The sequence below is a fragment of the Elaeis guineensis genome, chromosome 12 (genome assembly GCF_000442705.2).
Source record: "Elaeis guineensis isolate ETL-2024a chromosome 12, EG11, whole genome shotgun sequence".
Taxonomy (NCBI): Eukaryota; Viridiplantae; Streptophyta; class Magnoliopsida; order Arecales; family Arecaceae; genus Elaeis; species Elaeis guineensis.
Genome location: NC_026004.2, coordinates 7,923,287 through 7,988,470, shown reverse-complemented (window position 1 = coordinate 7,988,470; position 65,184 = coordinate 7,923,287). Strand labels below are relative to the sequence as shown.

The 65,184-nt window shown below is 36.8% G+C and overlaps 5 protein-coding genes and 1 long non-coding RNA gene across 12 annotated transcripts; 3 read left to right on the top strand and 3 right to left on the bottom strand.

Annotated features, from left to right (window-relative positions):
- The first annotated feature begins 6,240 nt into the window (after window positions 1–6,240).
- On the top strand, window positions 6,241–27,153 carry LOC105055532 (putative pentatricopeptide repeat-containing protein At5g59200, chloroplastic). 6 transcript variants are annotated; one of them, XM_073246451.1, is made up of 6 exons: window positions 6,241–8,071; window positions 22,914–22,968; window positions 24,549–24,616; window positions 24,716–24,792; window positions 25,822–25,937; window positions 26,735–27,132. In XM_073246451.1, exons 1-4 carry the CDS (start codon window positions 6,480–6,482, stop codon window positions 24,738–24,740), a joined length of 1,740 nt encoding a protein of 579 aa, XP_073102552.1. In that variant the 5' UTR covers window positions 6,241–6,479; the 3' UTR covers window positions 24,741–24,792; window positions 25,822–25,937; window positions 26,735–27,132. The 6 variants fall into 6 exon arrangements, with proteins under 6 accessions (XP_073102552.1, XP_073102554.1, XP_073102553.1 ...); XM_073246453.1 differs by lacking the exon at window positions 24,716–24,792 and having other exon boundaries at window positions 23,071–24,616; window positions 26,735–27,153; XM_073246452.1 differs by lacking the exon at window positions 24,716–24,792 and having other exon boundaries at window positions 26,735–27,131.
- Window positions 27,154–35,292: 8,139 nt separating this feature from the next.
- LOC105055452 (uncharacterized) lies at window positions 35,293–45,831 on the top strand. The gene is given in 5 exon segments (XM_073246450.1): window positions 35,293–37,090; window positions 37,093–42,490; window positions 42,572–42,665; window positions 44,584–44,647; window positions 45,501–45,831. Coding segments are annotated over 2 exon segments (2,382 nt in total). The 5' UTR covers window positions 35,293–35,568; the 3' UTR covers window positions 37,953–42,490; window positions 42,572–42,665; window positions 44,584–44,647; window positions 45,501–45,831.
- On the top strand, window positions 38,246–45,583 carry LOC105055534 (GPN-loop GTPase 3-like). The gene is made up of 8 exons (XM_073246370.1): window positions 38,246–38,326; window positions 38,437–38,498; window positions 40,060–40,102; window positions 40,201–40,263; window positions 42,423–42,490; window positions 42,572–42,665; window positions 44,596–44,647; window positions 45,501–45,583. The coding sequence occupies exons 1-8, from the start codon at window positions 38,246–38,248 to the stop codon at window positions 45,581–45,583; spliced, it is 546 nt and encodes a 181-aa protein (XP_073102471.1).
- Window positions 45,832–52,427: 6,596 nt separating the features above from the next.
- On the bottom strand, window positions 52,428–55,106 carry LOC105055454 (putative GEM-like protein 8). The gene is made up of 4 exons (XM_010937263.4): window positions 53,665–55,106; window positions 53,480–53,560; window positions 52,931–53,205; window positions 52,428–52,857 (listed from the first exon to the last, which is right to left on the bottom strand). Exons 1-4 carry the CDS (start codon window positions 53,831–53,833, stop codon window positions 52,666–52,668), a joined length of 717 nt encoding a protein of 238 aa, XP_010935565.1. The 5' UTR covers window positions 53,834–55,106; the 3' UTR covers window positions 52,428–52,665.
- A 150-nt stretch (window positions 55,107–55,256) lies between these two features.
- Window positions 55,257–62,715, bottom strand: LOC105055455 (transcription factor SRM1). Of its 2 annotated transcripts, none has more exons than XM_029267681.2 (3): window positions 62,544–62,715; window positions 61,821–62,440; window positions 55,257–56,109 (listed from the first exon to the last, which is right to left on the bottom strand). In XM_029267681.2, exons 2-3 carry the CDS (start codon window positions 62,192–62,194, stop codon window positions 55,611–55,613), a joined length of 873 nt encoding a protein of 290 aa, XP_029123514.1. In that variant the 5' UTR covers window positions 62,195–62,440; window positions 62,544–62,715; the 3' UTR covers window positions 55,257–55,610. The 2 variants fall into 2 exon arrangements, with proteins under 2 accessions (XP_029123514.1, XP_010935568.1); XM_010937266.4 differs by having other exon boundaries at window positions 61,821–62,437.
- LOC140852862 (uncharacterized) lies at window positions 56,116–61,814 on the bottom strand. Its single transcript, XR_012135780.1, has 3 exons — window positions 58,568–61,814; window positions 57,910–58,515; window positions 56,116–57,866 (listed from the first exon to the last, which is right to left on the bottom strand). It is a non-coding gene; the product is annotated as an uncharacterized lncRNA (long non-coding RNA).
- Window positions 62,716–65,184: the final 2,469 nt, after the last annotated feature.

The following is a 65,184-nucleotide window of genomic DNA, read 5'->3' as shown; positions in this document are numbered from 1 at the left end:
ATAAATAAATAAATAAATCAGGTGCAAGAAATAAGAGGGTCCTGTTTAAGCTTTTGTCCCACTTCATATAACGTGCAATTTCGCGGGAACGTTAACCTGTCACATCCTAAATCTGGGATAAAACGATCGTGCTATCGAGAGATGGAGTTCACGATAATACAAAGTCAATCTATCATAATTATTTAAAATTTATCAAATAAAAAGATTCAATTCTTTTATTCATCAGATAATTAAATCAATATTGGTTCAGAGTATCTAAATTCGAAAGCAAATACAAATTCATATATCAAAATTCATAATTATTTACTATAAATTCGTGATCATTATATAACTAAACTTCATCTACAAAATTTTCAAGCTTGCATCGCAGATCTCTAAAGTCTGGATTTTCTTCACCGGTTCTAGTCCTATTTCTCTGTATAAGAAAAGAATAACAAAAAAAATATGAGCTACACTAGTCCAGTAAATAGAACTTACGCTTCCTTATCGGATTAAGTATAAATTTTTCATGATAATATAATATTTAAAAAATAACAGATAATACAAAATAAAGTATTTCATAGAGCATATAATAAAACAAGTAATAAACCAATTATGCATGCATAAAATTATGTATATTTCACAATCATGAATTATAAATCATTCTTGTCATGTATTCATATCAAATTTCAAAACATTGCTTTCAGATATTCGTACTAAGATCACTATTATACCCATGACAGGGTCATGTTTCTTAATCGACAGAGTTCTTATTTCGTATGCCAACTTTATATCCGTTGGCGGGACCATGTTTCATGTGAATGCTAGCTCCGGATGTCAACCTTCCTAAAAGGATTCGTTCATAGCTATCTGAGAGCCTTTGAAATCCTTATATCTTTTTCTTAAAATATATATATACATAGATGGGAAAAACAATGAAATTCATATTTCATAATCATGCTATTTTCATAAAACATATTCATGGAATCGATGTTCATAATAAAACATGATTTTTGACTTCACATATGCTGGTCCTTAATTTATAAAAAATATAATTTTATCAATAGCAATTCTTTGCATAGAAACATGATCATTTAAAAATAAATAAGGAGCATAAAATCTACTTACCTCAATCGTCCTAGATATTTAGTCTTTCTTAAATGAATCAGATAATCTTATTTAAAATATTAAATCAGGATCAATTTTTCATTCCATATATTCAAAAAAATTAAATAATAATAGAAAGTGATTGACTGAATGACCAGTCAGATAAACCCCCCACGCACTAAATCGATTCGGGATCATAGGTCCCTAGAAGAAAAAAAGATGGCTTGATATGGGATCCATAGGTCTTCTTAGAGAGAGAAAAGAGGAGAGAGAAAATTTTAGAAAGAGAAAGTAGAGAGAGAGTGGAGTGAGAAGAGAGAAAAAGAGGGAGGAAGAGGGGAGAGAGAAAATCTTTTCTCTCTTTTTTTTTTCTTTTTCTTTTTCTTTTCTTTCTTCCTTCTTCTTCCCGTGGTTTCTTTTGGGCAAAACAGGGACCGTGTGGTCCCATCCTTGTTTGGCCAATCAGAGGTTGCAGCCAGTGCGACGTGGTCGGCGGCAGGAGGGCTACATCACCGCAGTCTGGAGAAACCAAACCTGCGATCGGAGGTGACCACCGGCGTTGGAAACTCAAAGAAAAGAGGGGCAGAAATCGGGGACGTTTTCTCCAACAAAATCCGACAAATCCGATCGCCGGTGATCGTGCATACAGACAAGGGAAGGAAGGGGGAGAAGAGAGGAAGAGAGATCGCGGCTTATCTCGAGCTCCGATGACCTCTCCGGTGAGAAATCTAGGCGAGCACGGCGACGGCTTCCACGAGCAAATTTCGGTAATCCTCACTATTTCGCTTCGGATTCCTTGGTGAGAAGAAGGGAGAAGAGGGCTCCCCCTTAAATAGAGCTGGAGGGAGGAGTTTGACTCCTCCCTGACAGTGTTTCCGACTCTGATTAGGAGCCGGTCAGGAGGAAGAAGGAGACTCCCTGCGGGAATCTTCTTCATTTTTTTTTTCGTTGGGCTTCTGAGATTTGGGCTTGGTCCAAGGCCCAAATGGGCCGAGTATTACATTCTCCCTTCTTCAAATAATTTCGTCCTCGAAATTAAGTTATATTATTTGAGATATCTAGGATTCTTCTTGACATTATCTATAATAAAATAACATACTGACAAAAATTATCGGACTATGATCAGATTAGATTAAGATCTATAGTATCCTTTCATTATCAATAAAATTCTTCCTTATTTACAACTAATGTATTCTATAATATCCTTTGATTTAAAAGATTAATATTTCTAATCAATTCAGACCATCATGCTTTTGCTGCCAAATTATCTAAGCCTATCAAAAATAAAAATATCTTTGTATGTTAAATCAATCAAAGATAGATCCAACTTTTAGATTTCATATAAAACTTAGGGCAAAATTTTAAGTTTTCTTGTCATTACTATCTCCTAGGCATAGCTCATCAAAATTAAATCTTCATCCACCTTCTATATTTGAATTTATTATATAAGCTTCACCACTCCTCAAGAATCCAATATGTCTAGAATTAATTTGAGTTAACCTTCGATTTACCTTACAATCATTTAGATAACTTCCAAACCAATCTTTCTTTGTAAAAAAAATTAACATCAAAATCAGCAAAGTTATCATGTCCTTTATCCATATAAGTTTAGCATTCCAATGCCATTGAATATACCCAACATAATATATCAATACCTCTCACTTCATTCCAAGATCAACACTTCTCGTACTCAGGTCAACCCTACTAATTGAAATCCAAAATAAAACTCGTCAATTCTATTATAGAAATCATATGCCACTTATGCATAAATTTCATCATAATGCTTATGATTCGAAATCAAATTATTGAATCCTTTCTTTTGTATCTATCATATTCCTCATGATCTTATCCTCAAGTTCAAATATCACTAAAGTCACAATCCCGAATAATGATAACCTTAAGCTCAAATACTACTTTACTCATATTCTCTAGTGATCATAACCTAAACTTATATTCTTCTATCATGTCCTTAATGATCATAATCTTAAGCTCTAATATTATCCATTATACTCCACTTTGTCACATCCTATTGATCATACATAAAATTTTGATATCACTTCATAATCTCAGTGATCTTAAACCTAAGATCTGATATTATTCTATTACATTCTAATCACTTATATCATAATCTCCAATGATCATAACCTAAGCTCTGATACTATTCTGTCATATTCTAATCACTTATATCATAATTTCCAATGATCATAACCTAAGCTTTGATATTATTCTATTATATCCTAATCACTTATATCATAATCCCTAATGATCTCTGATATTATTCTATCATATCCTAATCACTTATATCATAATCCCCAATGATCATAACCTAAGCTCTGATACCATTCTGTCATACCTCAAATCTGGGACATAACACGGCTATGCTATCGAGGGATGGAGCCCACGATAACACGAAGTCAATCCATCATAATCATTTAAAATCTATCAAATAAAAAGATTCAATTCCTTTATTCATCAGATAATTAAACCAATATTGGTTCAGAGTATCTAAATCCGAAAGCAAATACAAATTCATATATCAAAATTCATAATTATTTACTATAAGTTCGTGATCATCATATAACTAAACTTCATCTATAAAATTTTCAAGCTTGCATCGCATATCTCTAAAGCCTGAATTTCCTTCATCAATCCTAGTCCTATTTCTCTTTATAAGAAAAGAAAAATAAAAAGAATATGAGCTACACTAGCCCAGTAAGTAGAACTTACGCTTCCTTATTGGATCAAGCATAAGTTTTTTATGATAATATAATATTTAAAAAATAATAGATAATATAAAATAAAATATTTCATAGAGCATATAATAAAACAAGTAATAAACCAATCATGCATGCATAAAATTATGTATATTTCATAATCATGAATCATAAATTATTTTTGTCATGTATTCATGTCAAGTTTTGAAATATTGCTCTCAGATATTCGTGCTAAAGTCACTATTATACCCGTGACAGGGTCATATTTCTTAATCGATAAAGTTCTTATTTCGTATGCCAACTTTATACCCGTTGTTTCGTGTGGATGCTAGCTCCGGATGTCGACCTTCCCGAAGAGATTCGTTCATAGTTATCTGAGAGCCTTTGAAATCCTTATATCTTTTTCTTAAAACATACATATATATAGATAGAAAAAATAATAAAATTCATGCCTCATAATCATGCTATTTTCAAAAAACACATTCATGGAATCAATGCTCATAATAAAATATAATTTTTAACTTCACATATGCTGATCCTTAATTTATGAAAAATATGGTTCATCAATAACAATTCTTTGCATAAAAACATGATCATTTAAAAATAAATAAGAAACATAAGATCTACTTGCCTCAATCATCCTAGATCTTTAGTCTTCCTTAAATGAATCAGATAATCCTATTTAAAATATTAAATCAGGATCAATTTTTTATTTCATATATTCAAAAAAATTAAATAATAATAAAAAGTGATTGACTGAATGACCAGTCAGATAAATCCTCCAGGCACTAAATCGATTCGAGATCATAGGTCCCTAGAAGGAGAAAAGATGGCTTGATATGGGATCCTTTTCTTAGAGAGAGAAAAGAGGAGAGAGAAAATTTTAGAGAGAGAAAGTGAAGTGAGAAGAGAGAAAAAAAGGAAGGAAGAGGGGAGAGAGAAAATCTTCTCTCTCTATCTCTCTCTTTTTTTTTTCTTTTCTTTTTTTTTTTTGTTCTTTTCTTTTTCTTTTCTTTCTTCCTTCTTCTTCTCGTGGCTTCTTTTGGGCAAAACAGGGAACTATGTGGTCCCATTCTTGTTCGGCCGATCAGAGGTCGCAGTCAGTGCGGTGGTGGTCGGCGGCAGGAGGGCTACATCACCGCAGCTTGGAGAAATCAAACCGACGGTCGGCGGTGACCATTGGCGTCGGAAAATCAAAGAAAAGAGGGGCGGAAACAGGGGACGTTTTCTCCAACAAAATCCGGTGAATCCGATCACTGGCGATCGTGCATACAGACAAAGGAAGGAATGGGGAGAAGAGAGAAAGAGAGATCGCGGCTTACCTCGAGCTCCGATGACCTCTCCGATGAGAAATCGAGGCGAGCACGGTGACGGCTTCCGCGAGCAAATTTTGTCGATCCTCGTCGTTTCGCTCCGGATTCCTTGGTGAGAAGAAGGGAGAAGGGGGCTTCCCTTTAAATAGAGTCGGAGGGAGGAGTTTGACTCCTCTCCGGTAGTGTTTCCAACTCCGATTAGGAGCCGGTCGGGAGGAAGAAGGAGACTCTTTGTGGGAGTCTTCTTCATTTTTTTTTCGTTGGACTTCTGAGATTTTGGACCTGGTCCAAGGCCCAAATGGGCCGGGTATTACAAATCCATCTTTCATCAAAATTGGCCTTTTAACTTGAAGAAACAAAGAAATAAAAATGCTTTGCTTTAACCAAAATATTAGGGTGCTTGCTACTACACAAAGAAAATTTTTAGAATGCATTATAAATAATTAAAAAAAAAAAATCTTTGGCTCATCTACAATTGAATGGGTAATTTGCTGTCCGTCCACTCCTAGTGTATTGCCCACTCTTTGCACATCGTACCGATGGGTTAGTACGTGCCAACAAGTTCATACTAATCCCTATCAGATGGCTCAGGGAGAGAGAGATGGGAAAAAAAAAAAAAAGGTTGTACGATCCACAAGTGGAGATGAGAGCTGGCGGAGCTCCCCACCATCAGTAAACACTTCACTCTTCCAGTCCTGCTGCCTTTGGTTACATAAAATTAAGAATATATTATAAAAACTTCTTTGAAATTTATATTTATTATATTTATATCTAATAATTATAAAATCTATAAATTAATGACATTAATAAAATTATTTATCTCTGATAAAAATTAAAATTATTTGTAGTAGGAAGAAGAATATGCACATTTTTTTTAATATCTTTAGATAACTATTATGTCATTTAGGATTGTTTTGATCATTTTTGAAATTTTGTCTGATGTGATATTTTAAGTTCTATTTAAGATCAATGACTTAACTAATATTTTATTAAATTATAGATTAAATATCGGATAAAATAAAACTCGGATGAAAAAAATTATTAGATGTTAGTGTAATTTATCTTTAATCGTAAATGAGTTTTTTTTTTAGTTCACCGAAAAAATGAAATGAGCCAGATGGCGGTGATCGTTTAGGAGACTCATTCTTTCATCAAATCGAGCAGGATGAAGTGATGCAAGGAACTAATTATTTAGGTTTTGATCATCAGTCTCAGTAGAAGAATTCCAATCTCAGCGCCAATTGAGGCAGGCTGTGTCCTGCCTCCTCTCAAGGGGGTTGGGGTTTAAGGATTTATTTGAATATTTAAAGAAGCGTGCTCGCTTTCCCGCCAATGCCATCCCTCCCGACTCCCGCTCCGGAAAGTAATGAGTCGGAGCAACCTGCACCACCTTTTAAGTAAATGTGGAACCCTGAAGGAACTCCAACAAATCCATGGCCAAGCCATCACGCGAGGCCTCCACCCCCACCTCCAACCCCTCTCCTGCCAAATCCTCAACTCCTATGCCCGATTCGGCCGAACCGTCGAAGCCCGCGAGCTCTTCCTCGAAATCCCCCACCCCGACCTCGTCTCCATTACCAGCTTCATGTCACTTCACCTTCAAACGGATCATCCTCGCCGTGCCATCTCCTTGTTCTCCGAAATCGTTGCCTCGGGCCGACGACCAGATGGCTTCAGCATCGTCGGCGCCCTCTCGGCTTCCGGCCGAATAGCAGATCCAGCCATTGGTAAATCACTGCATGGTTTGGTCTACCGCCATGGATTAGGCCACGAGTCGGTTGTGGGCAACGCAGTGATAGATATGTACTGCAGAAATGGGACGATTCGGATAGCCCGGATGGTTTTCAACGAAATGCCTGCGAGAGATGCGGTCACTTGGAGCAGCATGCTGCATGGGTACATCAAGTGCCAAGGACTCGAATCAGCTTGCGAGTTCTTCGACGAAATGCCGCAAAGAGATGCAGTCTCATGGACGGTGATGATCACAGGTCATGTGCAAGGGAAGCAGCCGGTTCGGGCTCTGGAACTCTTTCACCGGATGAAATCAGAAGGTCATGATCCAACTCTGGTCACGATTGTTGGAGTTCTCTCGGCTTGTGCTGATATCGGTGCGCTAGACCTTGGCCGTGCAATTCATGGGTATATCAACAAGACAAAAAATGTAGGCTCTGATATTACTGTTTATAATGCTATTATAGATATGTATGCAAAAAGTGGGAATGTCGAAATGGCATATGATATCTTTAAAGAGAGTATTTATAAGGATGTTTTTACATGGACAACTATGATTGCAGGATTTGCTGTTCATGGCAGTGGAAAGCAGGCTATGGAAGTATTCTTGGAGATGCTAAATGCAGGAATTGAGCCAAATGAGGTCACATTTTTAGCTGTTCTATCAGCATGCAGCCATGCAGGATTTATAGATGAAGGGAAGAAATGGTTTGAGAGTATGAGCAGAGCGTACAACATCAGGCCCCAAATTGAGCATTATGGGTGTGTGGTTGATCTGCTAGGGCGAGCTGGGCTACTAAGTGAAGCAGAGTTGTTGATAGAAAAGATGGGCATGGAACCAGATTGTGTTATATGGAGATCGCTGCTCAATGCTTGTCTGGTTCATGGCAATGTTCGCTTGGCTGAGATTGCAGGAAAGGAGATCATGAAGAGAGAGCCAGATGATGATGGGGTCTATGTGCTTCTGTGGAATTTGTATGCTTCTTCAAATAGATGGGAAGAAGCTCTGGAAATGAGAAACAGAATGAGGAATAGGAAAGTGATAAAGAAGCCCGGTTGTAGCTGGATAGAGATCGATGGCTTTGTTCATGAATTCTTAGTGGAAGACAAGATGCACTGCCACCGAAGAGAAATCTTTCTAGTCCTGGAAGGAATGGCCAGGCAGTTGAAAATGGATGACACTGTCTTCCTATTTCAAGAAGCTGATCAAAGGGAATTTTATTTAGGGTAATACTATTATTGCATGCGAGTTTTTTATTGATTGATTATTGTGTAATCTTCTTCTAATTCCAGATTTTTAAGTTCATAAATTATAACCATTTTTGTTCCATGGCATCAGTGCTGTAAGATCCTACAAAACATCAAGAAAATAACCATAATTTTCATTATTAATGGAAGGTTGTTTGTAGATATTCTGTTTCTCTCGTTAAGTGCAGCTAGCTTTTGGTAAATTTTACCATCACAATGGGGGCATACATGAGCCTTGAAAAGCCAAATTAATCATAGAATATTGCATAACTTCCCATGTGATGATTTAGTATAGTTCAAGCTACTAAAGTAGAGATGCATGATGGGAGCTTTTGTATCTTGCTGTTGTATGTCAATAATATGATGGTCGTGGAGATTAACAAGAGTCGGATATCAAATTTGAAAACTCAGTTGGCTGGAGAGTTTGAAATGGACTTAAGAGCCGTGAATCGAATATTCGGGATGAAGGTGCTATGGAGGAGGAAAGATAGAAAGGTCCGGCTTTCACAAAAGGGATATATAAAGAAAGTTTTGTGACGGTTCAATATGTAGAATGTGAAGTCGGTATCTACCCCATTTTCTATCAATAAAAATTGTCGGTCGAGCAATCATCCAGCACAGAAGCAGAAGAGGCTGACATGGTCCGGATACCATATTCATCAACTGTAGGGGGCCTTATGTTTGCCATAGTATGCACATACCAAATATTGCGTAAGCAATGGGAGTTGTGAGCCGATAGATGGCGAATCCATATAGCAATCATTGGAAAGCAATAAAATTGATCCTCCGATATCTAAGGGGGATGACTGATAGTTCACTCTGTTATGGTTCGATGGGTTTGGAATGTATTGGGTATGTGAATTCTGATTTTGCAGAAGATCGAGATAAGAGGAGATCTACCACAGGCTATATGTTCTCCATAAGCAGTAGTGCTATAAGTTGAAAATCTAAACTTCAGTCAGTGGTGGCATTATTAACGACAGATACAGAATATATTGTGGTGGCACACGCATATAAAAAAGCTATTTGGCTCAAGAGGCTTCTTGAAGACTTCAAGATGAAGCAAGATGTGGTGAGGATAAATTGTGATAGTTAAAATACATTGCACTTAATGAAAAATCTGATGTTTCACTCTCGGACGAACCATATCGATATTCACTGTCACTTTGTGAGAAATATGATGGATGATGATCTAGTTTCGCCATTGAAAATTTATACTGATGCAAATTCAGCAGATTTATTGACGAAGTCAGTGACTTGAGGGAAGTTAAATTGGAGCAAAATTTCTCTCGATCTTGGAGCTATGTGAGGAGTGGGAGGTTGGCAAGGCTTATAGGGTTAATGTTCTTTGGAGTTCGGCACATGTCTTCAAGAGAGAGAATTGATAAGTTTGAAGTCCATGTGGAGAACTTCAGGAAAGGGGACTCAGGATGGTAAGAGTGGCCTAACAGCGTGCGTGGGCGTGCGGGCCGTGGCAACTTCACGTGATCCACGGAGGCCATGTGGACCAGATGGGATTTCCCCTGGGTTTCGTGCAGTCCATGATGGACCGGCATCATTTCCCAAGGGGTTTTTCATGGTCTATGTGGTCTATAGCTCTGTTTCTCACACGATCGCGTGATCAAATGGTCGAGAGAGATGCTGGGCATTATCCAACGGTGAGATGGCATGTTTGGGTGCTATTCGAATGTAGTTTGGGCCAAGTTTTTTAGGATTTTGAGGCTTATTTAAAGGGAGAAAATAGGCAGAGGATTCATGTATGCATCCAAAGCAGCGTGAGACTCCTTTTGAGAGGAAAAAGTGAGGTTTTCCCTTGTAAAGAGAGTTTTTTGTATCTTCTATCAATTTTGTACTTTTTGTGCTGTAGAATTTTAATAGAAGAATCATCGAGGAGGTCTTGCCCGTGGATGTAGGCCAATTGATAGGCCGAACCATGTTATATTTAGTGTACTTTCTTTTCTCTTATTTTATTGCTTAATTATCTCTCTTTTTGCGTTCTACATTTGTTCAAATTTCTTTCCTCTACAAAAGATCTGATTTCTGCTATGTTTGTGTGTCGTGTGGGTTGAGGTGTGCTCAATTATCCCTAGACCGATCTTTTCAAGATAGATGGAAAAATTGAGTCTAAATTGTTAAAGATGGCCTCAAGGCAATGGCAACTTGCAGAAAGAGAAGCTTAATATATTTGGGTCGATTCACCTACAACATTGACTATTTGACATGATATAGTCATAGAAAAAAAGAAAAAAAAAAGGACAAATGCATTGCTTGATCAAGTTTAAATTGTGACATATGTTTGTATCAATCATAAGTTTGCAGAATGGTGTAATATCTCTTTACGTATCAAGATCAGATTGAGCACAAGTATGAAATATAAAATATAGGAAAGATTCATGGCTCCATGCAAACAATGACCTATTTGGAATTGCAAGGGAGGAAGCTGCAACTCGTTTGATGACTCTGCTCAACCTCTCCACCAATCATCTCACAGCCTCCCCTCACTCGCACTCCATACGATGCCATTTGCTCCTCATTGTCAAATAAAGGCATCATCACCGGCTATCCCACTGAACCAGAGCCTCCTCCTATAGCCATCTTCGAAGAAACGACGAAATCGATAGAAGTGACTTGACCTCCTTGAGACATGATTAGGAGCAAAAATATCAGAAAAACCATTAGATATTAGCAGGTCATTTGAGTGTCAAAATAATGGTGGGTGTTGGTTCACACAGTATGGAGAATTTTTGGATTTTTAGAGCAGACAATAAGTTCATTTGGTGGCCAAAAAATAGCATGGGAGGAGGCAAATTGGTCCGGATATGGGCGAAGTTAGTAGTAATGAAAGAGAGAGAGAGAGACCCGAATGGGGGAAACAAAAATCATATGGGCTGGCACTATAAAAAATCATATGTGATGGGCTTTACAATGTATCACATGTCTTTTAATGCTAATCTTAAAGTATGAGTCTAAAAATCAAAGACTTTTTTTACTGACGAAGTTATTAGTCTCGTGATTAAAGCATTCTCTTTCTTCTTCATTTTCAGTATATAGTGATACATACTATATAATTATATGATATACATTAAATATATAATCAGGTGATATATACTGTAAGTTTTTTTAATACACATCTAACAACGATCTGATGCACACCTACAGCTAAAATAATATATGATTTATCGAATTTAGTATTCATCAGTACATAATATATGATAAGTCGATACACATCTAGCAAAATATTCATCCAACATCCTAATATATACCTCCAGATAAATTGATACATAGTTTTTAAAATATAGTATTTATCAGTATATGAACAAATGATACACACTAGATAACTTATTGATACATACTGTAAGTTTTTTTGATATACATCTAGTAATGACCTAATACATACCTTGAGGCCGTTTCTCCTCTTTCAATTTTTTTTTATAAGATCTTTGCATCTAAAAGTTTACAAAAACTGTGTATCGTTTCATCTAGAGGTATGTATTAGGATGTCGGATGAATATTTTGCTAGGTATATATCAATTAACTATGTACTATATATTAATGAATATTAAATTCGATAAATTATGTATCAATTTATTTGTAGGTGTATATTAGATCGTTATTGGGTATGTATTAAAAAAGCTTCGAGTATATATTAATAAGCTGTCTAGTATATATCATTTACTGATATGCTGTGCATTGATGAATGTTATGTTTTAAAAACTATGTATTGCTTTATCTAGAGGTATGTATTAGGATGTTGGATGAATATTTTGTTAGGTGTGTATCAATTAGTTGTATATTCTATATATGTAAAACTAAATTTGATAAACTATATATCAATTTAGCTATAGGTATATATTAGATCCTTGCTGGATGTGTATAAAAAAAATTTACAGTATCTATCATCTGGTTATATATTTAGTATGTATCATATGGTTATATAATATGTACAGCTATATGCTGAAAATGAGAAAGAAAGAGAATATTTTAATCATGAAACTAATAACTCCATTAGTAAAAATTTTTTTTGACTTTTAGACTCATATTTTAAGGTTAATATTAAAGGATACATATTACATTGTGAAGCTCGTCCTATATGATCTTTTATAATGCTCGCCCCATATGATTTTGTTTTAAGTGGAGTAATGAAGTTGGCTAAAGGACATCGATATTCGGGTGGGAAATGAAATGCACTAGTCATTATTATGTGTGCCTCCACCCCCACCACTAATACCATACTACCTCGCGCTCTTCTTTTGAAGCTTTATAAAAGAGACAGACCATTAGATATAATATTTGGCATCATGAAATAAGAACTGATAAAATGGGATTGTGAGAGTTCAAATTTTTTTAAATCATTTTTTTGGATAAAAAATTTATCTAAAAATTTATATTTTTTAAATAAATATTTTTTAGATAATATTTAGATAGAAAAATAATTTATCTATATTCTTTTACACATGGTAAAGTGGCTTCAAAATCTATTACTCATGTTCTTTTGTATTACTATTTTTCTGGATAAGTTGATAAAATTTAGATAAACCCCATATTAGTCCCTCTAGTTTCATCTAGGTTCCATATTAATCTCTCTAGTTTTAATTGTAGCAATCAAATCCCTTAGGTTCTCTTTCAATCTCAATTAAGTCCTTCTATTAGTCCCCATGGAATGAGCTAACAGAAATAAATAAAAAATAATTATTTATTGCTGACATGGTAGCCTTTTGAAATTAAAAAAAATGACATACTATGGCACCCATGACATTGCTGTTAGATGTATGTCCTAGAAGTCAATTATTAGTTGATATATTTTTATTTTATAACACATATTTATACTTAAACTATTAATTTAATCAATAAAAGATAATTTTTTTTCATTCAAATGTTATGTGTCCTTGAATCATCCATGCAATTGATGTTATGATACATATTCTCAAGAGTTAAGAATTAGAGACATATATGATCGATTCTTGAATTACTTTCGATCATTGAATAGGAACGATGATTAATTCAGATAGACCGACGTATGGTTCGCTTTTTTCGAGATAGATGAATCTCTAACTTATGATATAAAGATATTGAGCGGTAAATATAGATAGTTGTTAGAGAACAACTAACACTGAGCGTGTTCATATGAAAGATCATATAGATTTTTATCCAATCATCGATGATCATCTCGAGGCTGTAGTTGTGTAACTAGTCCTTGGACCTGCGATGTCACAGTTGCTTACAGTAAGACTGCTGTAGTTTGACTATACATAAATATTGACTCAATTATAAATTTTTATAGTAGATGTTGACTTCAGTCGGTTGAGCTGTACGAGCGAGCTATGCATTTAGATGGGATCTATCAGTCTTGACAGAGAAGAGTAGTTCTATGTAATTTGAGAAGCTGAGTCCACAAATCTATGGCCATAGCGGTGTGATTAATAATTTTTTTTTTATTTAGAATCATTATTAAACTTGAGCTGATTGGATTTATCATATGACTGATGATGAGGTTTGATGATTTATCCATAATCTGTCATCTGATTGAAACTCGTGATAGAGAGACTGTATCATACATTAACTACATCTAGAGGTTCTATTTCGATTCTGCTGAATTGTCACTACATATTGTTAGATGTTACTGATGGATTATGAGAGCTCAATAGGATCATTTTGGATCAATGGTTCTTGTCGGGTTAGAGTGAAACTGTTCCGACCCATTAAAAGAAGTTTTAGTGATATGTATGATAGAAATTATGGTATGTCTCACTAACGGACAGAATTGAATCTATGAGATCACATATAAAGAGAGAAGATCTAGATTGATCATAATTAGGCTTATGAAGCATCAATTTATATGAATTTAGAGAAATTCTATTGGGTTCATGTTAACTTTGCAAGCACTTGGGTGAATCCAATTCCTCTTATACTTGATTTGCTTATATGATAAGCATTAGTCAATTCTTATACTTGATTTGAATTTAATTGAATTTGATTCAATAGATTTCAATGGTTGAATGCTTAATTTATAGCTTGGATTAAATTAAGAAAGAGTTTTTTGATTTTGTTTATCTTGTTTTGATCAAAAAATCCTTAAAGTGAATTTATAAAACTATGTGGGCTGATTTAAAATCTTTAATTGGATCCCATGTGATGGGATGCCTAGTATTAGGTATGGGTGTGAGTTATGAGTGGCATCCTTTTTTCATGGTCTAAGTGGTTTTAAGTTAGGACTGCTAATATGATTAGGAGGAGGGATCCTAATTTGATTAGGATATCCTTATGTTGTCTATTTAAAGGACTCCAGCCTTATCTCTTTTATAATCTCATGATCTCTTATCCTTGCTGCCACCCTTACTGTGCCCAACATCTCCCCTCCTCTTTCTCTCTCTAGTCCACACCCTCTCTCTAGGCATTCTTCCTTTGGAACTATGGGGTGTTTGGTTCGTAACTGAAATTGAAATGGGAATAGGAATCGGAATGACTTGAAATCAGAATGCAGAATGGCGAAATCCTCCGAAGTGTTTGGTTCGTGATCGAAATCGAAATCAAAATTGAATTTGGAATGAAAATTTGAATCCATAGAGGAGAGTAGGAATTGAGTTCTATATAGATTGAGCAATTTCCATTTCACTTTGAAATTGGAATCGGAATGGAATTTCTTCCAACCAAACAATTGGAATGGGAGTCACTGATTTCAATTTCGATTTCAGACCCCACTTCCCCCAACCAAACACCCCCTAGAAGAGAGGTGGGCGGCAACAAGGTTGTTGCTGTCAAGTGTTGGCGCCACAAGTTGATCTTGGTTTCATCTCCTTCCTCTTAAGTTTGTTGCCTATGCCTCTTAAGTTTCATCTCCTTCCTCTTAATAGTTAGTAAATTAGAGAAATAATTAATTAACAATATGATTGTTAATTAGCTCAATTTGATTGAGCAATGAAGAATGGATTAGATCTAATTGAATTGGATTCAATTAGATTGGATTTGGATTAATTGAATGCAGTCCTATTGAATAATAGGACTTATTCCAATTGATCTTAGGGATGCATGAATATTAAATTATTTTATATAGACTTAGATTGGATGTAATCCTATTAGATAATAGGCTTTGATTTGATCAAATATTATTTGATAATAGGCTTGATTGGATCAAGTCTTATTATTAAAAAACTTTCCTGATATCCATTAAGAATCAATTCCTGAATCAATGGGATTTTAATCTAACTAATTTTCAATTGGATTGGAGTCTAATTGAGCTAGGATCCAATTAGTTAGTTTGTTGTAACTAATTCCTAAATTGGTTAGAATTGGATCCAAGAATTAGTTAGAATTTGACAAAGATCTTAAATCCTATTTGGAATAGGACTTAACCAACTTGGAACCAACCCATGTGCTATTAATTTTCTATACCTCAATTTCTTTTAACGTGACATCCTATGCCCCAAAAGAGGGGTGCACCCTCTCCTCTCTTCCGTGAAAAATAGGGCATCCCTCCATCTCTTTCTTGTCGCCAAAAACAAAAGGGGGCGTCCGAGAGTTGGATGCCCCAACATCTACACGCCATCTCTCCTCTTCTTCTTCCTTCTTGAAAAAATTTTGTGAGACTTTTTTACTAATTTTTGGGTATCAAATAGAGGCTTTTCTACTAATTATACAGTAAAAAAATTAGAGATTTTTTTTTTTCAAGGAGAGAAAGATCAAGGAAGAAGAAGGATCTTTTTTCTTGCGCACAGTCTTGAAGAAGGAGTTCTTCTTTCAGATTTTTTTTTATTTTTTTTAAGATAAAAATTAGATTAGATCTAATTTTTAACATATGGATTTAGAGGAGAAATATCAAAAAAAATTTGATTGGAGTTTGGGGCTTCTTGAAGTTTTAGATCAAGGAAGAAGATGGATCTTCTTTCTTGTGCGCAGTTTTGAAGAAGGAGTTCTTCTTTCAGATTTTTTTTTATTTTTTTAAGATAAAAATTAGATTAGATCTGATTTTTAATATGAAGATTTAGAGAAAAAATATTAAAAAAATCTGATTGGATGTTTGGGGCTTCCTAGAGTTCTAGATCAAAGAAGAAAAAGGAGAAGAAGAGAGAAGAATGGTTCTTCTCTTGGATCTTTTTTTGGATTTTTCTAGATCTCAAGATTTCATATAATTTTCTGCACAAGAAATCAGATTAGATCTGATTTTCATCATGAAAAATCAAAGAAGAAAAATTCTTCTTAAGGGTGTGAAAGGAAGAGAGAAAGGTTCTTTCTTATGCATGAAAAATTGAGAAGAAAAGATTTTTCTCTTGATCTCTATTGTAGAGATCAGATACATGGATTCAGAAAGAGAGAGAGAGAGGATCTTCTTATTCTTCATTTTCATTATGTTCCTCTCAAATCAGTCAATGGATGGTATCTTTGCAAGCTAGCACTCCTGGAGAGATCGATCAGCATGTGGACTTCGTGTGGATATCCGTAGAGATCGGATCATGTGCGGCTGTCAAGCATTATGAAGAACTATCTATCATAAATTTCGGATATGATGATCTGCTATCCTCGCTTAGGTAAAAAATTTTGTATTCAATTAATATTTAAATATGATCTAAATATAGATTATATATGTCCTGTACTTGCTAAATTTTAAATTTCAGATGTGCATACATGCATATTAGTTCATGTCATAGATCCTGTATGGTAATTTAGATTTGATCTATACATGTATTATAGATTAAATTATTTAATCTATATATGTTCTACTGTAAAAATTTTTAAAAATGCATGCACATCACCTACCATGTTTTCCTTCAGATTTATCCATACCTGTCATTTAGTCAGGACTTACGATAGAAGAACTGTATCACACATTAACTATACCTAGAAGTTCTACTTTGATTCTACTAAATTATCACTACATATTGCTAGATATCACTGGTAGATTGTGAGAACTCAATAGAATCATTTTGGATTAATGATCTTAGTCGAGTTAGAGTGAAACTATTCCGATCCATTAAAAAAAATTTCAGTGACACCTATGATAGAGATCATAGTATATCTCACTATCAGATAAAATTGAATCTATGGGATCACACATAAAAAGAGAAGACTTGAATTGATCATAATTGGGCTTATGAAGCACCAATTTATATAGATTTAAAAAAAATCTATTGGATTCATGCTAACCTTGCTAGCACTTGGGTGAACCTAATTCCTCTAGTACTTGGTTTGCTTATATAATAAGCATTAGCCAATTCTTACACTTGATTTGAACCTACTTGAATTTGATTCAATGGGCTTCAATGGTTGGATGCTTAATTTATAGCTTTGATTAAATTAAGAAAGAGTTTTTTGATTTTATTTATTTTGTTTTGATCAAAAAATCTTTAAAGTGAATTTATGAAACCATGTAGGCTGATTTAAAACCTTTAATTGGATCCCATGTGATGGGATGCCTAGTATTGGATGTGGGCTTCAATGAGTTATGGGTGGTGCCCCTTTTTCATTGTCCAAGTGGTTATAAGCTAGGACTTCTAATATGATTAGGAGGAGGGAGCCTAATTTGATTAGGATATCCTTATGTTGTCTATTTAAAAGATTCTAGCCTTACCTCTTTTATAATTTCATGATCTCCTAGTTGCCACCCTTATTGTGCCCAACATCTTCTCTCTTCTTCCTCTCTCTAGCCCACACCCTCTCTCTCTAGGCATCCTTCCTTTGGAACTAGAAGAGAGGTGGGCGGCAACAAGGTTGTTGGTGTCAAGTGTTGGTGCCACAAGTTGATCTTGGTTTCATCTTTTTTCTCTCAAATTTGTTTGGAGTTAGTTACAACTACTTCTTGTTTGTTGTTCTTTTTGATTAGTTGAGAGATCAAGAAAGATTCTTGGCTTCTTTAAGAATCAAGAAAGGAAGATCAAAAGGGTTCACGAATTGATCCCTATCCAGACTTGGTTCAAGCCTATTTAGGCTTTGAGTTCCAATAAGTTGTATCAAGAGGAGCCTGCCCAGCTCGGTCCTATAGATTTTCGTAGAGACAGAATGCTTGTGTTGCTAATTTAGAGCCTGCTCAACCTCAGATCCAGAGATTGAATTAGAGTCAACTCCAGCTGCAAGATTGACGCAAAGAAAAAGTGATTCAGGTATGTGGATTGACACAAGCTTTTGCTTATCCTAAAATCAGTTTATGTTAATTTCAGTATATGAATTAGATCCATAGGTACTTTTATATGATGAATGCATGCTTAGATTAAAAATATTTTAATCTAATTTTTTTTACCATATTTTAGATTTAAAAAAATTTTGAAATCCACATGCACTAGCATCCATGAAAAATTCAATAGTTGTAGCTCATTTTATTTGATCAGTGGGCAAAAATGATGGCAGGAGATTTCTTAGGTGCCATGTTATTTTTTTTATCTCAAAAGATGGTCATGTTAGCTATAAATAATTATTTTTTATTATTTCTGTTAACTTCTTTCAGGGGACTAATAGAAGGACTTAACTGGGACTAAAAGGAAACCTAAGGGATTTGATTGCTACAATTAAAACTAAAGGGCCTAATGTGAAATTTAGATTAAACTAGAGGGGCTAATATAAGGTTTATCCAAAAATTTATCTATATTTTTTATAATATCCTTCATGCTTTTAAGGTTTGGAGAAAGTGGACAACTAAGGTTGTGTTTGGTGCATCGTCGGGTAATCTTGAAAGGTAATGTAGATTGTCTTCAAAATAGATTGCCTCTATTAAATTATCAATAATGTTGATTATTGCGTTTGGTACATATAGGTATTGTTGCAGTAAAATTATTAAAAATCTTGACTAACATATTTGTATTAGAAAATATATCTTAAGATTCGATCCACAAAAAGCTCAAACGAATTAGATTCAGGAGAATGAACAGAGTCCAACGAGTCTAAGAGCAGTCCAAACGAAGTCCAGATGAAGGAGATATACGTGAAAGAAGGTCAAGACGTGGTGGCATGGCCCATGAGGTGGTGGAGGCTGGTAGCGGGCCGGTGGAGGTTATGGTGGAGCAAGCATGCGCGGTGGTGCATAGGCCGGCCACGAGCGTGCGGCCCAAGCCCAAGCAGGCACGTGCAGGCATGGCCCACGTGGATCTTTCACGTGGTCCATGCACGGTGCATGGATCGACGGTCTATGGGAGCCATGATGGACTGACAGAGTATTTTTCGCTCGCTTCTCACGGTCCACCATGGATCGATAGCATTTCGGGGCCATTTTCCATGGTCCACAGCACTATTGTGTGGACCGAATGCGATCGGATGGCTGAGATCCAATGTGGCCCGTGATCGAACGGTGTAGATGGCTTGCGGGCATGATCTGGGTTTGATGGAGCTTGATCGAGAGTGATCAAGTAGCTGAGGAGACTTACGATACTGATTGGATGGCCTTAAAGCATCTGGAGTCTTATCAGAAGTGGTCCTCCAATCTAGGAAGGGTTTTAAGGTTTCAAGAGCCCTGTGGGCAAAACAACAGAGCACGCTGAGAATGCAGCAAAGAGCCATGAGCAAAGGCATCAGTGCGAGGGAGTCTCATGCAGCCATCGGGAGGAGTCCGGCAAAGCACCAAGCGTGCGCAGCAGGCAGAGTAGAGCATGATGTAGTAGTTGACTCTACAGAAAGTATCCAGGAGCGTTGTGATGGTAGCTTTTAGTTGAGAGTTGTGTATGGAGAGTTGAGAGTGGATGTTCTCCTCTTGTATTGTTTCTTTCTCCTAGTGAAGGTTGCATGCCTCGTAGAGACAGTGCTTGGGTTGTTTCACGTACCTGATTATGTATTCTCTATTTTGTTTTCTTTTTACTTCCTGCATCTCCAACAAGTGGTATTAGAGTGAGCAATATCACGATAATTGATATCAGAGCCAGATGGTACCAGCATAAGATTGCGGCAGTGGTAAGCAAGATTGAAAATAGAGAAGACATACGCAATCAAGGTGGAGACAATTACAGAGGATTAATCGATGCTCTCTTATGCAAGGAGGAGCCATCTACATAGAGGATGCCAGTAGGAGCCCAGTGTAAGGTGGAGCTTCAAGTGGAGATGGATCGGGCATGGGATGAGAGACTTGGGAGGATGAGCGACATCGTGCAGAGGCTACCCCTACCAGATCTTAGATCAGGAGGTGTTGTGAGGTGCACAGCATATGATGGAGATGGGATCGAGCGATCTGGCTTGACTCCCATGTTTGTCCATCCATGAATAGCAGGTGACTGCCCCAGACATGGGGGAGAGATTCAGAAGCTCGTAAAGTCAGATAAAGACCAAATATCGAGTCGAGATGGAAATTGTTAAAAAATATATCTCGAGATTCGATCCATAAAAAAATTCAGAACGAGATTCAGGATGACAAACGGAGTCCAACAAGTTTAAGAATAGCCCAAATGAAGTCCAGACGGAAGAGATACGTGCGAAAGAAGATCAGGATGTGGTAGCACAGCCCATGAGGTGGCGAAGGCCGGCAGTGAGCCGACGGAGGCTGCGGTGGTTCAGTTTCAGCTGTTGATGATTGTTCAGACTACTCTTGTTTATGTTTTTATTTTTCATCTCCTTTACCATGGTATTTCCTTTACCGTACTGTGGTATAGTATTGTTTACTTCTTTACTGTAAACTATAAATTATGGTTTCAACTTGTCTTTCACTGCCACTTACTACTCTATATGCTAAAATGTGATGATAACCTTAGCATTTTATCAACAGTGATAGTTTTCCTGCTATGTGTTCATGAACTTTCCAAGTTTGCTTCCGAGGGAATCTTGAGTTGAGACCTTATATAAAAAGATAATACTGCTAAATATTTCTTGATTGAATAGTTTCGATGTTTATCTATAACAAAAGTTGTCAATATAGCATTATCTCTTAGCCTCTTATAAATGGCTTTATATAGGAAAGATTGTTCAATGAGGCTAATATTTTACTATTGCTTTGTAGATTGTCTTGTACAATACTATTATCCGTATGTTGCCGGAAAAATTGAGATAAGTTCACATATATTCTTCGAAAAAAAGGGGAGCAAAGATTTTCTCTCAAAGCATTATTGCTTCTCAAATGTTACTTTTATTCTTGAAAGGTGGATATGATATCGTATTAAACAGATATTCCTTATGAGTTCTTATTGAGTAACAATATATTCATTGCTTCATTGTTGCAATTTCAGCCAACCAGTTTTGCTGATTGTTCACTTTCATTGTGTTGAAAGAGGGTATAGATGTTTGCCAGGGAACAATTTGAAGATGCCATGAAATCTTCCGCTGTGGCTATCTGTCATTTGAAAGTCTTTCAAAACTGGTTGCCTTGTTAAACATCACCTTATTGGACACATTATTGGGATTGCCAAGGAGGGGGAAGTCCTGATCTAGAGGAGGTCATGTCTGTTATTGTCCACTTGCAATTATGATGGGATCTACATGTACTTTGAAGGCATGCCTGCAAAGAGGTCGTGGAGTGTTACTAAACTTATCGCAAAGAAAAATGAAAAGCTTTGGCAAAGAATTGCTCCTCACAATTGCATCCAGAGCAACCAATTAATGGCAATTGTGATCCAGATTCCATATATATTGGATGGGCAGTCTGAAGTTTATTTAATCTAGTTAAAAAAGAGTCATATAGCAATCAATTTCTATATGTTTATGCATCAAAGTATCCGCTGCTTGTATTTTCAAAAAGAAGCAATGCTACTATGACAAAGTTGTTACTGCTTGACTTTTTTGAAAGGATTTTTTTTTTATTTTAAATGAAGAATAAAGAAGGGCCAATCCTGACCATTCTATCTTTATTCCCACCCAACCCTTCAAAAATGACTCCAACTAAAATGGAACCCTTGACCTCTTGCCCTAGTGGCAGTAGGTGATACCAATCTGGTGGGGAGCAGTTTCAGTACTTGTCTAACACATCATTATCTGCAAATATTATATTGCACAACTTTTTGACAGATCATATGCAAAACTTAAGGGTTTCTGTTATGGCTCCTATATTATAATCAAACTACCGTATCATATGCTGTAGGTAATTAATTGGACCACTGCCTCATGTTGAAAATGCATTCTTCATATCTTCTGTTTAATTTTGGTGGCAATAAGGTTCTGTCGAAGCTTGTAGCCAGAAATTTTCCTCTAGTGAAATTGGGGATATCATTGTTGTATGCAACCTACAGTTATAGTAGTATGCAACCTACAGTTATAGTATCTTCTGAATCATTTTAACAATTGAGATTCAAACTTCTTTGTACATATTTGTTACTTGTGGATGGAAGGGGAACAGATGATTATAACATGATGTGCCCCACATGGTAAGTTTCACATGGAACAGCCTTTCTATCATTGAATTCCAATATATTCATAGTATGATTTTAAAAATAGCCTGTAGGATGACAATCAATAGATCTCAACCCAGTGGAAGGCAAGTGAATTTTATGGAAGTTACCATTAGGAGCAGCTTATAATACTAGTATTGAAGAAATCCAATTCATAGTTCTGTCCTCAAGAGAGGAATTGTTGTTGGTCATATTGCAAGAAATCTTGGTACAACTTTTTCTTCTGTTTTTTGTTTTTTGAGAATTCTTTTCAATAATGGCTATGATAATTTCTTTTGCATCTTACCGGATAAACTGAATTGATCCCGATATTAAATGAAAGTAGTTCATCTTTGCTAGGGTGTCTTTGAGGTGCCTAAATCTGGATGATTGCAAAATCATCCTCATCATTTATCTCCCATGATTGACTGGTACTCTTTCAGAATGGAATCAGTCCAGCTGTGGAGAATCGATCTGTGGTTTTTATATGTATCTTATTTCGTCTATGCTGATCCTAAACAATTTATCTGTTTTTTTTTTTTTTGCTGGGGTTTGTATAGGTTGATGATTTCAGATGGCGAATTTTGTGCCCCTTCACTTGAAAAAAGGGAGCAGGTATACCCCTATTGCCACTGAAGTCTTTTGATTTGTGAATCAAGATTAAAATTATTATGTATTTACTTTCTGACATTTTAATGCTTCAAACCTTGCATCTAGAGGAAACAAAATGACAGGGTTCATGGAGCTGAACTGCCAAAATATGTTATGGTGCATACGGATTGATAATTCATTCGCGTGGTCAAGACAGATCTTGAAAATTAACCAAAATTTGACAGGGCATAAGTTGTTGAAACATAAATTAATGTAAAACCATGGATTCTGGCCATTGAATTGCCCATCTGATATTTTTGGTGCTTATCCTGTTATAAATAATGTTTGACCATGTCAACTGTCAATTTAGATGAGTATTCATATATTTTCTTTTGATAGCATATGAACTTAATTTTACAATGCTAAAAATTTCCTAAGAAGCTAAAGAGAAATGTTTTACATATTGATGTCCTAACCCATCTTTTTGTTTTGATGCTTTTGTTAATATTGAAACTGGGAAGCACCCCCTTGTTTTTGTTCTCTGTGTTCTCATATGCATTGAACTTTGGTCACAAAGTGAGGGCAGTGTAGACAGAAATATAGGTAAGGGCTTGTATTCTTCTACTCCTTTAATCCACCTCTAAAACTGAAATTTAAGCCAAATACATCTGAGGCTTCTGGGCTTACTAAAGATGTCCAAGTTAAAAGGGCAGCAAACTTCGCATATAATCTTTCATTTGTACTGAAAATTGGAAACTCCTGGTTTATTCACCAGCCAAATACGAGGAGAAAAATAAATTTTACAAATATTTCTATAGACCAGATTAAATTTCATGGCATGTTCATGCACAATCATACAATTATTCATTCCTGCTTGTTAGTAATGGATGTTACTTCAAGCTTATCCTGCTCTTATCCTTACAAATCGTAAGGGCTCTGCTCTCATCCTGCTAGATCCTGTCCTTCCTCACTTGTACAAAGATTACAAGCACATGGTTAGGAAGCCATGACAAAGGGATGGCCTCAGAGTTCTTTAGCTCAAGAAAAAAATGACATTGCAAATAAAATTTGGTTTATCACTCCCAATATATTATTATTTTTTTTCTTCAGCATTCTACCTTTAGATTCAAGGCCCACTACTTTGTTGCTGACATCACCAATGATACATTGCAAATCTTTATGCTATTGGATTGGTGAGCATAGTTATTTAAGGTGTTAAGTGGAATATGTTACTAGTGAATTTTTTATACAAAAAAGAAATACCCACACACACACACACACTTGTAGTTTCAAACTAGCTTGATATGTCGATCAAGGTGTTTCGCACAATGGTATTGGCCTGCAAAGCTATCTAGTATCTAATAACATAGGCCTATATGGCAGAACTTTGTGGATGATCTAAAATGTAAAAATTTCAACATCTGTGCTGTATACTTGCTTAATTCACAGGTTTATGTTAAGTAATCTTGCATGTAAGTTAACATCTTCTTTCTAAGAACCTTTGAATATTCCTAAATACTTGGAGTTCTCCATATTTGCCATTCATGACTGATGTGATCGAGTATATAAGTGGTTGAATGGCATCTCTTTCTGCAATGGTTCAGCTTGAATTACCCAACGTCAACATTCTTTCAAAAATGGACCTAGTAACAAACAGGAAGGATCTTGAGGAGTGAGTTCCATCTACATGTTCTTTTGTCTTATTCCTATGACTGCTTGTTGCACCCCTCTTACTTCTATTGTTTTGCTTTTTAATTACCTCAATCCAAAGGCATGGGTTTTACTGTCAGAGTTGAATCAGCATATGGCACCTTAGTTTGCAAGATGAATAAAGCTTTGGCAGAATTGGTATGCTCAAGAACAGGAACTGAAAGAATTTATATAGAAATTTGCATATATTGTCTTCTCATTGTGGTTATTCTTTATTTTCTTCTTATGTCTTGAAGTATCTCAATTTTTTAACAGAATAGGTTCTTAAGTAACTGTAAAATTTAGATCTGTAATTTGTAATAATCTGCAAATATTATATAGCACAACTTTCGACAAATCATATGCAAAGCTTAGGGTTTCTGTCATGGCTCCCATATTACAATCAAATTACCATATTATACTGTAGGCAATTAATCAGACTGCTGCCTCAAGTTGAAAATGCATTTTTCATTTCATCTGTTTAATTTTTGTGGTAGCAAGGATTTGTCGAAGCTTATAGCCAGAAATTTCCCTCTAAAATTGTGGATATCATTGTTGCATGCAACCTGCAGTTATAGTATCTTCTGAATTATTTGAACAATTGACATTAAAACTTCTTCAGACATATTTATTACTCATGGATGGAAGGGGAACATATGATTATAACATGACGTGCTCCACACAGTTCCTCATGGAGCAGCCTTTCTACCATTGAATTTGGATATATTCATAGTATGATTTTGAAAATAGCCAGAGTAGGATAAGAATCTATGGATTTCAACCTAGCTGCAGACATGAGAATTTTATAGAGCCTACCAATAGGAGCACCTCAAGGTGCCAATATTGAAGAGAAATCCACATTATCGTTTTGTCCTCAGTCGAGGAATTGTTTTAGGAAACCTTGCTATATTTTGTTTTTAGAATTCTTTTCTGAAATGGGTACAATAATTTCTTTTACGTCTTACCAGATAAACTGAACTGGCCTCTTTATTAAATGAAAGCAGTTCATCTTTGCTGGGTATCTAAGAGTTGTCATAATCTGGGTGATCACAAAATCATCCTCATCATTTATTTCACATGACTGTCTGCTACTCTTTTAGAATGGAAGCAGCCTGTAGCATAAACTATGCTCTTTATATGTATATTTTTTTCAATGCTGATCATATACGATTTATGTATTTGTTTCAGGGTTTTGCGTAGGTTGATGACTTAACTATGATGAATTTTGTGCCCCTTGACCTAAGAAAAGAGAGCAGGCATACCCTTGTTGCTTTTGATTTGTGACAAAAGATTAAGATTATTATGTATGTACACTCCTCCGATTTTTAATGCTTCAAATCCTTGCATGTAGAGAAAACAAAATAACAGTACCAATAAAGCTTAAGTGGCAAATTATGTTATGGTGCATTTAGATTGAGAGTTGGCTCACTGATTATGCAAATGTTGAAAAAGTAACCAAAATTTGATAGAGTATAGGTAGATAAAACATACATTAATGTCAAATCATGGGCTCGTGCCATGGAATTGCCCATTTGATTTTTTAGGTGCCTAGGCTGTTGTAAATAAGGGCTGACAATGTATGTTCTCAATTTAGACTAGTATTCATATATTTTCTCTGTGAATTTTTCGCAATGCTAAAAATTTCCTAAGAAGCTAAAGAAAAATGTGTTAGTTATTATTTATATTAAATTATGAAAATTAGCTTATTTTCTTTAGCTTCATAGCAGTAATTTCAGTTAATTTTGTTATTAACGTACAGTATAATGTATATTTTCTATTTGATCGGAACTGGTATAAGAAATGATCTTTTTAACGTGATCATTTATATTTTGCAGAGTATACTCATTGTCAATATATTATAGCAATGATGCTAGCTTTAATCCAGCTTATTAAAATATTATATGACTCTGTATAAATTTAACGGAAATATTATTCGGCCCTTTGCAAAATTTGGTACCGAATCTGTCTCCAAGCAGATAAATTTTTGGGTGGGGCGGATTGCTGTTGTCATTGTTAATACAGTAAATTTTTTATAGTTTCACAATTTTTAATAGAAAAAATATCCTACTGATTCCATTTTTTCTTTACTTAAATGGTGTAGCATACAATATGTGTTGTTATGCATCGACAACTGCATCCTGTATGATGAGGATGCTGATGTGAAGCTAATGTTGAGCTCAGCACGAGGGAGAGGCCGAAGAAGAACACACATAAGATAAAACAAATGCTTGTGGTTGTTTCTTCTGGCAATAATTTGGGAGTGGGGAAGAGGCTTCTTTTGGATTGATGACCTCCCAGCTTGGTTGGAATTTTAGCTTTCACCATCGAATAAAATGTGTATAGTCAGTCATATAGGAGTGAAAATAGACAGTATCCTGTGTCTGAAGTTGAGCATATGATGCTCTTTGTATGGTGAATAAATTGGTCCTGTTCTCCTTTCTTATGCGAGTCGAGCCGATGTAGTATTACATCCGACTGTAATCGAGTCAACATATTATTCCGTCCAATCATAATCGAGTCGGTATATTATTTCATCTGACTATAGTTGAGTCGGCATATCGTTCTATCCGATCGTAGTCGAATCGGCATGTCATTCCGTCCGATCATAGTCGAGTCGGCATATCGTTCCGTCTGAATATAGTCGAGTCGGTATGTTCTTTTAGGATTTATTTCGATCCGGAGATCGGTATTTTTCTGCTTTGGCCCTTCGGGGCTTGAGTCAGAGCGTGTATTTATTGTCGAATCATCTTGGAGCTGGAGCTCATATTTGTCATCGAATCATCTTGAGCCGAAGCTCATTGTATTATATTTCAGTTGAAAGTATGTTGAAAATCGAATATATCGTTCGAAAATATTATGTTGTAAGAACAACTTTATTAAAGATGCAGTCATAGATTATTGGCATTCCATGTCTAAAAGGCAATTGTTCCGTTGTAGAAGAACATTGTTATAGATTATTCCATTGATCCAAAACGTGATTGTAAGTCATTCCATTATAGAAAAGCATAGTCATTATTTGGAGGAATTTTTCAAATCATCGATCAAGATTGATTCATCATTTGGAGTGAGCTTTTCGTATCATCGATCACGATTGATTCGTCGTTTGGAGAAGCTTTCTGAATTGTTGATTACGATCGATTCATCATTTGGAGAAGTTTTCAGAATTATCGATCATGATCGATTCGTTGTTTGGAGAAGTTTTCAGAATCATTGATCACGATTGATTTATTATTTGAAAAAGCTTTCTAAATGTACATCATTATTTTTTCTTATCAACTTTGGGGGAGGAATAAGTGGCGATCGGCACATTGAGAGTGATAAGCTAAGTGGTGTGGCCAATCCTATCGATAAGACTATCTTCAAGATTACACCACTATCGATTGTTGGCTATGTCGAAATGAGGTAGCCAACGATTGGTGGTATTGATTTGAAGAGCGATCGAGGATGGTGGGTCTCCCTTGATTATTGCTGTGGAGCATGGGGCTCTACATTTTGGCTCAGACAGTCTCTTCCTGCAGGAAGATCGTCAGCTATTGTTGATGGATGTCTTCTGGGCTTTTTCTCTTACCATTGTTCTTTCAGGGTCTGTTTGCTCTCCTACCTGACGCACCAATCTGTTGCGGTCAATTTCCTATTGCGCCTAGCTCCAATAAAGAGCAATTTGCAAAAAAAGTCCACAAATTAGAATTGTGTCCGGTGAGGATCTTACGATGTCTAAGTCAGTGGGAAGAAGTGAACAGCAGATAAAATAAACAAAGTGATAGAGTGTTGGATCAAAAGTGCTTTACCCCTTGTCTGTTTCCTTACTTCCTCTTTATAGATGACTCAGATATAACCATCAAGCACATGGTCCCATTTTTTATGACATTAAAGGATAGTTACCTTGATTATTGAGCTATAATCATAGAGTTAGTGGGCAATTTATGCCCACTAACAATCATGATATGTAGTTATTATCCATGATTATAGTATCGTGATTATATATTTGACAGTCGATCGTTTAACAGTCGGTCGTTTGACAGTCGGCAGTCGATTGTTTGACAATCGATTATCTGACAGTCAATCATTATGATGCTGGTTTGGTCATGAAGATGGTCAATCGGCTATGACATGAAGATGGTCAGTCGGCCATAAAGATGGTTGTCGGTCCTGATATGAAGATGGTGAGTCGGTCATGCCACGAAGATGGTCAGTCAGCCATGATATGAAGATAGTCAATCGGCTATGAAAATGGTCAGACGGCCATGATAGAAAGATGGTCAGTCGGCCATGAAGATGTTGCTTCAGTCATGATGATTTAAGTTCAACTATGATTACTCTACTTCAGCTAGATGACTCTGGTTTGACCATAATAATTCTGTTTCGACCAAATGACTCTTATGAGAGCTGAATTCTGAAAAAAAAATTTCCTTCCAGAGCCTCCACTCTTGGGATCTCTTGACTCTTTTTATATACGTATGGAATAAAGGCTAACTTGAATATGGGAGCCAACATAGAATCAGGGAGAGCAAATTTGATTGTCCCAACACCAACCATTAATTGCTTGCCAATAACCTACTACTCCGACTCGAACAATTGCTAACCGCCTAATAAACTTTTTCTTATACAAAAGAGAAGAAAAGGGGAAATAGCGTGATCTCTGAATATTATCTTTAGTGATTATTCTCATTATCTCCTTCTCCTATTCTTCCTTTCTGACCATCACTGACTTAAGCATCAGAGGGTCTCTCATCAGAGAACCTCTCATCTCCTTCTCCAGCATATGTAGACTTTTTTTGCAGGTGTCTGGGATCCAACCTGGTGCTAACCCACCCCAGCAAGATGAAAATTTGAGCTATCACAACCTGATGAAGAGGCACAGCAACAGAGATAATACTTTTTTTTTAGGAAAGATGTGGATTCATGTTGGTTTTTTTCCTATGAGAAGGATTAATGGGAGTCTTTGATGGTGGGTTTGTTTGGGTATAGGTGAAGTCAATCGATAGAATGGTGGTGGGGTGGTGGTATCGGACGATGTATAGTTCTACATAATTATTGTCGGGCATTTGCTATAGTGCCCTTTTAATAATATTTTATTATAAAGATATTTAAGATATTATCCTACCATCACTTTTGTATATTTTATTTTTTAAAAAAATAATATTTTATTATTTTTATCCTCCTTCCTCGTCATCTGCCTCCCCACTGCCGTTCGTCTTCCCACCATCCGCCTCTCCACCACTGGCCTTCCGCTGCTCAACTCCTCACCATCAGCCTCCCCGTTGCTTGCCTCTTCCTTCCTCATCATCTGCCTCTCTACTGCTGCCCGCCTGCCTTCCCATTGCTCACCTCCCTGCCATTGGCCTCTCCGCTGCTCGCCTCCCCACCGCTGCCCGCCCCACTACTCGTCTCCTCGCCACCAGCCTCCCTACTACTTGCCTCCCAGCCACTCACCTCTCCGCCACTGCATGTCGGCCCTTTCTCCTCTGCCCACCTCTCTGATGCTTGGCCTCACTGCTGTATGCTGTCTACCTCTCTGCCTTTCGAGCCCGCCGCTGCAGCTGCCCCCTTTCCTCCTTTGTGCACCTCACTTCCACTCAGGCAAGTCACTGCAGCCACCTCTTTTTCTCATCCTCCTTTGCCCACCTCTCCTCCTTAGCTCGTCGCTCGCCTCATCACTATCGTCTCTCGCTTCTATGCCCCCTTCCTCTGCTGCTCGAGCCTACCGCCTCATTCCTTCTCATCATCCTTCATCACTCATCTACCAGAAACCACCTCCCCGACCCTTTTCTTCCTCCTTCGCCACCCAAGGCCGCTGCTTACCTCCTGGCTTATCACCACATGCCAACCCCCCGCGGGAAGGGGTGGTGCTTTATCGAGAAGGAAGGAGGAAGAAGGGATATGGGATGGGATCCACTAACTTTTTATTTCTGGATTGCACCTGAACTTTAAGTTATTTACAGCACCAACTATGCACATAGCTAGTTGCTGATAAACAATTCAATGGTATCTATCTTAAAATGGATGATTGACTAAAATAAGCCTTGGTGCACCATAGCAAAATTCTTATTGTCGTCCAAATAGTTGGACTTCCAGCAAGTTAGATTCAATCAAATTGATCATTTTCAATCAAAAGAAATAAATTAAAAAAACTGCTAAGCCATCCAGCTCTATACGAGTGCAACAATATGTAGGCTGTCGGACCGTAAATATCAATGGGAAACAATATGGATGGAATACAACGGCTAAGGTGGATAACTAAGCGCACCTAAAAGCCTCATTGAGATGGTGTTTAGTGCAGGATGATGACCCTCAAGATCAAAAATAATATGAAGAGAGATCATAAAATTATTTTGATTGCATCCTAATGATCCTATATGGAATCAAACTCACTTCTAAAATCATCATCTAACCCAATGTCTTAAATCCATCATTGAGGATAGGATCCCAAGATCATCCTATGACAATAATATTGGGTTGAGGACAAAAGTACATTTAATGATCCAACTTTCCTCAATTACTTTAAGCTTAATTAAAATATATGAAATATATCAATGATAGTTTTGGTATTACATCATCAATATTTTTAAATTTTCGTGATATACCACACAGACCTAACATGGATGCCCGAACATCTTTACTTATTGGAACATAGCATATTAAACGTGGTGATATTAGATCATGTAGGATCAGATTATCTCGAGAGGAAGAATGTTAATCATCTAAAGTCACCATAATGATCTATCTGGTTTATCAAACGTCACCTAAAGTGGGCCACCTTAACCTATGTGAAGTAGTAGGACTCATGTAAGCCATTCAATTTGTGCTTGTTAGCTCATATGACATGCATTGTGATAAATATAAATTCAGTCTGCATATGTATGATATAAAAATACATGCAAGAGAGTGTATGTTCAATTTTACATCAACAAAATGTCTCTTCGAACACACGTGTAAAAAAATACGTGGAGGTAAAATCCGGCATTGATGTTGGTTGGAGAGTATGGTTATGTATATTAGCATCTTTCTTCCAAATCACACTAATACCCTCGCGCCACTTGATAAGTAAGACCTTGTTTGGAGCTTGGTGGTTGGACGCGTGAGAGTTGTTCGCATATCCTTCCACCCCATATGCAAGGAAGAAATGGAATTTTTTTCAAAAAAATGTAATAATTACACAAAAAAATCATAAAATTTCTTGACAAAGAATAATTTCAAAAAAGACTATATATTATTTATAAAATAGCATGTTTAGTTATTGGTAAAAAGACATATAAGAAAAGCCTAGCTTGCTGATGAGAGGAGTGTTATCCAAAAAAAAAAAAAAAAGGTGATTACAAGCTTCATACCTATATATACGAACAAGCTATATATTCTATGATAAGTGCTATATGCAAGGATGTATATCATAAATAAAAGCTTGAGATCATGGTCCAATAAATATTAACTCATGACAAGTAGCAAATTAAACTATTTCATATAGCTAGTAGCAATTAAACAAAAATATATTGGTGTTGACTTAGCAATTTGTTTGTCGAGCAACCATCATGCTCAATTTGATGTTACAATTGGCCAATTTTTTTTTGAGATAATTAGCATATAACCCCTTACATTTTACTTCGATTTACAAATATCCTCATATATAAAAAATCGATCAATGTCAACCTTATATTTGATAAAATATTACAATGCAACCCACAGACCTCTCAATTGGAATCTGAGGCTCCCATCAGCGATTATATGGCATTATTTTTGCCACGTTGGTACCTTTCAATCCCACTTCAACCATGACGTGGATAATGGAGCTTACAGCATCCCCATCATCTCTTACTATCCATCCTCATTCTTCTTTCTTTCTTTCCTTCCTCTTTTCTCCTGCATCGCTCTCTTTCGTAGGAGATATAGCACCCTTCCCTCCCTCCTCTCTTCCCTCACCCCTCTCCCTCTATCCCTCCCCCATTCCCGATGCCTTCTCTCCTCCTTTGCTCCCCTCAGAGCTAGATGAGCTCAAAAAGTTGAAGCACAAGAAGTTCAAAAAGTTGAAATCCATGGCCTTCGAGCTCGACCTGAACGACTCCATAGAAGAGGAGAATAAGAGCAAGAAAAAAAAAGAAGCACAAGAACCTTGAATCTGAAGATGGAAAGATTGACAATAGCGACAACGAAGGCTCGGAGAAGAAGATTAGCAAGAAAAAGAGAAAAGCTTCTGATGAGTACAGGAACGACACCATCTTCGATGTGGTGGCGAGGGCGAACGGTTTTGCTTTGAAGAAGCTGAAACTAAGGAAGCATGATGAGGATGAGGAGGTGATCGCAAGTAGAGAGGATGAGGATGCTGCGAATCCGAATGCAATGTCCAAATTTAGGATATCGAAGGTCCTAAGAGAGAAGTTGAAGTCCAAGGGAATTGAGTCGCTGTTTCCTATTCAAGCGATGACATACGATTCCATACTTGATGGGTCTGATTTGGTCGACCGAGTACAGACTGGTCAAGATAAAACCTTGGCCTTTGTGCTTTCAATTTTAGAGTCTTTGACAAATGGATAGTATAAAGAAGCTAGAAAAACTGGTTGTGGAAGGCCTCTGAGTGTATTGGTGCTTCTGCCAACTAGAGAGCTTGTGAATCAGGTATATGCAGGCTTTCAAGCTTATAGTAGCATGGTGGGGTTGTCTTCATGCTGTTTATATGGAGGATCTCCTTATCATGCTCAAGAGATTGCTCTGAAAATGAGGGATTGATATAGTTGTTGGAATACCTGGGTGGATAAAGGATCATATAGAGAGAGGAACTCTTGATCTAAAATTTTTGAAATTTCGCATCCTTGATGAAGCGGATGAAATGTTGAATAAGGGTTTTGTTGATGATGTTGAACTAATTCTTGGTAAGGTTGAGGATGTGAGTAAAGTCAAAACACTTCTCTTTAGTGCTATCGTGCCTACTTGGGTGAAGGAGATCTCTGCAAGGTTTCTAAAACCTGATAAAAAATTATTGATCTGGTTGGCAATTGGAAAAAAAAAGCAAAAAATAGAGATATTGATCTGAGAAATCGGACCAGGAGAGTCTCTCAACCTGCTGCTCTACTGCCTCCTCCTCGACAACCCACCATTCACCATCGCCCCGATTCCTCTTCTCGCCTCCCGATTTCGCTCCAACTTCTTTCTATCTCTTTCATCCAATAGGTTCACCTCTCTCTACTTTTTCTTATCTTTCAACCCTTCGCTCATCCACCAGTAGCAGGGGAGCACCGTCGGAATGGCATCAAACATGAGAACTATGTGCCAGATGAAATCGACCAGGGGGATGATGGAGGCTATGGCATCGACAGCATAGGAGGGGGTAGGAAAGCAGTACTTGAAGGTGGCGAAGATGATAATGGCGATCGTGCCATCGATGAGAATGCTGATGCCCTGCATGGCAAAGACAGCGGTGATGAAGGCCCTGCAGGTCTTCTTGCTGGCATACTTAGAGAGTTTGCAAGAGAAAAAAGGGGATGAGAAGGAGAGTGAGGGAGATCAGATTAGGGATGGGGAGCGGATCATTAGTGACGGAAAGTTTGGCACCTATTAAGGTTTAGATCCACGTCAGCTCCCTCATCGTCATTCGATTGCCATCTCGGATCAGAATTTTAATTGTATTGCAGCATAGGCGTCGGCGGCGAGCACGAACCCCACTTAAGAGGTCTGTAGGTCGTATTGCAATATTTTATCAAATATAAGGTTGACATTGATCGATTTTTTTGTAGGGGGTATTTGCAAATCTATATAAAATATAGGGGGTTATATGCTAATTATCTTTTTTTTTTTGAGATAGTGTGGGAGAAGTGAGTTACTTCTTGTCAGATACATTTTTGATAGCATATAAATATACATGCTTATGTGAATGGATACACTACAAAGTTGCAATTAAGTTACAACCTTACGATATATAATGCATGATTTTTTTAATTTTTAACTATTTTTAAATATAATATTATAATATAATAAGTTATAATATATAAAAATTTTAACAATCAATTTTTCTTTACATCGTAAATAATAAACTTTGTTGATATCAAGTATATTAATATTGATGCCATTAATATCAACATCTATACATGGCGAGGATACTTCATATATCGTAGGTCTGTACAGTTGATAGAGTAAATATGAGAATTAATTTTAATATTTTATAAAAAAAAAATATTCTGGACCTGATCTAAATAAAGATGAAAATGATATAGATATTATCCATTCGGATCTATTTTCATATCTACATTAATCCGGATATAGATAAAAATTTAAAAATTTAACTAATATAAATATTTGTATCCATATTCATTAAAAAAAAATGGATATGAATATAGATAGACAACTATCCAATCCATATCCGAATATTCAAATTTACATATTATTCTATATAATTTTATATAATATTTATTAATTTTTTTTAAAAAAATATACAACTATATAAACATATTATTAACTTAATTTATTATTTATTTAATAATATTTTTTAATTTTATAATTATAAAATTTAATTATTTAAATTATATTTATAATTATATATTTTTTAATATCTAAATTATATCCCTATTATTTAATATATATATATATATATATATATATATATATATATATATATATATATATATATATATATATTATTATTTATTTTTTGTTTCTCCTCTCACGGGGGCAGAACCGCAAGCAACACTTGCAAGAAAAACGCTGTCTTCGATCAAAATAAGTAGCCAAGTGCTCTGGCAGTTTGTTTCGGTATATGAACCAGGCTATCCTGGATAAGGCCTTGCCGGATACCAACGGTCAGCTCACTGTACGTAAACGAAACCAAACCCGCCTCTTGGAGACTTATCTGACCGGAGTTGTGTGATCTCTTCAGTTCAAATAGAGAGGACAAAATCACAAACACCTGGTAGATCTGCGTAATTTTTTCTTTCGGTTGAAAGAGATACAGGGATGCGGAGGACTTCTTCGTTGCTCGCCTCCTTCCCCCTCTCTTCTTCAGCGAGAGATGCCGCTGCCTTTCGAACTGAGCTCCGTGTCATCATTCCACCATCTCCTAAAAGGAATGCTGCATCATCTTCTCGTGAAACCACCCCCAATAAGAACACCCGGGGTGGAAACCCGGAGTTGCAAAGCCTGGTGATCGAACGATGTCGATTGGAGGCTCTTACAATCGAAGATGCGATCGATTTGTTTGACACTGCAGCGAGTGCGAGCCCGAAACCCTCCATCTATGCCATCAACGTCCTCCTCAACGCCATCCGTCGAATGAAGCATTACCCAACTGTTCTCTCTCTATATAACAAACTAAATCAATTGCAAGGAATCCCGCCCAACATCCACACATATGGAGTCCTTATCAACTGCTGCTGTCGCATGAATTGGGTGGATTTGGGCTTCGGCGTCTTTGGGGACCTCCTGAAACGTGGCCATGTCCCCAACGCCATAATCTTCAACTCTCTTGTCGATGGTCTCTGCTCCGAGAAGAGGGTAAGCGAAGCAGCCATGGTGTTCGATAGAATGTCTCTGATGGGATGTCAACCAGATGTGTTCGCATACAATGCTCTGATCAAGGGGCTGTGCAGCACTGGTAGCATGGGCTTGGCACTGGAGCTGCATCAGAAGATGGCCGCCTTGGATGGTTGTTGCAAACCTGATGTGGTTACATATAGCACAATTATCTATAACCTTTGCAAAGAGGGAGCTGTAAGCAAGGCTCTTAAACTGATCGATGAAATGACTCATGCTGGTGTTGCCCCGGATGTTCGCACTTACACCAGCATTATTCATGGGCATTCCACTTTAGGCCACTGGAAAGAGGCTGTCACTATTTTCAAGGAAATGGTCAATCGAGGCCTTTCACCGGATGTGGTGACGTTCAACATACTGATGGTTCAACTTTGCAAGCATAAAAAGACTGCAGAAGCTCATAAACTACTTGATTTGATGAATGAAAGAGGTGAAAAACCTGATGTAATCTCATATACTACATTGGTGCATGGATATTGTCAGGAGAGCTGTCTCATAGATGCAAGGAAAGTCTTTGATTCCATGTCAGATAAAGGTCTTTCTCCTAATTGTCATACATACTCTGCCTTGATCAATGGACTCGTCAAGAATCAAAAAATGGATGATGCTATGGAGCTATTCAAGAAAATGCAACGACAAGGTTTGAAGCCTAGTGTTGTTACCTATAATACTTTACTAGATGGACTATGCCACCTTGGAAGAGTGGAGGATGTTGGAAGCCTCCTTGATGAGATGGTTGCACAAGGGATCCACCCAAATGTAATCACTTACAACTCTATGATATGTGGTTTTGGTAGATTGGGGAAGTGGAAAGAGGCTTTTCAGTTTCTAAATGAAATGATAGAGCGAGGAATCCGTCCTGACATCGTGACACTATCTTCATTGATCAATTTCATATGTAAAGAAGGAAAGGTTCAAGAGGCGCATGGATTATTGGAAAAGATGATTAGGGGGGTATGGAGCCTAATGTTGTTACTTATAATACACTAATGGATGGTTACTGTATGGTAGGGCAAATGAATGATGCAGTGAGAGTTTATGATTCGATGGTTTCAAAAGGCCATAAGCCCAATGCTGCAACATACAATATATTAATTGATGGATATTGCAAAAGGTGGAGGATTGATGAGGCTCTGAGTCTCTTTAATGCAATGCCTCGTAATGGAGTGCAGTGTACAACAATTGTATACAACACCATGATAGCTAGATTGTACCGTGTTAGTAGGGTTGCTGATGCTGAAAAATTCTTTGACGAGATGCTTGCTGCTAGGGTATGCCCAGACCTTTACACATACAACATAATCTTGGATGGGCTTTGCAAAAACCAGTGTATTGATAAAGCTATGAAGCTATTTCAGGATGCATTATCATCTGATGTTAATCTCAACATTATCTGTTTCACCACCCTAATTGATGGTTTGTTTAAAGCTGGTAAAATCAATGAAGCCAAAAATCTCTTCAATGCTATCCCTACCACCAAAGATTTGAAGCCAACTATTGTCACATACACAATAATGGTGAAAGGACTAATAAAGGAAGGGTTGTTTGATGAGGTTGATTATTTGCTCTTGGACATGGAGAAATCTGATTGTCCTGCAAATTCTGTCATGTTCAATGTCATGGTTCGTTGTTTGCTGGAGAAAAATGAGATAGCAAAAGCAATGGAAATTATTAGAAAAATGAAGGAGAAAAGCTTTTCTTTTGAGGCATCAACTACTTCTCAGGTATTCGAGGCATTGTCAAAGAATGGACAGTATCATGATTATCTGAAGTTGCTTCCAGATTTTTCCGAGCACCATGCAAAGTGATGAAGTCATCATGAATCATTAATATGAGTTTGCTAATAATTGTACAACAAATGGATATTTCAACTGAGTTGCCTTTTTTGTGAGATCTGATTCTATCATGAGTGCCGACAGACGACTAAATAATATTTAGCCTTGAATGCCAGATCCAGCTTTTTTAGGAACTATGGTTCTGGAAATAGGTTTTGTATGTCGGTGGACCTACTCCAGTGTTGTTGTCAGGGAACTGGAAACATCATGGTTATGGGAAGAGTTGTGCCGAACGACTGTATTCTGCCTTAGACAATGGCATTGCGATGGCCACCATTGAGGGGGAAGCCAGGCATCTGAATTTGATCGTGGTTGCTTTGGAGCAGATGAAGAGACAAGTTCCACATGTTCTTTGAAGAAAATGGTAGAATTGTGGTGAATCTGAAGGGTGAAATGCAGAAGTCGATATCACTGAACTTACTGGAACGATTGTGCTGATATTTGGCATGGATTGCAGCTCGCATTTGCATCCAGTGTGACAAGCAATGAGGATCCAAATTCATGCAGACATTCCAGATTGTGAGTTTGGTATCACAAGCACCTTCTGTTGTAGTGATGACATAGGCCACTGGTTGTGATCAATTGAGGTTTGGCCTTATTTATACTTATTATCTTGGTTCAATTTCAGCTGTTGATGATTGTTCAGACTACTCCTGTTTGTGCTTTTTTTGTTCATCTCCTTTACCATGGTGTAATACTGTTTATTTTCTTTGCTATACTGTGGTGTAGTATTGTTTACTTCCTTTACTGAAAACTACAAATTATGGTTTCAACTTGTCTTTCACTGCCACTTACTACTCTATATGCTAAAATGTGATGACAACCTTAGCATTTTATTGACAGTCATATTTTTGCTGCTGTGTTCACGAACTTTCCAAGTTTGTTTACTAGTTGAATTGAAACCTTATATAAAAAGATAATGCTGCTAAATATTTCCTGATTGAATAGTTTCGATGTTATCTGGAGCAAAAGTTATCAATATAGCATTATATCTTAGCCTATTATAAATGGCTTTATATAGGAAAGATTGTTCAATGAGGCTAATATTTTACTATTGCACTGCGGATTGTCTTGTACATACTTATTCGTAGGTTGCCAGAAAAAATGAGATAAGGCCACATATATTCTTCACAAAAAAAAGGAGCAAAGATTTTCTCTCAAAGCATTATTGCTTTTCAAATGTTAATTTTATTCTTGAAAGATGGATATGATACCATATTAAATAGATCTTCTTTTTGAGGTCTTATTGAGTAACAATATGTTCATTTATTCATTGCTGGAATTTCGCCTACCAGTTTTGCTGATTGTTCACTTTCATTGTGTTGAAAGAGGTTATAGATGTTTGCCAGGGAACAATTTGAAGATGCCATGAAATCTTCTGCAGTGACTATCTGTCAAATGAAAGTCTTTCAAAACCAGCTACCTTGTTAAACTTCACCTTATTGGACACATTATTCGGATTGCCAAGGAGGAGGAAGTCCTGATCTAGAGGAGGTCATGGCTGTTATTGTCAACTTGCAATTATGATGGGATCTTCATCTACTTTGAAGGCGTGCATGCAAAGAGGCAGTGGAGTGTTATTAAACTTATCACAAAGTAAAAGCAAAAGCTTTGTCAAAGAATTGCTGCTCACAATTGTATCCAGCACAACTAATTAATGGCAATTGTGATCCAGATTCACTGCATATACATTGGATGGGCTGTCTGCAGTTTATTTAATCCAGTTACAAAAGAGTCATATAGCAATCAATTTCTGTATGTTTATCCATCAAAGTATCCACTGCTAGTGTTTTCAAAAAGAAGCAATGCCACTGTGACAAAGCTGTTACAGATTAACTTTTCTGAAAGGATTTTTTTTTTAATTAAAAAAAAGAAGAATAAAGAAAGGCTTATCCTGACCATTCTATCCTTATTCCCACCCAACCCTTCAAAAATGACTCCAACTAAAATCGAACCCTTGACCTTTTGCCCTAGTGGCAATAGTTGATGCCAATCGGGGGCCCTGGAGGTGGGGGGGAGGGGGTGTACTTGTCTAACACATCATAATCTGCAAATATTATATTGCATAACTTTTTGACAGATCATATGCAAATCTTAAGGGTTTCTGTTATGGCTCCTATATTGTAATCAAACTACTATGTTATATACTGTTGGTAATTAATTGGACTATTGCCTCATATTGAAAATGCTCTTCATATCTTCTGTTTAATTTTGGTGGCAGCAAGGTTCTGTCAAAGCTTGTAGCCAGAAATTTCCCTCTGGTGAAATTGTGGATATCATTGTTGTACGCAACCTACAGTTATAGTATCTTCTGAATTATTTTAACAATTGAGATTCAAACTTCTTTGTACATATTTATTACTCGTGCATGGAAGGGGAATAGATGATTATAACATGATGTGCCCCACATGGTAAGTTTCACATAAAACAGCCTTGCTACCATCGAATTCCAATATATTCATAGTATGATTTTAAAAATAGCTTGTAGGAGCACCTTATAATACTAAAATTGAAGAGATCCAATTCATAGTTCTGTTCTCAAGAGAGGAATTATTGTTGGTAATATTGCAAGAAACCTTGGTTTAACTTTTTTTTTTTGAGAATTCTTCTCAATAATGGGTATGATAATTTCTTTTACTTACAGGATAATATGAATTGATCCCTATATTAAATGAAAGCAGTTCATCTTTGCTAGGTTGTCTTTGAGGTGCCTAGATCTGGGTGATTGCAAAATCCTCCTCATCATTTATCTCCTATGATGGACTGGTACTCTTTCAGAATGAAATCAGTCCCGCTGTGGAGCATCAAACTTTGGTTTTTATATGTATCTTATTCCTTCTATGCTGATCCTAAACTATTTATCTGTATTTGGCTGGGGTTTGTCTAGGTTAATGATTTCAGATGGTGCTGAAGTCTTTTGATTAAAAGTATTATCTATTTACTTTCTGACTTTTTAATGCTTTAATCCTTGCATCTGGAGGAAACAAAATGACAGGGCTGATAGAGCTGAACTGCCAAAATATGTTATGGTGCATACAGATTAAGAATTGATTCGCATGGTCATGACAGATCTTGAAAAGTAGCTAAAATTTGACGGGGCATAGGTTGTTAAAACATAAATTAATGTAAAACCATGGATTCTTGCCATTGAATTGCCCATCTGATATTTTAGGTGCTTAGGCTGTTATAAATAATGTTTGACAATGTCAATTCTCAATTTAGATGAGTATTCATATATTTTCTTTTGATAGCATATGAACATAACTTTACAATGCTTAAAATTTCCTAAGAAGCTAAAGAGAAATCAGAAATGTTTTAGTTATTTTGACGTTCTAACCCATCCTTTTGTTTTGCTGCTTTTGTTAATATTGAAACCTGGAAGCGCCCCCTTGTTTATGTTCTCTGTGTTCTCATATGCATTGAACTTTGGTCACAAAGTGAGGGTGGTGTAGATAAAAATATAGATAAGGGCTTGTATTCTTCTACTCCTTTAATCCACCTCTAAGACTGAAATTTAAGCCAAATACATCTGAGGCTTCTTGGCTTACTAAAGATGACCTAGTTAAAAGGACAGCAAACTTTGCATATAATCTTTCATTTGTACTGAAAATTGAAAACTCCTGGTTTATTCACCAGCCAAATACTAGGACAAAAATAAATTTTACAAAATAATTCTATAGACCAGATTTAATTTCATGACATGTTCGTGCACAATCACACAATTAGTTGATTCCTGTTTGTTGGTAATGGATGTTACTTTAAGCGCATCCTGCTCTTATCCTTACAAATCATGAGAACTATGCTCTCATCCTGCTATATCCTGTCTTTCCTTACTTGTACAAAGATTACAAGCACCTGGTTAACAAGCCATGATAATGGGATGGCCTCAGGGTTATTTAGCTCAACAAAAAAATGACATGGCAAATTAAATTTGGTTTATCACTCCTAATAAATTATTTTTTCTTCAGCATTCTACCTTTAGATTCAAGAGCCACTACTTTGTTGCTGGCATCACCAATGATACATTGCAAAACTTTACGCTATTGGATTGGTGAGCATAGTTATTTAAGGTGTTAAGTGGAATATGTTACAGGTGAATTTTTACACAAAAAACCAACCACACACTCTTCTACTTTCAAACTAGCTTGATATGTCTATCAAGGTGTTTCACACAATACTATCGGCAAATAAAGCTATCTAGTATCTAATGGCATGGGCCTAGATCGCAGAACTTTGTGGACCATCTACAATGTAAAAATTTCAACATCTGTGCTGTATACTTGCTTGATTCACAGGTTTATGTTAAGTAATTTTGTGCATACGTTTCTTTCTCAGAACCCTTGAATATTACTGAATACTTGGACTTCTCCATATTTGCAGTTCATGACTGACGTGATCGAGTATATAAGTGGTTGAATGGCATCTCTTTCTGCAATGGTTCAGCTTGAACCACCCCATGTCAACATTCTTTCAAACATGGACCTAGTAACAAAAAAGAAGGATCTTCAGGAGTGAGTTCCATCTCCATGTTCTTTTGTCTTATTTCTATGACTGTTTGTTGCCCCTCTTACTTTTATTGTTTTGCTTTTTAGTTACCTCAATCCAAAGCAATGGGTTTCACTGTCAGAGTTGAATCAGCATATGGCACCATCATTTGCAAAGCTGAATAAAGCTTTGACAGAATTGGTATGCTCAAGAACAGGAACTGAAAGAATTTATATAAGAATTTGCCTATATTTTCTTCTCATTGGGGTTATTCTTTATTTTCTTCTTATGCCATGAAGTATCTCAAATTTTTAATAGAATAGATTCTCAAGTAATTGTAAAATTTAGATCTGTAATTTATAATTATCTGCAAATATCATATTGCACAACTTTCGACAAATCATATGCAAAGCTTTGGGTTTCTTTCATGGCTCCTTTATTGCAATCAAATTACCATATTATATACCAAGATATGCTGAACTACTACCGTCGGCCGTATCGGTCGGCCGGCGGTATGGTTTCGTATCGTACCGAACCGATGAAGGCAACCCGAACCGGAAGAAGAAAAAGAGAGAAAGAGAGAGAAATAGAGAGAGAGGAGGAAGAAAGAAAAAGATGGAGGGGAAGGAGCCGGACGGCCTCCAACTGGCCGTCGGAGGGCGCAGTCCGCGTGCGCGGCGCCGCGAGCATGAAACAGGGGCGTCGCCCCTGTTTCGTGATTTTTTAAAAAAGATAGTTTTAAGTGAAGCCGGCAAATAGTTTGCCAGCTTCATGATTTTTGTTTTTAAAAAAAAAAATTCATTAAGTCGGCAACGCAGTTGCCGACTTTATGAGTTTAAAATCAAAAAAAAAAAATCAAAACAGACCGTCTGTTTCGAAAAAGAAAAAGGGGGCGGAGCCGCGGAGGGGCTCCGCCCTCAGACCATCGGCATCGGCTCGCCGGCCACTGGGGGCCTTGCGACGGAGTCGGCTCCGCCCGCACCACCACCCTCAGGCCGTCGGCATCGGCTCGCCGGCCACTGGGGGCCTTGCGACGGAGGCGCCGTCCATCCGGTAGGTCCTTCCTCCCCCCCTGAGTGCTCTCTCTCTCTCTCTTTCTCACTCTCTTGAAAGCCCTATCGGGCGATACGGGGCTCGAAAGCTCTCCGGCGGCCGCAGCCATTCCACCGCCGGCCTCCGGCGGCTCCCACGTCCATCCCTCTCCTCCTCTCTCTTTCTCTTTCTCACTTTTCCTCTTTTTACCTTCCGTACCGCCGGTGTACCGAATTTACCGACCGAATCATGCCGGTTCCCTGCTGGTCCGATACGATACGGAGTGTACCGGCCGGTTCGGCACGGTATGGCAAACGCTGTTAATATATACTGTAGGCAATTAATCGGACTGCTGCCTCAAGTTGAAAATTTATTCATTTCATCTGTTTAATTTTGGTGGTGACAAGGTTCTGTCAAAGCTTGTAGCCAGAAATTTCCCTCCTCTAAAATTATGGATATAGTTGTTATATGCAACCTGCAGTTATAGTATCTTCTGAATAATTTAAACAATTGATATTCAAACTTCTTCAGACATATTTATTATTCATGGATGGAAAGGGAACATATGACTATACCATGACGTGCTCTACACAGTTCCTCATCGAGCAGCCTTTCTACCATTGAATTTCGATATATTCATAGTATGATTCTGAAAATAGCCAATGGGATAAGAATCTATGGATTTCAACCCAGTTGAAGGTAAGAGAATTTTATGGAGCTTACCATAAGAGCACCTCATAGTGCCAATATTGAAGAGAAATCCCCATCATCGTTTTGTCCTCAGTCAAGGAACTGTTGTTGGTAATATTGCAAGAAACCTTGTTATATCTTGTTTTTAGAATTCTTCTCTGGAATGGGTACATTAATATTGCAAGAACTGGCCTCTTTATTAAATGAAAGCTGTTCATCTTTGCTAGGGTGTCTATGAGTTGCTGTATTCTAGGTGATCGCAAAATCATCCTCGTCATTTATTTCATATGACTGACTGCTACTCTTTCAGAATGGAAGCAGTCCAGCCTGTAGTATAAACTGTGCTCTTTATATTTTTTTCAATGCTGATTATATACGATTTATGTTTTTTTGTCAGGGTTTTGTGTAGGTTGATGACTTCAGTATGGTGAATTTTGTGCCCCTTGACTTGAGAAAAAAGGGTAGGTATACCCTTGTTGCTCATGAAATCTTTGGATTTGTGGCTCAAAAGATTAAGATTAGTGTGTATGTACACTGCTGATTTTTAATGCTTCAAATCCTTGCATGTAGAGAAAACAAAATAACAGTGCCTATAAAGCTTAAGGTTCAAATATGTTATGGTGCATTTAGATTGAGAATTGGTTCACTGATCATGCAAACCTTGAAAAAGTAACCAAAATTTGATAGAGTATAGGTAGATTAAACATACATTAATGTAAAATCATAGGCTCCTTGCAATGGAATTGCCCATTCAATTTGTTAGGTGCCTAGGCTGTTATAAATAATGGTTAATAATGTCTGTTGTCAATTTAGACTATTATTCATATATTTCCTACATGAATTTTTTACAATGCTAAAAATTTCCTAAGAAGCTAAAGAAAAATGTGTTAGTTATTATTTATATTAAATTATGATAATTAGCTTATTTTCTTTAGCTTCATAGCAGTAATTTCAGTTAATTTTGTTATTAATGTACAATATAATGTATATTTTCTATTTGATCTGAACAGGTATAAGAAATGATCTTTTTAATGTGATCGTGTATAATTTGCACGAGTATACTCATTGTCAATATATTATTGCAATGATGTTACTTTTCATCCAGCTAATTAAAATATCAAATGACTCTGTATAAATTTAACTGAAATATTATTCGACTCTGTGCAAAATTTGGTATTGAATCTGTCTCCAAGCAGATAAATTTTCGGATCGGGTGGATTGCTGTTGTCATTATTAATATAGTAAATTTTTATAGTTTCACAATTTTTAATAGAAAAAATGTTCCACTTATTCCACTTTTCTTAACTCGTTCAGCATACAATGTATTGTCATACATCGGCAACTACATCCTGTGTGGTGAAGATGCTGATGTGAAGCTAATGTTGAGCTCAGCATGAGGGAGAGGCCGAAGAAGAACACACATAAGATAAAACAAATGCTTGTGGTTGTTTCTTCAGGCAATAATTTGGGAGTGGGGAAGCAGCTTGTTTTGGATTGCTGACCTCCCAGCTTGTTTGGAATTAGCTTTTACCATCAAACAAAATGTGTATAGTCATATAGTAGTCAAAATGGACAGTTTCCTGTGTCTGATGTTGTCCATACGATGCTACTTGTATGGTGAATAAATTGGTCCGGTTCTCCTTTATGATGCGCCTCTACCTTGCAAATTTTCTATGGCACTTGTGTGGTTCTTTTTCCAGATAATGCTCCTCTTTCCCTCCCACTAGAAATAATTAAATGCAATGGAATATCGTTCTGCAATCAAGTGGGCTAATGGTCTTGACTGATAACTGATCAGTGGTTACAGGGGAAAACTAGGTCCCCATCAAAATCATTCAGGACGCCAGTCCCCAAGGAATCATTTCTGGCCACAGTGAGAAAGAACGGCCACCCTGTCCCAAGCTTTTAATTGGCTCCAGACACTACTGGTGCTTCGCATTCTTCATTCATGTTGCATTGGTTCATGCTGTGACAATGTAGCAAATCCACAGAGGTAGGCAGTCGATGGCACTTCTTGCTTGCAACAACCTGAAAAAGAAAATTACAATTTGATAAGTCAAATCAAATTTGAGGAAGGACGATTTGGCATACAAAGGGAAAACTAAATTATGAAATATAAAGCAGAAATTGTCGTTGATGATACCGAGATCTACAAACCTGTCGTTTCCATGATATACATTGTACTTGCTGTTGTTTGGCCAGAACCTGAAAGCACGGTAAGAGAAGGTATAAACCAAAATTTTTAACAGAACAACATACAATCTTTGGTCGAACAACATAAAAGCAAAATTTTCGTTATTGGCACATTAGCTTGTAGATTGAAAAATGGTAAAAAACGAAAAGAAAAGAGAATTCTGCAGAAAAGGGGAAATCGTGTTTATCCTTTTCTCTTTTATAGGGAGTCAAATGACTTCATCAAAATGAAGAACAGTACAAGTAACATGAAAAAATATTTGGGTAAAGATTTTGGATAAAGATTTCTCGGCATAACATCAAAAATACTCTTTAGGATTGCCGATCATTTCTAAGAACTATACTGTACAAATTTACACTTTTCATCTTTTGAAAAGTATGGCTAGTTTGCCACCACCAGGTTTGAACCCTAGACATCTCACATGAAGGGAGGAATATCAATTTAGCCGGTAAATTTAGACTCTTTCGTTATTTTTTAACTCATGATATTATTTTGAAGTTTTAGACAATTTACTAATCTCTCTCTTGATTGGATAGAGCATCATGAGATTTTATTATCGATTGCATCTTAGTATTCTAACATGATTCTTAATTTATAGTTAATCGATTTGATGCTCTAAATTAAATTGATGGGATGTTGGATTCTAACGTGTATAGCCAGCCCTTTGAGAATTTAAGATTTTTGTTTTGAAAATAATTATTGTTAAATTTTTGATAAAATTATGATTTTGGATATTAGATTTTAAAAGAAAATTTTTTGAAATTATGATTTATATGGATTTATTGAAGTATATGTGAGATATGTAATAATCTACCTTCTCTAGCCTTTTATTTATATAATATTATTTTGAATCTTGAACAAATTATTAATTAATTTATGTGTTTTATGATTCTTACAAAAATATGTTTTGAGTAGAATTTGATATGGAATTTTGAAGTAATATTTTCTTATACTTGTTGTAACTGTTTACTGATCTGAAATCATGTATATTTTGATTTAATTATGAAATATATTATTTAAAAAAAAAAAAATTGATACTAATCAGATTTAGACTCCCTGCCTGACTACGTTATGAACCCTGCCAATTAGAGGCTGTGTATTGCTACTCTGAGCTCATAATTCTATATCTGGCCCAACTACAAGATATAAGTATGGCATTCTGATCCTATCACAGGATATAAGTGTCGTATTCTGATCCGACCATAGGATATAACTATGATATTCTACTCCCACCATAGAATATAAGTATGGTATTCTGGTCCATTCATAGAATATAAATATAGTATTCTGATATAGCCATAGGATATAAGTATCAATATAGTTAAATGCTAATGACTTGAGTAGAATTTGTCTTGAATTAGATTTTTTGAATATGATTAGTTTTGAAATCAAATATATGATTATATATATAAATATTTAGAAAATACTGACATTACTGAATTTATATTTTGAAAATGAATTTGATTACATTAACACACTGATTAATGATAAATTATACTTTAATATTTACAATCTATATTATTATATAAATTATCTAGTCAAGATATTCATTGTTTATTGGGCTATTCAATTCATTACTTCATATTTTTCTATTTTTATATATTCTGAGGACTAGCTTGACTCATGATTCAATATGGGAGAACAAACTAAAAGCAAAATTTGATATCTTTATTTAGATTAGAAAAAAAAATTGATTTTACATCAATAAAATATTTCTTCCAACACGTGTGTAAAAAATACATGGAGGTAAAATTTGGCATTGATGTTGGTTGGAGAGTATAGTGATGTATATTGGCATCTTTCTCCTGCATCATAATAATATCCTCGTACCACTTGATAACTTGGCAATATCTTGTGTAGGACTTGTTGGTTGGACATGTGGGAGTTGTCCGCATATCTTTCCATTTCATATTCAAGAAGGAGATGTAAATTTTTTCAAAAAAATACTAATTATGCCAAAAATTAAAAGATTTACTGACAAAAAATAATTTCAAAAAAAACTATATATTATTTACAAAATGGCATATTAGTTATCAGTAAAAAGATATATAAGAAAAGCTTAGCTTGCTAATGAGACGAGCGCAATCTAAATTTAAAAAAAAATAAAATTGGAAATCATAAATTGATCCTATATTTCACAAGCCATCTTTGGCGTGCTTGAAAAAATTGGCAAGTCTCTTAGCCAACTAAGACAGGATTTGAACCAACAAAAGGTGACTACAAGAGTCGTATCTAGAACATGTACAGGCTCTATATTCTATGACTGTGTGCATATATGTAAGGATGTATATCATAAATTAAAGCTTGAGATCATTGTCTAATAAAAATTAGCTCATCACAAGTAGCAAATTAAAACTATTTCATATAATTAGCATGAATTAAACGAAAAACTATTGATGTTGACTTAGTAATTTGTTTGTCACGCAACCATCATTCTCAAGTTGATGTTGCAATTCTATACTTTCAGCAACACCGGCTGGCTGATGTATGCTCATTTCTATCGAGTGATGTGATTTCTCTCTTGCAAACCCCCACCGAAAAAAAAAAACTCTGGGAGAATTCATGACTAAACTGTTCCGTTATCTACTTGCAGCTATGGAGCAATACTGGAGAAGTTTCGGAGGCATGACCCTTCGATCATGGGGAAGATCAAAGGTTCCATTGTGGACTCGGCCCCTGTTGCTGCCCCTGACCCACAGGTAAAGAAATTTGTTGGCTTATTAGCATATTTCAGTACAAAATATTCTTTTGTAAGCTGTCTAGGATATGTATATTCCTTAGTTTTCATGATACGAGGTGGGCAATATGTTCTGGTGCTTAATGTGTCTTGGGTAGTCTTGTTCTATAAGCATATTTTAGAATTAAAGTCTCTTTTCTTTGTTAGAAATGCCAGCACCTGTTCTTTGTTGTTTATGGGCTCTTCCACTGTATAAGAGTTAACGATGACCTTTTTGGTCCAAGTATCTTCGCAGCGTTCAGATACATAATGATTTTGAGTGGTTTGCATTGTCTATGATTTGCCTGAAAATACCACACCATTACTTCATAGGAACAATATTGTACATATTGGTAATCAAATATGAACCCATCTCTAGCGGTAAAATGTGAGTCTTGTCGGACAAAATTATAGCTCCCCTCACAAAGTTTTTAGGTTATATCTTTTCTTAAAAATCATCTTCCATCTTCCTGAAGGTTAACATTTACGACATTCACTTTAAATTATGCTTTTGTGTTTTCTGGATTAAGTTTTTGATGTCCTTGATATTTTCCCAAGGTTGTACACTCTAAGACTTCAATTTATCTCATCCATGTTGTAGGTTTGGGCTTCTGGTTTCTCTGCCGCTTTTCAGAAAAAGCAGAGTGTAGCAACAAAAGGAATGCTGAGTTCAAATGGATCAGGGAGTGGCATGATGGTTGCTGCTGATTCTGGTGTGAAAGCCAAACCAGCAGTCACGGAGGTTGCTTTGCTGGCAGTATTGGAGAAGATTTTTGAGGTTGTCCTGAACCTTCCTGCTATTAATAGGTGGCAACTTCCTTCAGATTGGTTACCCATCCGCATTCTGTCTCATTAAGCAGTACATCCATGCTTAATAGATTCAGTCAAGTATAGGAGTTGATTTGAAGCTTATGCAAGCCTGGAATATTCTGGATGTTGCACCTAGGAAGACCTTAGCCCTACATCTATTTTAACTGCTAGGCTGAACACTGATCTAGGCTTAAAATCTTCTAGTTTGATTTTATGCAGGAGTTGGCAAGAGCACAGGTGTCCCATGGTAACATGGATGTGGATGTTTAGATGGCATATGCATTTGTATAAATGTATTTGTGTTATGATAGCTCGGGCAGCAGCATCAATGAGCTGAATTGAGAGTTTGATTTAGGATGGTGCATGCATGAATGCAGAGGGAGTTTCATTTTTTAAAGAAAAAAAAAAGTATGTGTCAGTGCTTTCCTGATAGATTTTTACGCTATCATACGGCTTGAGGAAGTTTCTTTTAGATGTCAAAATGTGTTTCCTGCAAACTCAAATAGATATTTCTTCTTATGACATTAACATTGTCATTGAAATCTCCATGATATCCATGAGATGTCAAACTTGATGTCATGTTTGTATTGCTTGATTTGTTCAACAGCTATGTTCTTGTTGACTGATATATACCAAGATATTAACCGATAATTTGCCTGCACTATTAACAGGAGGCTCTCAGATGTTTTGGATGAATTATCATCAGACCAACCAAAGTGTCCACAGCTGGGATGCAACGGAGAGCTGGGTATGAGGTCAGGGCATGTGATTTTGTGTCCTCACCTCACGTATACCATTTCCGAAGTGATCCGGGTCTCTACACTTCTCAGCTCACCAACTTTTTGGAGGACTGTGTGCTTACCAGTTGCAAAGATTTGTCGTAAGTTCTGCATATATTTATACATCTCTCTCTCTCTCTCTCTCTCAAGACGCTTTCCATTCTTTTTCTGGCATTGATGTGTTTCTTGCCAGGCATAACTAATTCAAGAGACATTGTTCAAATTTCATTTGTGTATACATCAGGTGATTCTAATATAAGATCATATAGTCACAAAAATTGAAATGCATTCAATCTTTTATTTCCCTTCACTCCATCTTACAGTTGAATTGCAATCGAAGAGCTTGTGCAGTAAATATTTAATTGCTGGCGTTTCAGTGCATATCACAGATATAGAGATATGAAGAATAAGTTTGCCAAACAGATATTTAGAGTTGTGAATAATTTGCAAAAAAGGTTTAGGAGTTGATTTGTCATGATGTCATCATGCATAGCATGCAGAGACATGCTATGACCTGATTTTAGATTTGGGATTAGCAGATAGGTTGCTTTACCAAGAACAGAAATCTCTGAATATGGATATTTCTTGAGATGTCAACTGATGTAATATGCCTCTAAAAATTGTCTTATTTTGCTGGTTTTGTATAACAGGTAGGTTGCTTTGCCTAGAACAGAAATTGGAACAGCGATACTTCTTGATATGTGGACTGCTGTAATATGCCTCTAATATTGCATTGGTTTGCCAATATCCTGGTTCTGTATCATAAGCAGGTCTGTGGGATCACTCTATCTCTCTCTATTTTTCCAAGCAAAATGTGCGGTCAATCTTTGATTCAGTGGAATTACAGCACCTGTCTCTCAAATCTCCAAAGTAATTTCAGTATGCTGGCAATGGTAATACCGTCCAGAGTCCAATTTTGATTGTACTTGTGAAAGCCCATGCTTGGATATTGTGGATTCTACATTGGGTTTAGTATGTCCTTTGCCTATTCTTCTTGCTACTGATCAGCTGCTCCAAGTTGGACATCATCTATTAAATATCATTCCCAATTTTGGCTATCCAGTTCTTGTAAATCATAATATTTACATATTAAAGTTGATGCCGATTTCTATTTCGTGATCAACTTCTTTTGTTTTCCAATTGATAGGGAGAGAAAATTTGACGACAACTAGGGGATTTGTGCATAAACAAGAGATTGGTAAAGGCAAAGTTGCAACATGTGACGCTAAATGGCTAAAACACCCCAAATCTTGAAACAACCATGTTGTTAACAAAGGTTCGGTGGATAACCAGCATATCAGACTGTCTTATATGAAAAGAGTTCTGTAAACATGGTAGCAGTGAAGACAGAATACCCCTAGGAAAATTGAAATCTCGCTACCGGCAGCTTCAGCCATTTCAAAAGCAAAGCAAAAGAAGAAGAAGAAGTCATGAATGGCTTTAGAGGCAAACAAGATAATTGACTTACATCTCTAAGATAAGATAGTTCAACTCTAAGAACTTCTGAAAATGGTTAAAAGGGATTAATGTGTTAATAGAACATTAGAAGAGGTCCTAAGCACAGTAGCTATTTTAACGTCGGGTTTCAATTTTACAATGACTGTCATGAATTTGTAGATCAGCAGTTTCGAATATACCCACTCTGTGACAAAAGGGAATTTTGTCTGTCTGCTAGGTTGCAATGCTGGTATTAATTTATGAGGTCATCAATTGTGTGAATTATTTTAAGTATCACATGAGAATTCACCAACAAAACACCTGTATTTCATTCGCTGATGTGGCGTAGAATGAGACACACATTCATGATTTTTGTACAAAAGGCGGGCAAGGCAGATCCTATTTTGCGAGTATTTAACTGACTCTTCTGACAAAAAAAAAATGGAGAGCCATTTTTACTGATTACAACAAGAAATTGTGATGTTCTTCTTCACTCTATGCAGATAAACCATATGTTGAGGCATGCAGCTCAAATCAATCAGTTTACTGCAAAAACCTTGCTTCTGAATCTGAGATAGCTTGCCTCAAGTACTTGACAGATCTCTGATAACTAACAAAACCCATAAACCAGAACTCAAATTCATCCTTAGTAACTAGCTGGATGTACTTTTGGTTTGGCTTGTTCGCATTCTCACTCTGGCTGACTCTCTTTATCCTTTCTAAAGGGATCAAAACCTGCGAAAAGAGAACAAATTCAGCCAAGGCCTGCAGCAAAGATTGTTTAAAATGGCTGAGAGCCTAGAAATACCTTGTAGGGAACTCTGGCCAATTCTCCTCTGGGAGAAGTGAGCGTCAGGGATCTATCACTATGGAATGCAATCTTCTTAGTTGAAATAAAGAGCAGCCCTGCGATAGGACCGGCAGTGGTAGACAGATAGCACTGAAAAGCCTTCAGCAGCTTCTCTCCTTTTTCAATGGAGAAATTTTGTCTGAAGACTTTCTTGACACCTCCTGCTTGAAGAATCCTTGCACCCAAGCTCAACTTTCCCTTCACAGTTTCGGAGATATTGGGCCCTAAACTGACTGCAGTGTCCATGAAAGTGCAAGACGTAAGTCTAAGTCATTACTGCTAGTAGTAGTAATCACCTACTACCCTATGTATTGGGCTTTGTTTGTGAGTAATGTTTGCTGTCACAAGAATTTCCAGTCATTCTCTACCTGATGATAACTTGTAGCTTTTTGTTTTACAGGTTTAGGATTCTTCTATTTAGCAACTATAGTTCAATCATCATATTCCACATGAAAGTAGCATTGGTTTTTCCACAATTTGAATTGAATTGATGAGATGGACAATTACCATGATCTCGGATGCCTTTTGCATAGTTATCTGCTCTTTTGCTGAATCTGCTCATCCAGTCAATCACTGAATCCACTCTTTCTGCAAATCGAGAAGAGTTCTTTCAGAACTTTTCCAAAGACATTCAACAACATACTGTGTGTGCAAGCGTGTTTGAGGAATAGAGGAGGGGAGGTGGTTATTACTCTGTCTGAAATGAGAGGAACCATATGATGTGGACTGAAGACATAAGCTACCAGGCTGAGAAGCAGAAGCAGGTTTGCCTGGACACTCAGCTACATATCTGACACAGGTGATAGGAATGCCAATGACTTGATCATGGCTTGGATTCTTCACATTGGATGAAGCTTCCATCTTTAGTGTCTCCTCTCCTTGAGAATGTTCCTCCGGTGGATGTCCTCTGGTCCAGAGACCAGCACGTAGGCTTTTTATAAGGTCAAGCAACCTTTGGAGTAGTGATTATGTTCAAATAAATAAAGCACTTTATTAAATCACCACTTCACGATGCAAAGTCATCATCGGCTCATCAAAGATAAAATCTTTATTGTGAATCCAAAAAAGAAAAGGAAAAGGCTCTCAATTCTTTTCTTTTCTTAACTTTTAAATGTAACTTGTATGGTAGAATCAACCCTCTACTCCGTTGCTGGTCTTTTCACAAAGTAGGGAGCAAATATGTCAAGATAAAACACAGATGACATACAGATGGAAATCAGAAATTTTTCTTAGTGCCTTCCATGTAATTCATAACATGTTTCCCTGATAGGCACACAGGTTTCTTATTATCCTATTATCAGTGGAAGCAGAGGAAAAGAAAACATTACACACTGATTTGAGGAAATTATTTTTCATTGCTTCATACATCACAGAGAGACATGTCATGTGCCTGGTTTGAATTAAGGCAGCATTGCCCTTACTTTTCCTTTATGCTATTTTCTATCATATTATGCTCCACAACTACATATAGTGCGCCGACGCATCTCCAAGTCAGCAGTTTATTATGCTGTCTGCCTTCATTGGTGACTTTGTAGAAGCTTTTGAGTCAGCAGGCTGGCTTACTTGTCTCTGTCTAGCTGGAAAGTAGATAAATGAGAAAGGCACAAGAGTAAGCAATTCATAACAAAATCCATTATTAAAGGACGAAGACCAAAGAAGCCTTCTGATGTAAGGAAAACAAACAAAGTTTGTCACATAAGGAAGCTTGCACCAACCAATAGAAAGATGCATTGTTAACCCAAAAACAGGAAAAGTTTGATGCATTAAAAAAACCCAACGATATGATCGTTATCTTAGGGTGAGTCACTGCTTATCTGTAAAGCTAACTTTTCCCATGCTTTCCGCAGCCTGAGGCAGAAGGCTATTTTAAAGGGCTTTCCACTATAACCGTCTCCTTTTGGTCAAGATGATATAAACATTTAGATCAGATTGGATTTCCGTTCAAGGTCAAGGTCCACACAGGTCATGCAGCCACAGGACAAAGTCACCCAACAAGACCTGCAAAGGAATAGAAAGATACCATAACTACCAACCTGAAATGTTACCCAACTTATCATAGGGATTTTAAATCAGCCACCTGCCTACCCATGAAACATTTTCCAGCTCTAAGACATAAGCATTGCAAAATGCAAATATCACACGATGCTTTCCTTAATAATCCAAAGAGCTGAAGGTAAGACCCAGAGCATCTTCAAGTAAACAAGGATACAATGAACAAAACACAAAGGATTACACACAAACAAGAAACAATTTAATTGGATAGGAAGAATCCAAAACACATTAATTAATGTCATAGACTTCAGAATGCTGCATTTATTAATTAATGTCATAGCCTTTAGAATTCTGCATTTATGCTCTTACACAAGTAGGATGAATTAATACATCACAACATAACAGGACTCTCAAGACCAAGAGCTGCTCGTCTCATGTAACAACCACAACTACCACTCAACGCATGTAAATAGATCTTAACTACCCTTGCTATGGCTTATTTAGACATGATGCAGCAAGTTGACAGAATTCGACTATAGATTGAAACAGCCAGGTTATTCCACATTAAGGAAGAGAAGACGATAAGAACACAGTAGGACCGACTTTCCCTTCTTCTTTGTACACTAGGAGATCCTTTTGCTGTCACTCATCGGTGAGATGATGCGGGAGGCATTGGGTAAGTCACTGGAGTCATGTTCATTGGCGCACCAGGGATTACGGCACCAGATACTGGGGCTCGCACTCCATAGGCCATATGGGGTGGAGGAACAGGCATATTAACAGGGGTGCCTACTGCAGAAACAAGGGGACCACCAACTGGCTGTCCTATTGTGGTTCCATATACACCAACTCCAGGAGGACCACCTGATGGCTGAGAGGATTGCTTAGCAGATTTTCCTGAAGTTGTTGCTCCCCCATTTATTTGCCCAGTGATTGGCCCTTGTGGAGCTGATATATCTCCATTACTAACACTGGTGATGTCATGAATGCTTGATCTTCTCCTGTCTTTGTTCATGGAGTTCAAACGAATAAAATATTTCTGTGCATGGCTTGCCACCTGTGTAGGTGTCCTTGATATCACAAAGTTTCGAGAAATGCTCCTCCAGTCACCTTTCCCATACTTATCAAGTCCAAGAAGAAACAATCTGTGGAATCAAAGATCAGGTTATTGACTCAAATAATAGCAACCATATTTTCAGTACTGGAACCTAGCAATTATAGAATATCAAATATAAAATATAGTGAAAACAGCAACATGATTTGATGCATATAACATAAGTTATTAAATTAAAAAGGTGAAAAACATGTTCTAGATGAAACATGATAAAGGTTTGAAAATCTTCAGGTATGCAATATTAGTGTGCAACAAATCTGCATTTCCTATTTTCATGTTAAGTATTACCACCAATAACAGCTTTCAATGAACAAATCTAGCATCATGAGCACAGCAAAATTAAGAAAAAGAACAAAATTTTATGTAATCAAAGGGTATCTGCTGTCCAGGCTTTATACTTGTGATTTGTGAAGCACCTATTGTGACCATTGTTGTCACAACAAAGCCATCCATGAGAACATTGACCGCTTAATAAACAGGCACCACAGAAAAAGATATCTACATGTGAAATGGATATGAATCAGATAGTAGATTCTCCTATACATAAATTTGTATACACATATAAAATGAAAAACCTAAATCATCCACAGCCTAATATGTCTTGTCTATTTACCAAATCTGCAAATCTCACTAGAAAAGTATTATCTGGATGATTTACATAGAACTAAATAAGGGAATCAAGAGAAATGTTTAATCATTCCAGTCACTACGTGTGATGCAACGAACTAGAAAAACCGCTAAAAGATGTTGCATTAGGCTTGTTTTCAAGACATGTCTCTTGTCACAGTAATAATCGTTCAGTCTGGAATGCAATAAAAGGAAAATAATAAATAAGCAAAAGGTTGCTTCTAATAACTCATATGAACAGTCACATTTTGTAGTTTCATTAATGGTTCAGCTCTCCTGGGGTGGCTTTGACATTTGAAGTAAGTTTTCTACGTAAGTCAGCAAATGACAAAATCAGTTATCCTCCAAGAGTCCAATCCACACTAATTTCTAAAATAAGGAAAAGATAGCTTGCAACGAAATTATGTCCAAAATCTGTTAACTGGATGATACGATACTCATAATACTCAGGCTGATCATAATACTTGCACTGGCATTTTATTGTTTAAGAAGAAATATTTCATTCTCAAAGATCCTCAGGTGATGAGAAATTTCTACAAGTAATAACTAAATAGAACAGAATCCATAAAGCATCCAGTATCATTTATTTCTGCGACACAATGTTACTGATAAATAGGTGATGAACACAGTTTATCTTTTGGCTCACATGGAGGGCCATAGGCAAGTGCTACGCAATAAAAAAGCAAGCCCAGAAATAGTCACAAGAAATTATCCATGTCACATCGTGCTACAAGATATTCTGGTCATCTAACTTTTGATAACACTGTGTTTTCAATAATATTCTAACTAGTATAAAAAACTGAAAGGCTCAAAATGAAAAAAAAATGTAGCTCATATAACTCTTAAAACACATGAACAGTAGCACTAAAATGATGGTTTCATCATTTATCTGTTCCATTCTTTCTGTTTAAATACAGTTTTCTTTTACCCGATTCACATTAGCACCAAAAGACTGATCAGATCTAGACTAAGATGATTTGGAAGTGAAATCGACATCATTATCATCATCACATGGATAGGGCTGGAAATTGGCTGGGCCGGGCCATGCCCCTACCCAATGAAATTTTTCGTCGGGCTTCAGCCCAGATTTAGGCCTGAAACTTCTGGAAAATCTAGGCCCGAGCCTGGCTTGGGCCTAACCAAAACTCTGATTGGGCTGGCCTGGCTAAGGCTCGGGCCTAACCAAAACTCTGATTGGGCTGGCCTGAATTAGCCAAAGCCTCCCCCAACTTCCGAGCCCACACCATCTACCACCGCACCCACCTCATGGAGGCGATGATCTCATGGAATCCTACCGATCCAAGCCCTCCTGACTCTCGGCAGCAGTAACGCCGCTCAAGAATAACCACCGGTGCCAATTGGCCCTACTGAGATCTTTGATTGGGAGTAGGATCTCATCTATTACACTGGGGTCCTCTAGATGCTCAACAACAGCTATTGCAAGATGATGTGCATTGATGGAAGCAAGTGCCTTTGCCACATACATGGCAAAATGCACAAAAAGATATGGATCACCACCGGCAATATCGCCCCGCTGGCCTCTGCAATTACTAGGATGACAAGGCTGATGTCATCCTCAAGTACATGCCCGACAAGGCCCAACTCTTGAAGGCCTATGGCAAGATCACCGAGGGTATCAATGGAGGTCTTGATGGGGAGGATGAGGGCATTAGCAATGACTACATCGAGTTTGAGGATGAGGACAATGACAAGATCTAAGAGAGCTCAAATGATCATCTACCTCTCCTCCTCCAATATTGACCAGTTGGCTGTGGCACTTTCGGATCCCATAGATGAGGGAGAATGAGACCTCCTCCTCCTCCAATATTGATCACGATCATGCTGGTGAGGGAGAACAAGACCTCCTCCTCATCACACCTCTCACACAATCACAGCTAAAGCCTAGAACCCGCTGACACAATCTAGGCTTAAGTTCGAGCTTAATTTCAAGCCTTGAGCTTAGGCTTGGTCAAGGATATACCTAAGCTTAGCCCAAAAATATACGGGCTTCATATTTAAGCTCAAATCTGATCCAAACTCTCTCAGGCTTAGCCCGTAGCCTGACTCAAAGTCAGCCCCCTCCGATAGGCCTCAACCAGCCTAGGCCCAATTCAGTCCTACATATGGATTACACCTTCGGCTTAAATAAGTTCCTTCTTTGTAAGTTAAAATGCAAGTATCCACCTCATAGCATGCACACACCCTTTATCGTAAACAAGAATTTCCCCATAAAATATACTACAGTCACCAAAGATAACCCTAAATATATTAAGATATAAAGAATGTAACATGTTAGCCAATCACCAACATCTTTTCCTTATCACCCAAATATTTCAACAAATAAGGGTTGACAAGACTTGGCTACTTGAAAGCCAATTTCTTGATACTTGAAAGCCAATTTCTTGACATATTCATGTATCCTAATAATTAATAGATGGATCTCTCCCATAATAAAGCATGGACTTTCATTGTGTCTCCAATTACTACCTTCTGGCTAAATAGCTTTGCTTTACAAACTAGATCTCTCTTCGATTTCTTCTTCTTTATAAAACATTACCAACCTTGTTTTCTTTGTTGCCTCCATGACAGCTTTGGCACCCAAGACAATTGTTTCTCATAAAATTTAAACTAGTACTAATAAGTCACAAACATTATCCTCACTCATAGTGTCTCTTTCTTATTTCCAGGATGTTTGTTTGCTTAGCATTTGATGTTGAAAAAATAACTGATTCTATCCAACTTGCAACTGACCTATTAAGCTTCCCCAACATATGACCACCTAATGAGCGTCCTGTGCCTATGTCAGCCCATACTCTACTGATAACAGCCCTCTGTCCAGTTCTAAATTGTTTCCAATACAACTGAAATACACAAGTTGTCCTGAAATTTAATGAATTAGATATTGTTGTCCTGAGCTTCTACAAGTTAAATGGTTGTCGCCATGGTGATTGAAACAAAGAAGCTGCTAGCTAGGTTTTTCAAAGCCAGCAACCCCTCCACGCTTTCACATATTACTGACTAGTGTTGTAGCTTTTCAAAATAAGCAGCTTAGTTACAAAGACTTCTAGGACTAATTGGCAACTTGATCATTTATAGAAAGTACGTGAGTAATCAAACTGATATCTAGCATGTTCTTTTCCTTCTTTAACTATGAATGGAATAGCAGTAATAGTTCCTTGAAAATCATGTGAAACAATATCATTTATGGGATGTTGACAAGATTTAACATTTGATATCAACTGGTTAACTTACCTGGTTATATCTTCCAGTTTTAAATAGTCACTGACCGACCACTCTCACCGTGAGATCAATGTTGGTGCAATAAGAATATTAGATCAGATAAAGCAAAACAAGTTTAACATATGAATGCATTCATATCTTAAAATTGTTGATGGTGAATGAAATGCATGCAGTTCAAGCCAAAGAGGAACCTTCAATTTTAATGCTCATGGAACAGAAGAAAAAAAAAACTGTATTAACATTAAGGGGCAAATTATATTTACAATTAGTAGTCAACCAACTATCTTTTAGATTATGGTGTCCTTAGTACTCAATTTGAGACCGACCCTTTTGTATGTGATTGGAGGAAAGGGAGGAGGGTGGTAGTGCATGGGGCAATATGGGCTCCTGACCATTAATTTTGTATATTTACATGATATTAAGTGAAGCCACCATTTCTAACTGATGTGTGATCCATCACTTCTAGAAACTAAAGAGAAAAATAAGAGACTGAGGAAAAGGTTGGTCACTTACAGGTCCCTCTTAAAGTAAATGAACTTGTTCAAAAATTTTTAAAACAAAAATCAAGAAGAAAGTGTTAGCCATATGCTGAGTGAAAAATGTTTTTCGACTGCTCTGGTCGGATAACAGGCAACAAGCCTATGAGGCAAGCCCCTCTCCTTTGGGAGGCAGTAGAGCCTTGTTCAAAATGTTAAACAAGTTGGGATGGGAGAAACGAAGAAACGGGTGTAATCAACTTCCACAGAAAGGCAAAAATGAATTGGGAGAGCCGAAAAGGATAGAGCTTGGACAACTCCTATAAATAATTGGATTGCTTGTAGTGTTGCATGAAGGTACCTAAGAGTACCCTAAAAAAGAGGCATGAGAACAAATAGAAGAAGAGCGAAACATTATGCTGTTTTCGCCATTGACACTGGTTGAAAAATGTTGGCAAGACAGTGCAACAACAGTGAAACTGATCAATTCAGAGAGTGGTGTACTGGTTTACTATGAATGACAGCATTAGGTTGCACTCTATCTAGAAGACTGTCATGGTAGTAGGAGCTAACTAGAACTAGAGGTCAGAACATGGAAGAAAGAAAAAATGAAAACAAAAGATTCACCACTCCTGTGTTATACTCATCAATCAAACACTTAATGGCATGCATGTTCTTAATTGCTAAGTCAAAATAGGTTATAATGGTCACCTCTGTTGGTTCATAGTTCCAGATCACCCAAGGATGGTGCCATGTAGTAGTATCATGCTACTACAGGAAAAATGGACAACCATTTTTAATGCTTAGTTTTTTATATGTCATGTTTTTTTTTAATAAAAAAACTTTTTTGAAAGTGCACTAGCCAACTCCTTTAGTCTCAACAGATTAGATCTGACCGAGATGAAGGCTGGTGTTTCCCTTCAGTTGTTCAAGGATAACCAGTAAACCTACCAGATAATATCAGGAAACGCATAGTCCAAAAGCCAGAAGAACATGTTAGCATCATTTTCTCAGTGCATGAAATGATGTCCCTAAACTGCCAAATTGTTGAAAGCAGCAAAATTGAATGGATGCAGCACCAGAAGTAGATAGATCATAAGCCAAATCTACAGTAAATTAACCATAACAGTAACTTCAAAAAATAAAGTTCAATTTGACAAGAAAATTTGCTGAGTCATCAAGAACTTCATATATTAAACACCCGTCCATGTACGGATCCACATGGGAAACACTGACTTTTCTCGACAGCCAAATATTGACTAGTTAAAGATGCCTAAGTATGATTTTTTCCCCCTCAATAAAGAAAAGCAAAAGTAAAAATCAGTAACAAAAGTAATATAAATCGCATATTTTGAACTAATACCTGTAAAATCTGAGAAAGCTTAAAATATGAGTTTACCTGTGTTCATCTTCAGTCCATGCTATTCCTTTACGACGCTCTTGATCAGACCTTGATGCCTTACCACTATGAGTAGAATCACCATGTGAGTGGCCGCCCTTTTTTCCACTGCTGCCTTCATTGGCATGGTCACCACCATCTGAGGAAGAGGGATAGCAAGGTACAGGAACTCGTCCAGATTCGATGGCATTGATGTCTTCCACTAAAAGCTCATAGTGGTGCTTGACATCCTCAAGAGTTTTTCCGGGCACATCGGCCGCAATTTTCTCCCACCGATCACTGCAATCCTCAGGATGAGTCACCAGGGCATTCTCAAATGCCTTTTCCTGCTCCCGACTCCACAAGGAGCTGCTGTTTGCCTCTTCCATCACCATCTTTCCCTATTTAAGCTGTCTAGCATATAATTTGTGGAGAAGGAGAGACTGAAACACCTGAAAGGGGGTTAACCAAGGTCCCTAAAACCAGAACCTCTCCAAATTCATCAACACATACAGACAAGGTGAAAGCTTTTCTTTTCTCTAATTTCTCTCTCTTTCAGATGCCTGCTAGACCCCCACAGAATTCTCTTGGACAGCCCTTGGGAATTGGATCTGGATTACTTCTTCCATCAACAACACCTGCTGGCAAATTGATAGCTTCAAATTTAAGCAAAGGAGTTGAAATATAAAACCTTAGGCAGAAAAAAAGGATAGATGTGTCAGAACAGGGGTGAGGAAGGGTTACCCCAACACTGCCACAAGGAGCCAAGCGACGGTTGCGCAAGGAGAAGAACACGGAAGCTCACCACTCCACAACAAAAATGGGGCTTTCCGGAAAATGCAAAGAAGGTCGTGAATCGAGCCCACAATCGCCAACCCTAGTGATAGACGATGGATCAAGATTCAGTAAGATGAAGCAAAAATATCCAGTTACCTGAAAACAATGGTAACAACTGGGGATTTAGGGCTTCGATTGCGAGATGGAAAGAGACCAGAGCAACCAGACAAAGAACCAGTCGGATTTGAAGATACCACAAGGGTTTAAATCCCGCGACCCAAATCCCTTGGTATGCTCACAGTGTCTGGTCCACGGATATGAATCGTTCAAGCCCAAAAAAATCTTAGCTTTTTCTCTTCATATCCAACCTCGCAGTAAAATCTAAGACTTTTCACTTCTATTTTTACCATGAAGTCAAACCTCAAAACCCATCATCGAAAAAATCCTCCTTTCTCCACCTATTGATGTTAAAAGAAACAATCTTTTCCTCTAAACACAACGATTCAATCAGAATGATATCTAATACTCTAATCATTCAAATTCAATTCCAAAAAACCTTTTGCTAGTTCTGCTTTGTTTCCACCGAACTGTTGAAACCTACCAAACCAAATAATCCAATTTGTGCTTTAATCACCGATTGGGACGCAAAAACCAATTTTTTTCCTACCAAAAAGTAGACAAAACTCCACCTGGCTCTCCTCCCACCAAGTAACAGTCAAGCAACAATTCCAGCCACTTCTTTATATCATTTCAATTCAATTGGAACTATCCACATCAATAAAAGCCAAACCCCATTCTTCTTGTCTTCTATCCCGCTTTAACCCATAGTAAGAGCACCTCCAGATACCTTTACCTCCGCTCAACCACACACTCATCCAATGTCATCATATATTTTAAATCTTTAATCTTTACCGCAGTAAAAATAAAGGAAAAACCAAAGATAAAAGTATGATTTTTCCGTTAAAAAAAAAAAAAAAGATTTTTAAATGAGAAGATGATATTTTGAAGTAACAAGATGATGATTTTTACCTTGGATAACAAAAGTTGTGGGCATGAATCCAAGAACTCTGGATAAAAGAGGAGCCGTGGGAAATTACGCAAAATCTTGGGAACCTACTCAAGTCGGAATCCTCCCATGTCCCCGTTTGAACCGAGGAGGGCCTGTTAAGCAATCACGGCCGTCCATTCTTGGCATGACGGCCGTGATTGAGCAGAGCGCTTGGTCAGGTCATTTACAGCTGCCATACCAAAAACGGATAGCCGTCATGCCAAAAATGAATTACCAAAAAAAAACAAGTCTTCCCCCATTCCGCGCCGAAAAATACTTTGCTTGCTTAAATCTTGCAACAACGGAGTTAAAGCTTTTGAGCCGATGGTTTCGAACCGGACCCGGTCCTGCCTCGCTGGGGAAAACGAATCAGTATACAAACAAAATAAAAGTAGTGGTGACCAATTTTGATCAAAAGACTTTTTTGAGTCGCACCCAAGCATACACGCCTTTGCTGAGATGTGTATCCACATGGCTTGAGAAGGTGTGCGGTTGGGTGCGGTCAATGCAAGTATATCCAATGGAAAAATCTAGAGATCAACCGCCATCACCGTTTTGTTTATGGAGTTGGTGATTGGCCAAGAGACAAAGCCTGAGTGATGCATTCCTAACTCGCTCATAAGCCTGATGAATTGTGTAGTAATCTGATGGCTGAATGGCAAGCATTCATAACCGATGTAAGCATATTTAATTGAGATTTATGGTGGGAGTATTTAAGAAAAAAAATTAGAGAGGGTCACCGCCATCTATAATTAGCCAAGGGTCAGTTTAGTATTGAATTCTTTTTCTTTTCAAAAAAAATATATAAATTGAGATTTAAAAACATGTTTGATGTTTTTATTTTATTATTTTATTATTTAAAAATTATTTTTTTATTTCTAGAGAAAATAGAAAAAAATTCTTGCTTTCTATATTTTTAAAAATATGAAATTTATATTTTTTCTATTACTCTATCATCATCATCGCCACTACTATTATTATTGATGATATCGTCGCCTTCTCCATTATGTTGCTAGTTCTTCTACCATTGTTGCTGTTACAACCATTTTATCTGAGGATCCATATAGATGCATGTTTGGTCCATATCAATCATATTTTGAGAGATATTGGATATTTTGTATAAGACCAAATAACATGATTAATATTTTCAATTAGATTTTTTGAATGAGGTTATGGATTGTTATTAAATGATATCAGAACAAATCCAAATCATGGGCCATATAAACTAAAGGATGCCATAGCATGGATTTTTATGGGCTTGATCATGGGTCGATTGTGTATGAATGATTGAATCTGTGATATCTATTAGTGGATTTGATTGAATTTGAATGAACTTGCAGTATTTATAATTATACTTGATTAAATTTGGATCTTTTAATCCAACAAGAATATCAAGGCATAAATGGATAGGTATATGAGAATCTATATAGATGCATATTTATTTCCACACTAATTATGCACTTGAAGAGGTTTTAAATAGCACCAAAGAATCTAAATAATAACTTTCAATTAAATACTTATGGTGAGATCCTATTTGTCATAGTATCAGTGCTTGTGCAA

What these genes read in the sequence shown, in the direction of transcription:
- LOC105055532 (XM_073246451.1), top strand. Translation starts at nt 6,480, where the DNA reads ATGAGTCGGAGCAACCTGCACCACCTTTTAAGTAAATGTGGAACCCTG. An exon ending in CAAAGGGAATTTTATTTAGG is followed by an intron (nt 8,072 to 22,913) that starts GTAATACTATTA and finishes GGGTTTGTATAG; the next exon opens with GTTGATGATTTCAGATGGCG. An exon ending in CACTTGAAAAAAGGGAGCAG is followed by an intron (nt 22,969 to 24,548) that starts GTATACCCCTAT and finishes GCAATGGTTCAG; the next exon opens with CTTGAATTACCCAACGTCAA.
- LOC105055534 (XM_073246370.1), top strand. Translation starts at nt 38,246, where the DNA reads ATGGCCACCATTGAGGGGGAAGCCAGGCATCTGAATTTGATCGTGGTT. An exon ending in TCATGCAGACATTCCAGATT is followed by an intron (nt 38,499 to 40,059) that starts GTGAGTTTGGTA and finishes ACTTTTTGACAG; the next exon opens with ATCATATGCAAATCTTAAGG. An exon ending in TCTGTTATGGCTCCTATATT is followed by an intron (nt 40,103 to 40,200) that starts GTAATCAAACTA and finishes TTTTGGTGGCAG; the next exon opens with CAAGGTTCTGTCAAAGCTTG.
- LOC105055454 (XM_010937263.4), bottom strand. Translation starts at nt 53,833, where the DNA reads ATGGAAGCTTCATCCAATGTGAAGAATCCAAGCCATGATCAAGTCATT. An exon ending in AAAAGGCATCCGAGATCATG is followed by an intron (nt 53,206 to 53,479) that starts GTAATTGTCCAT and finishes TGGACACTGCAG; the next exon opens with TCAGTTTAGGGCCCAATATC. An exon ending in TGGCCAGAGTTCCCTACAAG is followed by an intron (nt 52,858 to 52,930) that starts GTATTTCTAGGC and finishes CTCTTTTCGCAG; the next exon opens with GTTTTGATCCCTTTAGAAAG.
- LOC105055455 (XM_029267681.2), bottom strand. Translation starts at nt 62,194, where the DNA reads ATGGTGATGGAAGAGGCAAACAGCAGCTCCTTGTGGAGTCGGGAGCAG. An exon ending in TGGACTGAAGATGAACACAG is followed by an intron (nt 56,110 to 61,820) that starts GTAAACTCATAT and finishes TTGATTCCACAG; the next exon opens with ATTGTTTCTTCTTGGACTTG.